At 42.9% G+C, this 72,089-nt stretch overlaps 1 protein-coding gene across 1 annotated transcript; it reads left to right on the top strand.

Annotated features, from left to right (window-relative positions):
• The first annotated feature begins 15,178 nt into the window (after window positions 1–15,178).
• Window positions 15,179–54,657, top strand: LOC743831 (zinc finger protein 717-like). Its single transcript, XM_063803750.1, is given in 13 exon segments — window positions 15,179–15,405; window positions 15,504–15,829; window positions 18,219–18,409; window positions 33,858–34,211; window positions 39,501–40,114; window positions 49,567–49,660; window positions 49,662–49,713; window positions 49,957–50,049; window positions 51,990–52,716; window positions 52,718–53,218; window positions 53,220–53,713; window positions 53,716–53,924; window positions 53,927–54,657. Coding segments are annotated over 13 exon segments (4,536 nt in total). The 3' UTR covers window positions 54,581–54,657.
• Window positions 54,658–72,089: the final 17,432 nt, after the last annotated feature.

The following is a 72,089-nucleotide window of genomic DNA, read 5'->3' as shown; positions in this document are numbered from 1 at the left end:
AACAAACTGTTCCAGGTGCAGAGGCTTTAAATTCACCACAAAGTGATGAGTGAGGGGGCTCTGGGCATTATCTGCCAGACAAATGTGGGGGCTTTATGATATTATCTCTGAGTAATTTGCTGGGAACTGCGGACATCACTTGCCTCAGCACTTTATCAGTTAATTGCACTCTTTGATATGTTGAAAATCAGCTTGCACAAGTTAAAGTCCTTGAGGAAAGGGGGTGGGTAAGGAGCCCTTGATGTCTTGTAAATGAAGGAGCCAAATGGAGTTTGTCTGGTTTTCTCAGCTAAGGGAGAGTCTATTCATATTAAAAACAAGGTTAGCTGTCTAAGGAAGAGTCTATTCATGTTAATACAACGTTGGGTATTACAAAACGTCTGTTCATGATCTGGAAATTCTTCTGTGTTAGTTCTGTTAAAAGAAAAACTTTAAAGGAGTTTAATTGAGCAATAAACGATTCACAAATCGGAAAGTCCCCAGAATCACAGCAGATTCACAGAGACTCCAGCACAGTCATGTGGTGGAAGAAGATTTATAGACAAAAGGCAAGCGGCATACCGAAATCGGAAGTGAGGTACAGAAACAACTCAGCGTTTGCCTTGTTTGAGCACAGTTTGAACATTTGGCAGTGCCTGAGTGGTTGAAGTTTGGCCATTGGGATTGGCCAAGATGTAGCTGTTGTTTGAGGTGTATACACTCAAGTTAGGTTTTCATTCTTGTTTACCTATTAAGGTAGGTTGCAGGTCACCCACAAAGACTCATATATATAATTATGGAGTCCTTCTCAGGACATACTTAGTTCACTTTAACAATGCCTTCCCTTGGTTATTTTCTCAATTTTGAGAGATTGGCCAAAACTTCAGTCACTGGTGTCACTATTACCGTTGCAAATGTACTTATTTGGTTTAGAAACCCACTGGGAAATAGAACAGTGAGATTTGAAAAGGTGGAACAAGGACTTAAGTAGAAGGTGTCTTCTTATGCTGGAACATCCTGTTTACAGGAGAAAAACAAAACCTGGTTTGTTCTAGGATTTATGTGTTTCCTTAAAGTCTTAGTTTGATTATGTTCCATTTAGCATGAGTGACTCCATTTTGGTTTGGTTTGTTCTGTTGGGACCCATTGCATGAGCTTAGTTCAAAACAATGGCCTCCCATAATTTTGCTTAAAAAATTCCTCCTTTTGGCTGGGCGCGGTGGCTCATGCCTGTAATCCCAGCACTTTGGGAGGCCAAGGTGGGCAGATCACGAGATCAGAAGATTGAGACCATCCTTTCTAATACGGTGAAACCTCATCTCTACCAAATACACAAAAAAATAGCCAAGCATGCTGGCGGGTGCCTGTAGTCCCAGCTACTCAGGAGGCTGAGGCAGGAGAATGGCCTGAATCCGGGAGGCAGAGCTTGCAGTGAGCTGAGATCATGCCACTGCACTCCACTCTGGGGGACAGAGCAAGACTCTGTCTCAGAAAAAAACAAAAATCCTCCTTTTCAGTCAAGTTCTCACTTAGTTGAGAGTGTGACCAAAATGTAGGGCCTTAGCCTCACTCTTAGTTACCATTGTTTTGGGTTTCCGGTTTAGCACATCACTCCCATTGTTTTGGGTTCTGGTTTTAGCATGTTACTCCCATTGTTTTGGGTTTCTGGTTTAGCACGTCACTCCCATTGTTTTGGGTTCTGGTTTTAGTACATCACTCCCATTGTTTTGGGTTCCGCTTTTAGTACATCAGTCCCATTGTTTTGGGTTTCTGGTTTAGCATGTCGCTCCCATTGTTTTGGGTTTCCAGTTTAGCATGTCACTCATAGGTTACGGTGTCCTTATGGTTGCACATTTTTTTATATCTGTTGTCATTCCAGTTGAAGAGATACCATTTGACATTTTAGAGATGGCTGCATGCAAACTCTTAAAACATATGAGTAAGTACAGTGCACCAGGGAGACTCTTATGACTATTGGGATAACACCAAGAATTTGGTATATGCTCCTTATTCAGGGTCCCCATAAATCAAACCACCTAAAATCAAATAGATTAAAGAATGAATTAGATAAAGGGTTTACTTGCTTAACTAAGTGGGTTTTTTTGTTAATTCCCTACAACCAAATCTTTATAATACCCAATGTTTTCTCCATATGCCATGTTAGCAGCTGCACAGATACTTAAGATAAGAGTCTCATGATAGTAGAGAAGTCTTGATCTCTGATCTTGGGAAAAGCTGTTCACATTAAGGATGCCATCTTCTTCTGGGGGGGAACTGTCCTTGTTAGCTTTACCTTAAGGGTTCCAAGGGGTGTATGGTTCCGAGTGTGGAGGGACCCTTCTGAGTTGTAAGACTATGAACCCAAAGTTTAAGGTTTTAAAGTTTTGCTGTCATGTGGATGGCAAGGGCAGTCCTCTGATGTTCTCAGAAGATCCAGTCATCAGATTCTAGATTGTGAAGGGGTTGGCTGTCATCTGTGAACCATAAAAGGCTTTCTTTAGCTGGTGAAAATACACTTCAGCATAATAATCTACTGTTTTAACATCAACCCTCTTGCATGGAAGAGCTTTTATACAATCAGAAAGCATGCACTGAAAATGACAACTGAATGAAATCCCTTCATAAAATGTTTAAATGGCCCATCAGGTAACCAAATGTACCTGAAGTTTTGATTGTTTTCCTAAGAATATAGGTTTGACAAACCAAACATTGATTATAAACTATTTTAGCAATTTAGAGATCACCACAGCAATATATTTAATTTGGATCATTTTCTCTTTCCATGATGAGTTATGGAATGCAGAACTTTTAATAACAAAAGTTTTAAGGACTTAAGATGGACAAGGTGGCCATCCTGGTTCTTCATAAGTCTGTGCTTAATTAACATTAGACTTACATCCTCTTGAATACCAGCTGTTTCTTCAAATTAGGTGCATGGCACTGGTAACTGATGAGTTATAGGTAATTTGGCTTAGACCATGGAGTTTATTTAAATTATATATCTAAACAATTTCAATATTGGTGATTTAGCATGCAAATCTGGCAAAATATTTCCTTGATATTCAATTTTTGTTTTACTTGGGTTAGCAGTTTTATAAACCAGTTGGTCTTCTTATTAAACTTTAGGATTTTTTTTTTTTTTTGAGACAGAGTCTCACTCTGTTACCTAGGTTGGAGTGCAGTGGCACAATCTTGGCTCACTGCAACCTCCGCCTCCTGGGTTCAAGTGATTCTCCTGCCTCAGCCTCCCGAGTAGCTGGGATTACAGATGCATACCACCACACCGGGCTAATTTTTGTAGTTTTAGTAGAGGCGGGGTTTCACCATTGGCCAGGCTGGTCTTGTTGGAAGGCCAACTCGGCTTCGTCTGTCCAATTAAATGGTTGTTGCCCCCCAGAAAGGGGGGGAATGAAAAGAGCCGTGCACATTCCTCAGCCCCGGGCTCAAAACAAACAAGCCCAGTACAAACACATCCCATCCTCCCATCCCACCACATATCACCATATATCTCTTAAACTTCCCCCGGGCTCAAAACAAACAAGCCCAGTACAAACACCACCAGGAAAGTCTCCGATAAGGGGACAGATGAGGGGACAGCCGTTCAAAGTTTTACTGAAAGAGCGGGAACCAAAAGAATTCCTTTGTTCCCCTGTAACTTTCAGGCTATAAAAAAGCAAACACTCGCATTGTTCGGGGCCCTCTTGTATGCGGTGAAATGGAGGGACCAGGTTCGAACTTGTAGTAAAGATCCTTGCCACTTGGCTTTGACTCTGGACTCTGGTGGTCTTCTTTGGGGAACAAACGGTCTGGGCATAACATCTGGGGGCCCGTCCGGGATTCCCCAAGCCCACCAGACCCCTGGTCAACGGATCTGCTAGGATCGATCTACTGATAGGTGAGCTGGCTCGTCTCCGTTTGTCTGTCCATGTCTGTTCTGAATCTGAATCTGTGACTCGCGAGGTCTGAAACTGGAGCTGGCACAGTCCTGGCGGACGTGCTATAGGACAGCCAGCGGAGACCGGTGGGAGACGTCCCCTGGCTCTCATCTGATCTATATTGCGATCTGAGCTGCCCCAGTTTGGCGGGCAGCAGCTGTATCTGAGCTGCCCTGGTTTGGCGGGCAGCATCTGTCTCTGATCTGAGCTGCCCCAGTTTGGCGGGCAGCAGCCGTATCTGAGCTGCCCGGTTGGGCGGGCAGCAGCTGTCTCTAATCTGGGCTGCCCCCGCGCGACCGTGATCCAGGCAGCTGACTCTGACCCGGGCTTCCGGTGCGCGCTTGCGATCTGAGCTGCCCCGGTTTGGCGGGCAGCAGCCGTATCTGAGCTGTCTGGTTGGGCGGGCAGCAGCTGTCTCTAATCTGGGCTGCCCCAGCACGACCGCGATCCAGGCAGCTGACTCTGACCCGGGCTTCCGGTGCACGCTTGCGATCTGAGCTGCCCCGGTTTGGCGGGCAGCAGCCGTATCTGAGCTGTCTGGTTGGGCGGGCAGCAGCTGTCTCTAATCTGGGCTGCCCCCAGCGCGACCGCGATCCAGGCAGCTGACTCTGACCCGGGCTTCTGGTGCGCGCTTGCGATCTGAACTGCCCCGGTTTGGCGGGCAGCAGCTGCCTCTGACCAGGGCTGCCAAAGTGTGCCTGCGATTAGATATCATTAATAAGTAAGTCAGATCAGATTTCCTTTACAGGGATTCAAACCCACATTCCTTTACAGGAAGAGACTACAAATTATTACAGGATGGGTAATACCCAGAGCACTCCTCTATCTCTCCTTACGAGTAATTTCAAAGAAGTTAGAGCAAGGGGCCGTGATCTTGGTATAGAAATCAAGAAAGGAAAGCTAATTACTCTGTGTCGCTCCGAATGGCCTGCCTTTGATGTGGGGTGGCCGCCTGAAGGGACCTTCCAACTTGCTGTCATCACTAGGGTAAAGTCCAAGATTTTCCTACCTGGGCTTGCGGGCCACTTAGATCATATCCCATATATCCTCATATGGCAGGACCTTGTTGAGAACCCGCCTCCTTGGCTGTCCCCTTTCCAATTGGCCTCTGAACCCTGTAAGGCACTAGTTGCTCGACCACTAAAATCCAAGCAACCAACTGCCCCCCCCATCCTGTTTTACCTGACAGCGGGGACCCACTGTTCACAGAACCCCCTCCATACCCCTCCGGGCCCCAGGCCCCAGCCCCCCTGGCTGAGCTGCGGGAGGGAGCAGGCGGACGGGAGGCGGCCGGCACTCACGGGCCCGCTGAAAGGGAAAGTAACTTTGAAGGGCCGGCGGGGAGGACGCGAGGGCGCACTTCGCGGACCAGCCCCCCTCAGCCGCCTGACTCCACGGTGGCTTTACCCCTTCGGGAAATAGGACCCCCGGATGACACAGGAATCCCCAGGCTCCAGTACTGGCCATTCTCCAACAGTGATCTGCATAACTGGAAAACTCAGAGTGCTCGGTTTTCAGACAACCCCAAAGATTTACTGGCTTTACTAGATAGTGTCATGTTCACCCACCAGCCCACTTGGGATGATTGTCAGCAGCTCCTCCGAATTTTGTTCACCACGGAAGAGCGAGAGAGAATACAGATAGAAGCTAGAAAGCTGGTCCCAGGGGACGACGGTCAACCGACTGCCAACCCCGACCTCATAAACGCAACCTTTCCTCTGACCAGGCCGGCGTGGGACTACAACACGGCAGAAGGTAGGGGACGGCTACACCTTTATCGCCAGACTCTAATGGCAGGTCTCCGGGCAGCTGCTCGCAAGCCCACTAATTTGGCTAAAGTATATTCTATTCTGCCGGGAAAGACAGAGAGCCCAGCTACCTACCTAGAAAGATTAATGGAAGCTTTTAGACAGTACACCCCCATAGATCCAGAGGCTCCAGGAAGTCAGGCAGCTATTGTAATGTTTTTCGTAAATCAGGCAGCCCCAGATATTAAGAGAAAACTCCAGAAATTAGAAGACTTGGAGGGAAAGCGGATTCAGGACCTCCTTCAGATAGCCCAGCGGGTTTACAATAACAGAGATACTCCAGAGGAAAAGCAATTTAAGGCCACTGAAAAAATGACCAAGGTCCTGGCAGCAGTGGTACAGAAAGAGCATCTACAGCCAGAGTACACCCAACCTAGGCGGCCCCCCCAGCATGATAATCTGAGCAAAGACCAATGTGCCTATTGTAAGGGGGCTGGCCACTGGGTAAGAGACTGCCCCAAAAAGAAACCACGAGGACAGGGACCCGGACCCCCTAGGTCTACACCCGTACTAGTCACTCAAGACGAAGACTAGGGAAGATGGGGTTCGGACCCCCTCCCCGAACCTAGGGTAACTTTGCAAGTGGAGGGGTCCCCAGTCCAGTTCTTGGTCGATACGGGAGCACAGCACTCGGTCTTAGTTAAAGCTAATGGGAAATTATCCTCCAAATCCTCGTGGGTACAAGGGGCCACAGGAGTTAAGAAATACCCATGGACAACACAAAGAACAGTAAACCTCGGAGCCAAGAATGTAACCCATTCTTTCCTGGTCATCCCTGAGAGCCCCTGTCCCCTATTGGGGAGAGACCTGCTAACTAAAATGGGAGCACAGATCCATTTCCTCCCTGAGGGGCCCATCGTGACCAACCCCCACAATCAAACCGTGTCCATCCTGACTATAAACCTAGAAGATGAGTACTGGCTCCACCAGGAGAAAGCGGCCCCTGACCAGGACATAGCAACTTGGCTCCAGCAGTATCCAGAAGCGTGGGCGGAAACGGGGGGGCTTAGGTCTAGCAAAACACCGTCCTGCCTTATTTATTGAACTTAAGCCTGGGACAGACCCCGTGCGGGTACGCCAATACCCGATGCCCCTAGAGGCCAAGAGAGGGATTGCCCCGCATATCCGCCGGCTCCTTGACCAAGGGGTCCTACGCCCATGTCACTCACCCTGGAATACTCCATTGTTGCCGGTACGAAAACCTAATAGTGGAGAATACAGACCTGTACAAGACTTAAGAGAAATCAACAAGAGGGTTGTGGACATACATCCAACTGTACCTAACCCGTATACCCTCCTAAGTACCTTAAACCCTAAACATCAATGGTACACTGTTTTAGATTTGAAAGATGCTTTCTTTAGTTTGCCTTTAGCCCCTCAGAGCCAAAAGCTCTTCGCCTTCGAGTGGAATGACCCTGATAGGGGCATAAGTGGCCAACTGACATGGACCAGGCTGCCGCAGGGATTCAAAAACTCTCCTACCCTGTTCAATGAGGCCCTCCATGAAGACCTGGGTGAGTACCGACGTAAACACCCTGAAATAATTTTACTCCAGTATGTTGATGACCTCCTGATTGCTGCTGAGACCCAAGAAGCTTGCATCCAAGGGACCAAGGGTCTCTAACAAGCTCTAGGGAATCTAGGCTACCGAGCCTCGGCAAAGAAAGCTCAAATCTGTAAGCCAGAGGTAATATATCTAGGGTACCTGCTTAAGGGAGGGCAGCGCTGGCTAACAGACGCCCGGAAACAAACTGTTCTGCAGATCCCCAGGCCACAATCCACCCGACAAGTGAGAGTTCCTGGGGTCGGCAGGATTTTGCCGACTATGGATACCTGGGTTCGCAGAACTGGCTAAACCCTTGTATCAGGCAACACGGGGGCAACAACCATTTAATTGGACAGACAAAGCCGAGTTGGCCTTCCAACAGATTAAAACCGCCCTACTCTCCACGCCTGCACTAGGACTACCTGATGTTACCAAGCCCTTCCACTTACACGTGGATGAAAATAAGGGTGTCACCAAGGCGGTAATAACTCAGAACTTAGGCCCCTGGCGGAGGCCAGTTGCCTACCTGTCAAAGAAGTTAGACCCAGTAGCTGCCGGGTGGCCCCCTTGTCTCCGAATGATTGCGGCCACGGCTCTGATGGTGCAAGATGCTGATAAACTTGTCATGGGGCAAGAATTGCGGGTCGTTACTCCACATGCCATCGAAGGTGTACTCAAACAGCCACCTAATCGATGGATGAGTAACGCCCGGCTCACCCACTACCAAGGACTACTACTAAATCCTCTCAGGATAATTTTCCTTCCCCCAACGACCTTAAACCCTGCCTCGCTGCTGCCCAACCCGGACCTGGACGCCCCACTCCATGACTGCACCGAGATACTAGCTCAGGTGCACGGAGTTCGAGAAGACCTGCAGGACCGCCCACTTCCTGACGCCGACCTCGTCTGGTTCACTGATGGGAGCAGCTTCATGCATCAAGGCCAGAGGTACGCTGGGGCGGCAGTAACTTCAGAGACTGAGGTAATCTGGGCGGAACCCCTGCACCCGGGGACCTCGGCCCAGAAGGCCGAACTAATAGCGCTCACCCAAGCTCTTACCTTAGGGGCGGGGAAAAAGCTGACAGTATATACAGACAGCCGATATGCTTTTGCAACGGCACATATACATGGGGCCATTTACAGGGAGCGAGGGTTACTGACGGCTGAAGGAAAAGAGATAAAAAACAAGCAAGAGATCCTAGCCCTGCTAACAGCCCTATGGAGGCCAGAAAAATTAGCCATTGTACTTTGCCCAGGGCATCAGAAACTAACTACTCCAACTGCTCAAGGCAACTTTCTGGCAGACCAAACTGCAAGAAATGTGGTGAAGGCTCCCAGCCAACTCCTTGCACTCCAGCTCCCTGACCCGGGCCCCCGGGACTTGCCATATTTCCCTGAATATTCAGAACAAGATCTCCAGTGGATTGATAAACTTCCCCTGAAACAAATCCAGAATGGGTGGTGGACTGATTCTAATGACCAAACCATCCTACCAGAGAAATTAGGACAACAGGTGTTAGAACACATCCACCGAACCACTCACCTGGAGGCCCGGCGGATGATAGACCTGATCAGACGCTCCAAGCTCAAAATCAGACATATAGCTGAGACGGCCGCAGTATCGTGACAAGTTGCAAAGTCTGCCAGCTTAACAACGCATACCCCCAATCTCAAGCTGCAGCAGGAACAAGGCTCAGGGGAACCAGGCCCGGTATCTACTGGGAAGTAGATTTTACTGAAACAAAGCCAGGAAAGTACGGGTACCGGTACTTACTTGTCTTTGTAGATACTTTTTCAGGGTGGACTGAAGCATTCCCAACCAAAAGAGAAACTGCTCAGGTCGTAGCAAAGAAAATTCTGGAAGATATCCTCCCCAGGTATTGCTTCCCCATCCAGATAGGGTCAGATAATGGGCCCGCTTTCGTCGCTAAGGTAAGTCAGGACTTGGCTTCCATCCTCGGGGCAAATTGGAAACTACATTGCGCTTACAGGCCCCAGAGTTCAGGACAGGTAGAAAGGATGAATCGGACCTTAAAAGAGACCTTAACTAAATTGACTATAGAGACTGGCGCTAATTGGGTAGTCCTTCTCCCCTATGCTCTGTTCCGGGCCCGTAATACCCCTTACAAACCCCTTACGAAATCATGTATGGCAGACCTCCACCCCTGGTTCCTAGCTTAAAAGATGACCTGCTTAAGTCTGAAACAGAAAATGTCTCTGAATTCTTATTTTCCTTACAAGCCTTACAGAAAATTCACCAAGAAATCTGGCCCAAGCTGAGAGAGCTATATGAGACCAGTCCCCCACCGACACCCCATCCGTACCAGCCAGGAGACTGGGTCCTGGTTAAGCGACACCGACAAGAGACCCTAGAGCCCAGGTGGAAAGGACCACTCCAAGTACTCCTGACCACACCCACCGCCCTGAAGGTAGAAGGCATTGCGTCGTGGATCCACTACACCCACGTCAAGCCAGTGGACCCAACCTCCGACCTTCTGGGGCCAATCACGGCGGTGGCGGCTGAAGCACTGGACACGTGGACTGTGGACAGAGCTAAGAACAACCCCTTAAAACTCACCCTGCGCCGGCAGCATAACTCACTGCAAACATGCAGTTAGGTAGTCTAACTCTAACATTAGTCGCCCTAGTGGCCGCTGGGGAAAACATAAAGCCAGCTCCTAATCCCTTTGTCTGGAGATTCTGGCTTTATGAAAACCAAACCCACCCTGGGCAACCTCATAAGCCCGGGAAATTAGTGGCCAGTGCAGATTGCCCCTCCTCAGGGTGCAATAGCCCAATTTTACTAAATTTTACTGATTTCCCAGTAGCCAAACCAGTGGCACCAATAATATGCTTCGAGTATGATCAGACTGAATACAATTGTAAGCACTATTGGTGGCACCAAAGTGCCGGCTGCCCTTATAACTTGTAACATCCATAAATACCAATGGTGGGGTGGAGAAGAACAGATAGATCCCAGATGGCCCTTCCATCGCAGACGAGATAGAGACCTTTCATATACATGGATAGTTAGAGACCCCTGGAACTCCCGCTGGACCACGCCTCAACACGGGGCTGTATACTACTCCTCCGCTTCCACATGGCCTAGCAGTCACCTCTATCTGTGGCGGGGTCTAGTGCAGGTACGGCCCCTTGTCCATGGAAATATCCAGCGACAAGAAAACCGCCTGACACAAGATTTACGTCCTTTTTCCTGGTTAAAATTATCGCAAGAAAGATTAGAACTTGCCAACCTTACAGGACTTCACAGCCTGTCTGGCTGCTTTCTGTGTGCCACTCTAAGGTGTCCACCGCTAACCGCTGTCCCCCTGCCATGGGGATCATCCACCTCTGTCCAAGCTAACAACCACCAAAACCTCTCATATGCCCCTATCCCTAACGTGCCACTATACCTAAACCCCAGTCAAGAGAAGTTTCCCTACTGTTTCTCAGGAACTAATTCCAGCCTCTGCAACATCACTGCAACGCCCCCTAACATCACCTTAAGGGCTCCGTCAGGCATATTCTTCTGGTGTAATGGAACATTATCTAAAAACCTATCAAGCCCCTCTGTTACCAACCTACTGTGTCTTCCTGTCACATTAGTTCCCCGGTTAACTCTACTTACTGCCGGCGAGTTCCTAGGGTATACCGGTAACTGGACTAGTGCTGTTATTCACCCAGACCCTAGACCGAGACCTGCACGAGCCATATTTCTCCCCCTCATTGCAGGAATCTCCCTCACCGCATCCTTCATGGCGGCCGGACTGGCTGGGGGAGCCCTAGGTCACACCCTTATAGAAAGTAACAAGTTGTACCAACAATTTGCCGTTGCTATGGAGGAGTCAGCTGAATCCCTTGCCTCCCTCCAGCGGCAGCTCACGTCCCTAGCACAGGTAACCTTGCAGAACCGGAGGGCCTTAGACCTACTCACTGCTGAAAAAGGCGGAACGTGTATGTTTCTAAAGGAAGACTATTGTTTCTACATAAATGAATCAGGACTCGTGGAAGACCGAGTCCAACAGTTACGCAAGTTAAGCACAGAAGTAAGAACACAGCATTTTGCTTCAGCTGCAGACCAATGGTGGAACTCATCTATGTTTTCTCTGTTAGCCCCCTTCCTTGGACCCCTGCTGAGTCTACTATTTCTGCTTACCATAGGACCTTGTGTTGTTAACAGAATTTTGCGGTTCGTTAAAGAAAGGTTTAACACTGTACAACTCATGGTCCTCAGAGCCCAATACCAACCTGTAAACGCTGAAATAGAATCAGACTTATAAGACCCAAGATTGGCTCTAAAAAATACCTGAAAAGAAACGGGGGGAATGAAAAGAGCCGTGCACATTCCTCAGCCCCGGGCTCAAAACAAACAAGCCCAGTACAAACACATCCCATCCTCCCATCCCACCACATATCACCATATATCTCTTAAACTTCCCCCGGGCTCAAAACAAACAAGCCCAGTACAAACACCACCAGGAAAGTCTCCGATAAGGGGACAGATGAGGGGACAGCCGTTCAAAGTTTTACTGAAAGAGCGGGAACAAAAATAATTCCTTTGTTCCCCTGTAACTTTCAGGCTATAAAAAAGCAAACACTCGCATTATTCGGGGCCCTCTTGTATGCGGTGAAATGGAGGGACCAGGTTCGAACTTGTAGTAAAGATCCTTGCCACTTGGCTTTGACTCTGGACTCTGGTGGTCTTCTTTGGGGAACAAACGGTCTGGGCATAACAGTCTCAAACTCCTGACCTCAAGTGATCCACCGGCCTCAGCCTCCCAAAGTGCTGGGATTGCCAACATGAGCCACTGCACCCAGCCTAACTTTTGAGAATTCTTAACCAGTCCAATTATTGGGGGATTGGGGAACTTATGGGCAATTTTTACTCATGATATTAAAGTTATTAGAAACCTGTGTTCCCGAGTGTTTTTCATGGTCCTTTTCATTCTTTCATGAATCTTCTATTCTAGAATTTTGCATGCTTGTGAAGTTTTTAGAAACTGCATCACCATTAAGCAATTAACTGTGGAAATGACTTTAAATAGTTATAGTTAAAGACAATTGATAAGGAAATTTGATTATTTCTTTGGTCTACAATAACTTAATAACCATAATTAGGGTGGATGTGGTGGCTCATTCCTGTAATCCCAGGTCTTTGAGAGGCCAAGTTAGGTGGATCACCTGAGGTCAGGAGTTTGAGACCAGCCTGGCCAACATGGTAAAAGCCTGTCTCTACTAAAAATAAAAAAATTAGCCGGATGTGGTGGCAGTTGTCTGTAATCCCAGCTTCTTGGGAGGCTGAGGGAGGTGAAATGCTTGAACCCAGGAGGGGGAGGCTTCAGTTAGCATAGATCACACCATTGCACTCCAGCCTAGGTGACAAGAGCGAAACTGTGTCTCCAAACAAACAAAACAGGTAATTATGATAGATAGCATATAGGCATATTAGAATTTTAGAATCCTTGCCAGGTGCAGTGGCTCACGCCTGTAATCCCAGCACTTTGGGAGGCCGAGGTGGAAGGATCACGAGGTCAGGAGATGAGAACATCCTGGCTAACACGGTGAAACCCTATCTCTACTAAAAATACAAAAATTAGCCTGGCATGGTGGTGGATGCCTGTAGTCCCAGCTACTCGGGAGACTGAAGCAGGAGAATGGCATGAACCCAGGAGGCGGAGGTTGCAGTGAGCCGAGATTGTGCCACTGAACTCCAGCCTGGGTGACAGAGCAAGACTCCTTCTTGGGGGAAAAAAAAAAAAAAAAAGAATTTTAGAAATCCTATACAATTTTAGAACGGATTGATGACATAAACTAAATATAACCTGAAGAAGGTTCAACATTTTGTTTTATTTTGACAGTGCTACCAATGTGACTTAACATGTTAAATAGTCCTGTTTACCTCTCTTTTGGGTGCTTCAAGGGCCTCTGTAGTATCCCAAAGTTAGAGGTCAGAAAAGACAATTTTGAAGTGGAAATTTGATTTTGGGAAGCCTATTAAATATATTAAAAGTTTAAACACTTGATGTTATGAAATAGAATTCCAGGTCACCATAAGTCATTCATTTACTTAAAATCATGACTTAAAAACGTTTTAAAGGGCAAAAATCTTTACTCATTGATAGAGGGAAGACATCTTCACAAACCATCTGCCTCTTGTTTTTCCCTTTTTTTTTTTTTTTTGGTAGTTTATTTAAAAGGCAAACAAATTTTTCATTATTTTTTAATATTACCTGAACATCTTCTTTAAAGAGAGAAAGCCAAATGTCACCCACTTTTTCATAAAACCTTATAGACAAACCTATTATTCTTTCTTTTTTTTTTTTTTTTTGAGATGGATTTTCCCTCTTGTTGCCCAGGCTGGAGTGCAATGGTGTGATCTCGGTTCACTGCCACCCCCTGCCTCCCAGGTTCAAGCGATGCTCCTGCCCCAGCCTCCTCAGTAGCTGGGATTAGAGGCATGTGCCACCATGCCCAACTAATTTTGTGTTTTTAGTAGAGACGGGGTTTTTCCTTGTTGGTCAGGCTGGCCCTGAACTCCTGACCTCTGGTGATCCACCTGCCTCAGCCTCCCCAAGTGTTGGGATTACAGGCATGAGCCACTGCGCCTGGCCATTTTTTTTTTTAAAGATTGCGTCTTGCTCTGTCACCCTCCTCACCACATTATAGCTCTGGGGGCCAAGCTGCATCACAATGGAAAATCATGGAATCACAGGAAGAATCCACTCAGCTTTGCAAGATGCTGCCCAAGGGGTTGCTTGGACTAACCAAATTAACATTTTTCATTCTGCCCAGAGCAAAATACATGTGACAAAACATAGACACGAGCCACTTTGCTCAGCACCCAGTATCAAACTGGTAAGACTCAAACTTGCTCCCAGATGGGCTGTGGATCTCTAAATCTTTTTAGAAGCTTCTTCATATTAATAGGCATCCCTAGATGAGACTAATTTGGGAGCCCTCATTTTTAAATGCACTTCAGGTCATTATTCATTTGGAATGTTCCACTGTAAGTTATCTTTAGTAAGATTTTGCCATTTCTGTAAGACTTTGCTGCTTCCCAGGCCTAATGTATTAGCCAGAAGGAACTTAGTTTTCCAGAAATTAAGGATCCTATTTTTACCTAAAATATTGGCTTTACTCCCAGGTTCCCTTCATTAACTTAGCCAATGATTTTTTTTTTTCCTGCCTAAGCGTGCGAGAAAAATGAAACAAAGGGGTAGAACACAAAAATCCCTGTGAATTTTCAAAAGCTAAATGTTACAACCTTCCAATATTGTCATTTACTACCACTTTCCTTCTGACCCAGTCAGATGTAGGAGGCCTCTAACTGGAACTGGATTCAAGCCAGTTAACTACTGGATCAAATCTGATCCTGGACCCGGTCCCGTTTCTGTCATAACTTCTAAAACATCCAGCCAGTCATGACTGGATAGCAGTTTGGAACAGAAATTTGCTCAAAGAAACTCAGAGCTCAAAACACAAATCCATGGAGCTCTGAAATCCGAGAGAAAATTTACCATGATCCCCAGCTGCTCCGAGAGGTCAAAGGACACAAGTGTTACAAATTCCTGAGGTGTCATTTTTCTGCCTGAAACCTCTGGCTGGTGGAGCCTTTACCTGTGTTTTGCTCGGGCCCACTGGGTTAGTTCTGTCCACTCGGCTCATGCTAGTCGTCTGGATCCCACACCTGCCAAGGGCGAGCTGGGTACAGAGCAGTGAGGGGTGTGTGAGCAAGCGAACATGGGATCTGGCCACTGCACACAGCCAAGCATGCCAGCTGCAGTGGGGTGGGCAGCTCCAGGCACCGGCACAGGTGCCAGCTCCCTGTGAGGCTGCAGCTGGACCAGGCCAACTGCAAACAGCTTCCACTGTGGGTATCAGGGAATGCAGTGGCACCCAGAAACTTGGAGATGCAGGACCTGCAGAGCCCCAAAGAAGGTGTCACAGCCCTGGCTGGGGGAGCTCCTAGGTCTGTGTTCCCTGAAGGGACACAGCTCTTCTCTCCTTCTCTCTTGTCTTCTTCTTGCCTGCAATTTGGCAAGCAAGGAGCGCGTTTCAGCCCTGTTTATGTTACACCTCTTTCAGCCCTGCTAGTTGGCAGGTCCCGAGTTCTTGTCCTGAGTCCAGGAAAAATGAGGTATGTGGACAAGTAGAAGGTGAGCAAGGTGAAGAGGTGCTTTATTGAGCCACAATACAGCTTAGAGGAGACCTGCAGTGGGTAGCTCCTTTCTGCAGGCAGGTCATCCCAACGTCTGTTCAGCTCTCAGCAGCTGAGAGGAGACGCATGGTGGGTAGCTGTGCCCATAGTGCCCAGGCCGTTCGAGCTGAGGAGGGCCTTCCGGCCACTGCTGAGCCACACTTAGCCCCACCTCAGCCTCCCTCCTGTGCTTGCCAGTGCCCAAAGTCTGGAGGGGCCGAGGTGGCAGGGGGCTGGCATGTCAGCACTGCCCTGAGCTTGCACAAACCGGGCCGGGTTGCGACTGTGCCCGGGTTTGGCCTCAACTTGGATCCGAAGTTGGAGTGGGCTCTGGGAGCGGAGAGACGCCAGGTGGTGGGACCAGGTACAACTGAGCCTGCGGGGCAGGGGGGCTTGCTGGGCCTCTGAGAGTGCAGAGATGCCCAGGTTTGCAGTCATGGCTGGATGGCTGCAGCTGTGCCTGGGAGGGCGGGGCTCCTGCCTGACAATTTAGAAGGGGCAGGTCTCCCACCCTTTCCTGGCTCCCACCAGCTTTGAGGAGCACACAGCCCCAGCCACTCCTCCCCACTGCAGCCAGTGTCTCCATAGCAACTGCTCCACGTGGGCCACTGCTGCCATCACAAACGGGTCCTTGCAGGTTCCTTCCTTGTACCTCAGCACTCCGGGGGTCATTAGAAGCCTTAGCAACACTGCTCACCACAGTATAGCTCCAGAGGCCCTAGCAGTCCTGCTCCCACAGATCCCACTTCTGACACCATCTATTAAAAGAAAATCTTCAGCTGAATTAAATTTAAAGGAACTTAATTGAGCAATGAATGATTCACGAATCAGGCAGCCCCCAGAATCACAGCAGATTCAATGAGACTCCAGCACAGACACATGGTGGAAGATTTATAGACAATAAAGGGAACATGATGTACAAAAATCTGAAGTGAGGAGTGAGGTCTAGAAGCAGCTGGGTCCATTACAGTTCTCAGCAGTGAGGTCCAGAAACAACTGGACTGGTTACAGTGCTCAGCATTTGCCTTATTTGAACACAGCTGAACACTCAGCAGTGTGTGAGTGGCAGAAGTTTGGCTGTTGGGATTGGCCAGGACTCAGCTACTGTTATAGGCGCATACTCCTAAGTTAGGTTTTCAGTCTTTCTACCTATTAAGTTAGGTTGCAGTTTGTCCACAGGGACTCAAATCTAGAAGTACAGAGTCCTTCCCAGGCCATATTTAGTTCACTGTAACAGTTCCTATTATGACCTCACTGACAGTTCTTTTTCTCTGAATTCTCCTTTCTTCTCAACAGCTTATCCAAATGTTCCATTGGTCCCTATTCATCTCACCCTGCAGTTCTCCTTGACTGATTGAGCCCTTTGTGGTTTGCAGTCCTGTTTCTCTACAGCTTGGACCTCTTCAGTCTTTCCATCATAGGTTTAACTCTCTGTTGAATGCTTCTTTGTAGCTATCCAAATTTACCTTAAGCTCAAAAAATTCGAAGTGAAAGCCACATCCTCTTCTCTTCCCTTATGTGTATGGCATTACTACCATGAAGCCAGTTACCCAAAATGGGATTTCTTCTGGGCTTTTCTTGCTTAGATTCAGGCTCATCTGGTGTCAAGCCTTGTTACTTTTGTTTCCTTGTTCTTTTATTTTTATTTTTTTTCTTTTGAGACAGAGTTTTGCTCTTGTTGCCCAGGCTAGAGCACAGTGGTGTGATCTCAGCTCACTGCAGCCTCCACCTCCTGGGTTCAAGCAATTCTCCTGCCTCAGCTCCTGAGTAGCTGGTATTACAGGCATTTGCCACCACGCCCGGCTAATTTTGTATTTTTAGTAGAGATGGGGTTTCTCTGTTTTGATCAGGGTGGTCTCGAACTCCCGACCTCAGGTTATCCACCCGCCTCGGCATCCCAAAGTGCTGGGATTACAGGCCTGAGCCACCATGCCTGGTCTGCTTGTTGTTTTCATCTCATCCTGATTTCCGAATACAGGAGAGAAGCTGAGTTGGTGTTCACTAACAAGCACAGAAGCTTTGTTATATTTACAGTGTCATTCTTGGCAAAACCTGAAGGGTGTGTTTGTGGGGTGATGAGGTTCAGTCACCTGTGACCTGTGCATCTGACCAGCACTGTGGTGACATCCTTAGGAATCCATGGGGAGAGAGAAAGCATTCAGGAGTTAGTGGGTCACGTTTGACAAGGGCCAATAAAGAAATATGCAAAGACAAAAAACAAGAAGAACATTGTCATATTTTCTACCTTTTGTTTATATAAATTTATGTCAATGATTCTAGCTTATGTTAATATGCAATGTAAACAATATGCTAACATTTACAATATATGTTTATAGTTTAAACATTTCTGTCATATTTTCAGATTCTTTAAACATTATGTTACGCTTCCTATTTCAGATAGCTGCTTAAAATGAGTAAGGAAAAACGGATGTGTGCATCAGTTCCAACTGTTTATGGACTAAAACTAGTTGATTTCTTGGTTAAGAACAAAAAGTGGCGACCTAATTAACTGAAAATTTTAAGTGGGCAATTATAGTTTTAGCTTTAACGTAAAGTATTAACTATGCTCCATTCTTGCATTTTTGACCTAATACTCAATCACCACATGCCATGTTTCAGATCAAGGTTTTACTTGTGATCTCTCATGAGTTTTTCACGGTTTTAATTATCTGCAATGTAACAATGTACCAGTAACCTTACTGGCTTCAACCAGGAATTTATTCTTTTTACATGTCACAATTTTCTGGGTCAAGACACTGGACAAGGCGGTGTGGGTTGGCTGCTTCATGATGTCCCTGGTCTCATCTGGAAGGACTCTAGTGGCTGGGGACGTGAAGCAGGCACCCAGAAGGACTCTAGTGGCTGGGGACATGGAGCAGGCACCGAGCCCTCTCTTTGTGGCCAGCACGGACTTCCTCCCAGTCTGGCAGTGTCAGGTAGTCAGGTTTGTCTGGCTTCTCCCAGGGCGTGTGTCCAAGAGGCCCAGGCAGAAGCTGTAAGGTCTCTCATGATCATCCCTCAGAAGTCCCAGAGCATCTCTCCTGCCACACTGTCCAGTCGTACTCATCACTGAGACCAGCCATGATTCAAGGGGGGGAAGGTGATTAGATTCCACCTCTTGATGAGAAGCATAGTAGGAACCTGCAGCAGTCTTTAATAAACCACAGGTTGTCCTCTGTCCACAAACTATTAACGTTTCTCCCACATGCAAATTATGCTTTGCCCCTCTCAAGAGTCCCAAAATGGTTTTCCTTATGGCACTGGCTGGTAGCCCAACTGAATCCTGAATCAGGTTGTGGTGGCCTGTCATCTGCACCCACACACACTCAGCCGCAGTGAGGACTGAATCAAGTTGTGGTGGCCTGTCATCTGCCCCCCCACACACAGCCACAGTGAGGACTGAATCAGGTTGTGGTGGCATGTCATCTGCCCCTGACGCACTCAGCCACAGTGAGGACTGAATCAGGTTGTTGTGACCTATCATCTGAGCCCGCACACTCAGCCGCAGTGAGCGGACTGCTGTGAAAACAGTCGGCATTTCCCTTTAGAAGCTATTGGTGGAAGGCAGGAGGGAGATGCTGCCCTACAGGCCCCGTCTAACAGTTGGTCATTCCCATGGGGCGCCTGTTACAGTTCTGTGATTAGTGCCCAGTCCGGGTCCCTGAGAACGGCGCCCAGTCCTTGTCCCTGAGAACAGCGTTTGTGTCCTTTTACTCCTCCCTCTGGGCTTTTGTCATTCTCCATGTTCTTTTTCCTTCAGTGCCTGGGTTGCCGTTGACCAACTTTCTCTGCCTTTTTCTTATGGTCAATAGGGTATTCAATGGCTTCTTTTTAATTTTTTTTCCTTTTCTTTTCTTTTCTTTGGCCTTTTGAGACAAGAAATTATTTCTTTATATTTTCTGTAAATTTTGTTTGAAAACTGAACTTCCTTCTTTAGATCATGTCCCTCTCCTGTCATATTTATTCAGTGACAGTTAGGGTAGGCTGGTAGCACTTTCCATGTTCTTCCCAGATGTCTCCTTAGGCAGATCCCTGAGATGGTGCAGTGCCCTTTCAGTTTCCATGTTGTGGCCATAGTTTTCTCACAGTCCCTCAGCACATAACTCTCAGGGAGTTATGTCTGTCTCTGTAGTAGTTGGATGGCTGGATCATATGGTCATTTTATTTTATTTTTTTTTGAGGAGCCAGTTCATATTTCCACCAACAGTGTTCAAGGGTTTCAGTTTCACCTGCGCTTGTTACTTTCTGTTGGGTTTGAAGTGATGTCCCATTGTGGTTTCTTTTTGCATTTCTCTAATGACTAGTGATGTTACACATCTTCTCATATATCTCATGTATCTGTTGGCTATTTGTATATCATCTTTGCATCTTTGGATAAATGTTCTTTGTCCATTTTTTAATCACTTTATTTTGTTGTTGGGTTGTAGCGGGGTTTTTTGTCATGATCATTCATTTATCTCACAGTTCATTCTCATTACTTGGGCCAGGGTCATGATCATTCATTATCTCTCAGTTCATCCTCATTACGTTGGGCAAACAGTCATGCTGCAGGGTATAGATTATGTTATTCTGTTACTTTCAGGTAGAATTGGGGTCTAGGTTATAATTGTTTCTAAGTTTAGATTCTGAATGGGAATCAGCAGAGGTAGACCACCGCTGCTGGGGCCTGGGGATTGCTGGGAAAAAGGCAGGAAACAGATACGGACCTGACCATGGAGGGTTTGTGTTTCACGGCTCCCATCTGGGTACCCAAGGAACCTACATGTAGCTCGTGTGTGGAGAGCCTACATTGCCCACTCAAAGCAATTGAGAATGGAACAGTCTTGGGGCTGGAGCTCATTATTTGGAATGATAACCACATCTGCACAGAGAGGACCTGATAAGATGTTGTCCTTCCATGTATATCTGGGAATCCTGTGTAGGGTCTGTCTGTAAGACAGGGGCAGTGTTGGCTCCTTGGCCTCTAGTTAGCCTCATGAGTAGTCTAGTAAAGGCTTTGCAAGCTTGTCACCATCTGTGGACATTCTGGCCAGCTCTTGTTTTCACCCTACTGACTTCTTCACACACTAGGCTTCTGCTTTAGACCATTCGTGGTTTTTCTTCCTCTTCAAATCAGTAATCAATAAATCCTCTTCAAGTCAATAAATTTCCACTCCTTTAGGAAACTCTGATATTCTGGTCATGCCAAGGTTTAATTAACTGGTTTGATTGTTTTTCTGTTTTCTTGGTTTCTTTTTCCTTCTTCTTGGGGGTTTCTAGTAATTTTAGTTTGATGTTTCACTTTCTCCATTTTTTATTTCTTAGTTTTCTTCTGTGATTATTTTCACTGCAGCTGCAGGGCCTAATCCTGGATTGGCAGAGAACTAGCACTTACTCTGCCCTAATTGGAATCCAGGAGAGATAGGAGGTGCCCTAGTGTGAAAATGTGTTTGCTCCTCTCTGCTTCTGGTATTCTCTCTGTAGGAGTTCTTTACGTATTCTGAATGTTCACTTCTTATGAGATACATGATGTGCAACTATAGGTTGAATGTCTCTGATCCAAAAATCTGAAATCCCAAATGCTCCAAAGTCTGAAACTTTTTGAGTGCCAGTATGACACTCAAAGGAAATTCTTATTGGAGCATCTCAGACTCAGGTATTTGAATTCAAGATGCTCAACCACTAAGAATAATGCAAATATCACACAATCTGAAACACATCCCAAGCATTTCTAATAAGGGACACTCAACTGGTATTTTCTTTTATTCTACAGTTTTCCTTTTACCCTGTTGGTTGTGACCTTTGAGGTACATAAGTTTTTACGTTTGATATATTTTTGCTTTTACTGCCTGAGCTTTTAATGTCATATCCTAAAAATTATTGACAAATTCATCGTCATAAAGCATTTTCCAAATTTGTTTTCCCTAGGAGTTTGATAGTTCTAGTTTTACATTTAGGTTTATAATTCACTTTGAATAAATTTTAACATGGTATAAGGTAAGAGTCCAACTTCATTGTTTTGCATGTAGATATACAATTTTCCCAACACCATTTGTTGAAGAAACTGTCCTTTGCCATTGAGTGGTCTTGGCATCCTTGTGGAAGATCATCGGACCATATATGCCAGGGTTGGTTTCTGAGGTCTCTGTTGTGTTGGTCCATAAGTGTGTCAAGTGTGTCTTTATGCCATGACCACATTTTTTTTGGCTTATTGCAGTTTTGTAATTGTTTTGAGACCTTTAATTTTGTTCTGTTTCAAGATCGATTTGGCTATTCATGGGCCCTGGAGATTCCATATGAATTTTAGGATAGGTTTTTCTGTTTATCAAAAATGTCATTGGAATCTTTATAAGGATTGTATTGAATCTAGGTCACTTCAAGTAGTGTTGACATCATTCCAAGATGAAATCATCTAATCTGCAAACCCAGCTTTTCTTTTCATTTATTTGTGTTTAATTTCTTTTAACAGTGTTTTGTAGTTTTCTGTGTTCAAATCTTTTGCCCTCTTGGTTAAGCTTATTTCTAATTTGTATAATGCTGTTGTAATTCTTTTTTTTTTTTTTTTTTTTTTTTGAGACGGAGTCTTGCTCTGTCTCCCAGGCTGGAGTGCAGTGGCACTATCTCAGCTCACTGCAACCTGCGCCTTCTTTATTCAAGCAATTCTCCAACCTCAGCCTCTCAAGTACTTGGGATCACAGGTGCGCGCCACCACGCCCAGCTAATTTTTTGGTATTTTTAGTAGAGACAGGGTTTCTCCATGTTGACCAGGCTAGTCTTGAACTTGTGACCTCAGGTGATCTGCCCACCTTGGCCTCTCAAACTGCTGGGATTGCAGGCATGAACCACCGCACCCGGCCAAATGTCATTCTTTTAAAAAATTTCTTTTCTTTTGTTTTCTCTTTCTTTTATTTGTTTTCTTTCTCTCTCTTTCCTTTCTTTCTTTCTTTTTTTTTTTTTTTTTGAGACAGCGTCTCACTCTGTTTCCTAAGCTGGAGCACAGTGGCACAATCTCAGCTGACTGCAACCTCCACCTTTCAAGTTCAAGCAATTCTCCTGCCTCATCCTCCCAGGTAGCTGGGACTACAGGTGTCTGCCACTACGCCCAGCTAATTTTTGTATTTTTAATAGAGACAGAGTTTTACTATTTATATTAGAGATGGAATTGGCCCAGCTGGTCATGAACTCCTGAGCTCAGGTGATCCACCCGCCTTGGCCTCCCAAAGTGCTGGGATTACAAGTGTGAGCCACTGCACCTGGCCTCATTTTTTTTAATTTTATTTGCAGATTGTTCATTGTTAGTTTATAGAAATGCAACTGACTTGTGTGTGTTACTGTATCCTGAAACTTTGTTGAATTTCATTATTTTACCAGTATTTTGTGGAATTTCAGGATTTTTACACATTACATCCTGTTGTCTGTGAACAAAATTTTGTACTTTTTCCTTTCCAAATTGCATGCTTTTTATTACTTTCTCTTGCCTAATTATTCTGAGTAGAAATTCCAGTACTGTGGTGAATAGAAGTGGCAGGAAGAGATGTTGCTATCTTATTCCTGATCCTAGAGGAAAAGATTTTAGTTTTTCACCATTGAGTATGATGTTAGCTGTGAGCTTTTCATGTACGATCTTTATTTACTGAGGAGTTTCCATATATTACTAATTCTTTGAGTGTTTTTATTACAAAAGGTGTTCATCTGGCTCTGGAACCAGATAAATGTTGACCTGATAGAATGGATTGGAATATCCCCTTCTGGTTTTTGAACATTTTTGGAGTATTTTGCAGAGGATTGGCATTAATTCTTCTTGAAATGTTTGGTAAAATTCTCCAGTGAAGTTATCTGGACCTGGAATTTTCTTTTTGGGGGGGTTTTTGATTACTGGTTGAATCTTCTTACTAGTTACAGGTCTCTTTGGATTTTTTATTTCTCTGTGATGCAGTATGGTGATTTGTGTTTCTAGGAATTTATAAATTTATTCTAGGTTGCCCAGTTTTGTGGCATATGGTTGCTCACATTAGTCTCTTGTAATCTTTTTCATTTCTGTGGCATCTGTTGTACTGTCGCCTCTTTTATTTATGATTTTAGTAGTTGAGATTTCTCTTTTTTTCTTAATATAGATGTGAGTTTTAAAATTTTTATTGATCTTTAAAAAAACAAACTCAATGGGTTTTTTTCCTTTTTTTTCTGGTCTTGTTCTCCTTATCTCTGCTCTAATCTGTTATTTTCTTCCTTTTGCTAGGTTTGTCATTAGTTTTTTTTTCCCCTTCAGGTGTAATGTTAGGTTATTGATTTGAGATCTTTCTTCCTTTTAATTTAAGCACCTGCAACTATAAGCTTCCCTTTAGCTTGGGTTTGAGATCTTTCTTCTTTTTAATTTAAGCATCTGCAGCTGTAAGCTTCCCTTTAGCATGGGTTTGAGATCTTTCTTCTTTTTAATTTAAGCATCTGCAGCTGTAAGCTTCCCTTTAGCGATGCCTTTGTTGCCTCCTCCTGAGTTTGGGTATGTCATGGTTTTGTTTTCATTTGCTTAAACATTTTTTGTCCTATTGTAATCTAATTGCGTTGTTTTTAATAAAGGTAATTAATGGAACACATAATGAATTGAGCTTCTGTTTTTATAATATTTTAAGCATTCTTAACTCAGAAATGTAAATTTTAGAAAAAAATTCCAGGCCAGGCACAATGGCTCACACTTGTAATCCCAGCACTTGGGGAGGCCGAGGCGGGTGGATCATCTGAGGTCAGGAGTTGGAGACCAGCCTGGCCAACATGGTGAAACCCTGTCTTTAATAAAAATAGAAAAAAATATATAAAAGTTAGCTGGGTGCTGTGGCAGGTGCCTGTAATCCCAGCTACTCTGGAGGCTGAGGCAGGAGAATCACTTGAATCTGGGAGGCGGAGGTTGCAGTGAGCTGAGATTGCACCACTGCACTCCAGCCTGGGTGACAGAATGAGAGTCCATCTCAAAAAAAAAAAAAAAAAGAAAAAATTTCAGACATGTTTATATGTATTTCAATTTAGAAACTATGATCTCCTAAGTGTATTGACACAGCAACCTGACATAAAGATAAAGAATAATAAGCATATAACAAAATGGAAACTTGGGAATACCTGTATCTTATTAATTTTTAATTATATATATTTAAAAATTGCCAGGTGCAGTGGCTTACACCTGTAATCCTAGCACTTTGGGAGGCTGAGGTGGGCAGATCACATGAGGTCAGGAGTTTGAGACCAGCCTGGCCAACATGGTGAAACCTCATCTCTATTAAAAATCAAAAAATTAGCCAGGCATGATAGCATGCATCTGTAGTCCTGGCTACTCGGGAGACTGAGGCAGGAGAATTGCTTGAACATGGGAGGCAGAGGTTGCAGTGAGCCAAGATAGTGCCACTGCACTCCAGCCTGGGTGACAGAGTGAGACTCTGTCTCAAAAAAATAAAAATTGCCTGGGCGCAGTGGCTCACACCTGTAATCGCAGCACTTTGGGAAGCTGAGGCAGGCAGATCACGTCAGGAGATCGAGACCATCCGGGCTCACACGGTGAAATGCCGTCTTTACTAAAAATACAAAAAATTAGCCGGGCGTGGTGGCGGGTGACTGTAGTTCCAGCTACTCCGGAGGTTGAGGCAGGAGAATGGTGTGAACCTGGGAGGTGGAGCTTGCCGTGAGCCGAGATTGCACCACTGGACTCCAGGCTGGGTGACAGAGCGAGACTCTGTCTCAAAAGAAATAAAATAAAATAAAACAAAGGTGTGGTTTACATACAAAAATTACACATATTTAATATATCCGTGTGTGTGTGTGTGTGTGTGTGTGTGTGTGACGGAGGTTTTACTCTTGTTGCCCATGCTGGAGTGCAGTGACACGATCTCAGCTAATTGCAACCTCCACCTCCCGGGTTCAAGCAATTCTCCTGCCTCAGCCTCCTGAGTAGCTGGAATCGCAGGCGTGTGCCCCCACGCCCGGCTAATTTTTGTATTTTTTTTTAGTAGAGACAGGGTTTCACCATGTTGGTCAGGCTGGTCTCGAACTCCTGACCTCAGATGATCCACCTGCCTCGGTCTCCCAAAGTGCTGGGATTACAGGCGTGTGACACCGAATATATACATCTTAATGAGTTTAGAGGTAAGTATTCGCCCCAGGACTCATCACAACAAATAATGCCGTAAACTTGGCCATCACTCCCCATATATTTCTCATTCTCACCCTTTTTAAAAAATGAGACCGGGAGCTGTGGCTCACGCCTGTAATCCCAGAACTTTGGGAGGCCAAGGCAGGTGGATCACGAGGTCAGGAGATCAAGACCATCCTGGCTAACACAGTGAAACCCCGTTTCTACTAAAAATACAGAAAATTAGCTGGGCGTGATGGCAGGCTCCTGTAGTCCCAGCTACTCGGGAGACTGAGGCAGGATAATGGTGTGAACTCGGGAGGCAGAGCTTGAAGTGAGCCGAGATCGTGCCACTGCACTCCAGCCTGGGCAACAGAGCGATTCTCCATCTCAAAAAAAAAAAAAATGAGATGACCATTTCACCTAATGTATACCCTCTTAAGTTTTTTTTTTAAGTGTAAAATACAGGACGACCATGCATCAGAGATATATGTCGGTTTGGTTCCATACCACTGCAATAAAGTGAGATACACAATTTCTTTTTGTTTCCCAGTGCATGTAAAAGTATGTTTATACTGTGCTGTATAAAGTGTGCAATAGCATATGTCTACAAAGTGTGCACACTTTAATTTACAAATACTTTATTGTTAACAAGTACTAACAGTCATCTGAGGCTTCAGAAAGCTGCAATCTTTTTTTCTGTGTGTGACAGGGTTTTACTCTGTGGCTCAGGCTGGAGTAATTGCAGCCTCAACCTTATGCTCAATCAAACCCCCACCTCAGACTCCTGACTAGCTGGGACTACAGGTGCATGCCACCATGTCCAGCTAATTTTTGTATTTTTTTTTTTTTGTAGAGATGGGGTTTTGCAATGTTACCTTGACGTCCTGGGCTCAAGCAATCCACCCACCTTGGCCTCCCAAGGTGTTGGGATGACAGGTGTGAGCCACTGCACCTGGCCAAGTTTCAGTCTTCTTGCTGATGAAGGGTCTTGCCTTAATGTAAGGTGGTAGCTGCTGAGCGTTGGGGTGGCTGTGGCAATTTCTTAAAATAAGACAACATTGAAGTGTGCTGTGTCAATTGACTCTCCCTTTCACAAAAGAATTATCTGTAGCATACGATGTTGTTTGATAGCTTTTTACCCACAGTAGAACTTTCAAAATTGGACTCAATCCTGTCAAACCTTCGTACTGCTGTACCAACTAAGTTTATGTATTATTGTAAATCACTGGGTTCAATCCTGTCAAGCCCTCCTTCTGTTGTACCAACTAAGTTTATTCTAAATCTGTTGTCATCTCAACAATGTTTACACTGTATTCACCACGAGTAGATTTCATCTCAAGAAACCACTTTCTTTGCTCATCCGTGGAAGCAACTCATCCACTCACGTTTTCTCTGGAGGCTGCTGCAGTCTCGCCACATCTTCAGGCTCTGTCTCTGATTCTAGTGCTCTTGTTATTTCCACCATATATGCAGTTACTTCCTCCACAGAAGTCGTGAACCCCTCAGTGTCATCTGTGAGGGTTGGAATAATCTTCCCAACTTCTCTCTCTCTCTTTTTTTTTTTTTTGAGATGAAGTCTTGCCTGGGCTAGAGTGCAGTGATGTGATCTCAGCTCACTGCAACCTCCACCTCCAGGTTCAAGCAATTCTCCTGCCTCAGCCTCCCAAGTATTTCGGATTACAGTCACCCCCGAGGAGGCCTAGCTAATTTTTCTGTGTGTTTTTAGTACAGACAGGATTTCACTATGTTGGCCAGGCTGGTCTCAAATTCCTGACCTCATGATCCACGTGCCTTGGCCTCCCAAAGTGCTGGGATTACAGGCGTGAGCCACCAAGCCCCACCCCTACTTCTCCTAATGTTGCTATTTTGATCTTTTTAAAATCATGAATGTTCTCAATGACATCTAGAATGGTGAATCCTTTCCAGTAGGTTTTCAATTATTTTGCCCAGATCCATAAAAGGAATCACTTTCTATAGAAGCTATAGCTTTATGAAACATATTTTTTAAGTGATAAGACTTGAAAATGGAAATTATTCTTTGATCCAAGGGCACCAGAATGAATGTTGGGTTAGTAGGCATGAAAACAATATTCAGCTCTTTATACATCTCTGTAAAAGCCCTTGAGTACCAGGGGCATTGTCAGTGAGTGGTAATACTTTGAAAGGAATCTTATTTCTTGAGCAGTAGGTGTCAACAGTGGGCTTAAGATATTCAGTAAACCATATTTGTAAACTGATAGTCTGTCATCCAGGCTTTGTTCCCATTTGTAGAGTACAGGCAGAGCTGTGTTTTATCATAATTCTTCAGGGCCCTTGGATTTTCAGAATAGTAAATCATCATTGGTTTCAAGTTAACGTCACCAACTGCATTAGCCCTTAACAAAAGAGTCAGCATGTCCTTTGAAGCCTTAAAGACAGGCATCAACTCCTCTCTAGCTGGGAACATCCTGGATGGCATCTCCTTCTAGTAGAAGGCTGTTTTGTCTCCATTGCAAATCTGTTTAGTGTAGCCATCTTAATCAGTTATCTTCTAGATAGCTTTCTGCAGCTTTTCCATCAGTACTTGCTGCTTTATCTTGTGCTTTTATGTTATGGAGATGACTTTTTTCCTTAAACCTCAAGAAACAAGCTCTTCTAGCTTCAGACTTTTCTTCTGCAGCTGCCTCACCTCTCTGAGTCTTCATAGAATTGAAGAGAGGCTGGGTGCGGTGGCTGTCACACCTGTAATCCTAGCATTTTGGGAGGCCGAGGCGGGCAGATCACCTGAGGTCGGGAGTTCGACACCAGTCTGACGAACGTGGAGAAACCCCATCTCTACTAAAAATACAAAAAATTAGCCAGGCGTGGTGGCGCATGCCTGTAATCCCAGCTACTCGGGTTGCTGAGGCAGGAGAATGGCTTGAACTTGGGAGGCAGAGGTTGCGATGAGCCAAGATAGCGCCATTGCACTCCAGCTTGGGCAAGAAGAATGAAACTCTGTCTCAAAAACAAAGAAAAAAAGTAAAAAGAGAGTTAGGCTTAGGCTTAATGGAATGTTTTTTATTTTTTATCTTCTGTCTAGACCAATTAAACTTTCTTCATAACAGCAGCAAGATTGTTTAGCTTTTTATCATTCATGTGTTCACTGGAGTAGTACTTTAAATTTCTTTCCAGAACACTTCCTTTGCATTCACAACTTGGCTAAGTGTTTGTTGCATGAGGTCTAGCTACTGGTCTGTCTTGCTTACAGCCTGGCTTCCTCACTAAGCTTAATTATTTCTTCCTTTTGGTTTAAAGTGACAGACATGCAACTCTTCTTTCACTTGAACATATAGATGCTATTGTAGGGTTATTAATTGGCCACATTTTAATATTAATAAAAAGAATCCTAAGAAAAAGAGAGAGAAAGAGAAATGGCCCATTGGTGGGGCAGTCAGAACAAATGCATTTGTCAATTGTTTGCTGTCTTATCCGGGTGTGATTTGTGGTTCCCAAACAATGACAACAGTAGCATTAAAGATCGCTGATTACAGATCACCATAACAGATTCAATAATAAAAAGCTTAAAATACTGTGAGAATGACCGAAATGTGACACAGAGACGTGAAGTGAGCACGTACTGTAGGAACAATGGTGCCAGTGAGACCTGCTTATTGCAGGGTGGCCACAAACCTTCAATATGTAAAAAACATGGTCATAAAACAGAATAAAGCAAAGTGCAGTTAAACAAGATGTGTCTGTCTTTTGATAGACTCTGACGATCTCTATCTTTGAATTGGTACGTTCATGCCATTAACATTCAAAGTGATTATTGATATCATTGGGTTAATATCTACTATATTTGTTACTGTTTTCTATTCATTCTCCTCAGTCTTCATTCTTTTGTCTACCACTCTTTTTCTGCCTTTTGCAGTTTTCATTGATGATTTTAGGTGACTGCATTTTCCCTGTCTTTCTTAGCATGTACTTCTCTTTTTAAAACTTTTTTTAACTAGTTGCCACGGAATTTGCAATATACATTTACAACCAATTCAAGTCCACTTTCAAATAACACTATCCCACTATCCCACAAATAAGACTACCTGATTAACAAACAAAACACCTAATTCCTCAGTAACATTTACAACCAATTCAAGTCAACTTTCAAATAACACTATCCCACTATCCCACAAATAAGACTACCTGCTTAACAAAGAACACACCTAATTCCTCAATATACATTTACAACCAATTCAAGTCCACTTTCAGATAACATCCCACTTCACTGATGACTACCTGCTTAACAAAGAAAACACCTGATTCCTCCCTCCCATCCTTCCATTCCATTCCTTGTATTATTGCTCCTTATTTCACTTGTGTATAAGCATACATTATCTGTGTGTATTTATTATTACCTACAAACTTATTGGTCAGATCAATTATGAATAAATACATGTTTTTATTCTACCACAATTCCTCCCTCTCATCCTTCCATTCCATTCCTTGTATTAGTGTTACTCATTTCACTTGTGTATAAGCATACATAATCTATCTGTGCATATTTGTCATTGTCTATGAACTGCTTGGTCAGATCAATTAAGAATAAATACATAGGTTTTTATTGTACCACAATTCTTTCTTTAATGCTCTTTTTTTAAAAAAATGTTGATCCAGGTTTCAGTTATATATCTTTTGTTTCCCTCTAAAGAATTTCATTTAACATTTCTTGCAAGACAGGTCTCCTGGCAACAAGTTTCTTGAATTTTTATTTTTCTGAGGAAGGCCTTAATTCTCCTTCACTTTTGAAGGGTGGTTTCAGTGGGTACAGAAACTTAGGTTGGTGGGGTTTTTTCTGTCAACATTTTGAATTTTTCATTTCACTGTCTTCTTGCTTTCACAGTTACTGCAATGTTGAATGCAGTTCTTATCTTTGTGTCTCTGTAGGTAAGGTGTTTTCTGCCCCACCTCTGGTTTCTTTCAGAGTTTTCCTTTATCTTTTATTTCATATAGTTTGAAAATTATATGTCCAAGTGTAGGTTGTTGGCATTTATTCTTCCTGGTGTTCTCGGAGTTTCCTGGATCTTTGGTTTGGTGTCTGACATTAATACTGGAAGTTCTCAGACATGGTTGTTGCAGAACTTTCTTGTATTTCTTCTCCTCCTGGTATTCTCATTACTCTGTTTCACCTTTTGTAGTTGTCCCGCAGTCTTGGATATCATCTTCTGTTATTTTCAGTGTTTCTTTTCTTTAGTTTTCGAAGTTTCTGATGATAAATCCTCAAGCTCAGAGATTCTTTACTCAGCTGAGTCCAGTCTACTAATAAGCCATCAGAGGTATTCTTCAGTTATTTACCACATTTTTTATCACTACATTTTGTTGAAGGTTCTTACGATGTCTGTCTTTCTGATTACATTACCCATATACACTTGAATGCTGTCTACTTCATTCATTAGGCCCTTAGCATATTCTCCAGAGGTTTAAAAAAAATTCCAAAATCACATTTTTGTCTGCTTCTGAAGCTTGCTCTGTTGACACAAATTGTATTTTTTTCTTTTGTTGGATTTTAGTATGCCTTGCAATTTTTTCCCTTTATTCTCATGCATGAAGTACCCACTAAAAGTGACTGCTGTTAGTATAGCTTCAGTAATGTGGTGATGAGGTGACAGGGCAGTTGATGCTCTCTTAGTCTCTTTAGGCTACTATAACAAAATACTTTAGACTGAGTAATTCATAAACAACAGAGATTATTACTCACAGATCTGGAGGCTGGAAAGTCCAAGACTAAAGGGCCAGGATATTTGGTGTTTGGTGAAGGTCAAATATTCAGACACTCGCAACAACTATAGCACCAGCAGCAGTCTTCAGGAATCCTATGTGAGGGACAAACACTCAGAAGCCAGCTGGAGTGTTCTGGAATCCTATGTGAGGGGCAAACATTCAGACCCCAGCAGTAGTGTTGTGGAATCCTATGTGATGGACAAACATTCAAACCCTGGAAGCAGTATTCTGGAATCCTATGTGAGGGAAAAAAATTCAGAACCTCGTAGCAGTGTTCTGGAATCCTATGTGAGGAACAATCAGACCACAACAGGAATGTTCTGGAATCCTATGTGAGGGACAAACATTCAGACCACAGCAGGAGTGTTCTGGAATCCTATGTGAGGGACAAACATTCAGACCACAGCAGGAGTGTTCTGGAATCCTATGTGAGGGACAAATATTTCAAAACCTTGTAGCAGTGTGCTGGAATATTATGTCAGGGACAGATATTTAGACCCTCACAGCAGTGTTCTGGAATCCCATCTGCAGGACAAACATTCAGAAACTCGCAGCAGTGTTCTGGAATTCTATGTGAGGGACAGACATTTAAACCCCAGCAGCAGTGTTCTGGAATCCTATGTGAGGGACAAACTTTCAGACCCTCGTAGCAGTGTTCTGGAATCCTATGTGAGGTACAAACATTCAGACACCAGCAGAAGTGTTCTGGAATCCTATGTGAGGGACAAACATTCAGACGCTCGTAGCATTGTTCTGGAATACTATGTGAGGGACAAACCTTCAGACCATGGCAGTTCTGAAATGCTATGTGAAGGACAAACATTCAGACTCTCGTAGCAGTGTTCTGGAATCATATGTGAAGGACAGACATTTAGACCGTTGAAGCAGTGTTCTTCAGTCTTAAGTGAGGGACAAAAATTCAGACCCTCGTAGCAGTGTTCTGGAATCCTTTTTGAGGGACAGACATTGAGACCCCAGCAGCAGTGGTCTGGAATCCTATGTAAGGGACAAACATTCATGCTCCAGCAACAGTGTTCTGTAATCGTATGTGAGGGATAAGCATTCAGACCCCAGCAGCAGTGTTCTGGAATCTTATGTGAGGGACAAACATTGAGACCCTCGTAGCAGTGTTCTGGAATCCTACGTGAGACACAAACATTCGTACCACGGCAGAAGTGTTCTGGAATCCTATGTGAGGGACAACCATTCAGACCACAGCAAGAGTGTTCTGGAAAATCCTATGTGAAGGACAAACATTAAGACCCTCATAGCTGTGTCCTGGAATCATATGTGAGGGACAACCATTGAGACACCAGCAGAAGTGTTCTGGAATCCTAGATGTGGGAAAAACATTCAGAACCTAGTAGCAGTGTCCTGGAATCCTATGTGAGGGACATACATTCAGACCACGGCAGCAGTGTTCTGGAATGGTATGTGAAGGACAAACATTCAGACCCTTGTAGCAGTGTTCCAGAATTCTATGTGAGGGACAAACATTCAGACCACAGCAGGAGTGTTCTGGAATCCTATGTGAGGAACAAACATTCAGAACACAGCAGGAGTGTTCTGGAATCCTATATGACGGACCAACATTCAGACCCTTGCAACAGTGTTCTGGAATACTAGGTGAGGGAGAAATATTCAAACCCTCGTAGCAGTGTTCTGGAATTCTATGTGACTGACAAACATTTAGACTCCAGCAGCAGTGTTCTGTAATCCCATGTGACGGACAAACATTCAGACCCCAGGGGCACTGTTCTGAAATCCTATGTTAAGGGAAACATTGAGACCCCAGCATGAATGTTCTGGAATCCTATGTGAGGGACAAACATTCAGACCACGGCAGGAGTGTTCTGGAATCCTATGTGAGGAACAAACATTCAGACCACAGCAGGAGTGTTCTGGAATCCTATATGAGGGATAAGCATTCAGACCCTCGTAGCAGTGTTCTGGAATCCTATGTGAGGGAGAAGCATTCAGAGCACAGCAGGAGTGCTCTGGAATCCCATGTTAGGGACAAACATTCAGAATCTCATAACATTGTGCTGGAAACCTATGTGAGGGACAGACATTTAGACCCTCGCAGAAGTGTTCTGGAATCCTGTGTGAGGGACAAACATTCAGACCCTCATAGTAGTTTTCTGGTATCCTAAGTGCGGGACAAACATTCAGACTCTCTTAGCAGTGTTCTGGAAGCCTATGTGAGGGACAAACATTCAGAATTTCATAGCAGTGTTCTGGAATACTATGTGAGGGACAAACATTCACACCACAGCTGGAGTGTTCTAGAATCCTATGTGAGGGACAAAAATTCAGACCCCAGCATGAGTCTTCTGGAATCCTATGTGAGGGACAAACATTCAGACCCTCATAGCAGTGTTCTGGAATCCTGTGTGAGGGACAAACATTCAGACCCCAGCAGGAGTGTTCTGAAATCCTACGTGAGGGACAAACACTCAGACCCTCGTGGAAGTGTTCTGGAATCCTATGTGAGAGACAAACATTCAGACCCTCATAACAGTTTTCTGGAATCCTACGTGAGGGACAAACATTCGCACCACAGCAGGAATGTTCTGGAATCCTATGTGAGAGCAAACATTCAGACCACAGCAGGAGTCTTCTGGAACGCTATGTCAGGGACAAACATTCAGACACTCGCAGGAGGCTTCTGGAATCCTACGTGAGGGACAAATATTCAGACAACAGCAGCAGTGTTCTGGAATCCTTTGTGGGGGAAAAACATTCAGAGTCTTGTAGTGTTGTGGAATCCTATGCGACGGACAGACATTTAGACCACAGCAGCAGTGTTCTGGAATCCCACGTGAGAGACAAACATTCAGACCCGAACAGGAGTGTTCCGGAATCCCATGTGATGGACAAACATTCAGACCTTCGTAGCAGTGTTCTGGAATCCTGTGTGAGGGACAAACATTCAGACCACAGCAGGAGTGTTCTGCAATGCTTTCTGTGAGACAAACATTCAGACCACAGCAAGAGTGTTCTGGTATCCTATGTGAGGGTCAAATATTCTGACTCTCGTAGCAGTGTTCTGGAATCCTATGTGAAGGACCAACATTCAGACACTCGTAGCAGTGTTCTGGAATGCTATGTGACAGACTCCATTTACACCCTCGTACCACTGTTTGGGAATCCTATGTCAGGGACATTGAGACACCAGCCGCAGTGTTCTGGAATCATATGTGACAGAGAAACATTCAGACCACAGCAGCAGCGTTCTGGAATCCTATGTGATGGACAAACTTTCAGACCACAGCAGGAGTGTTCTGGAATCCTATGTGAGGGACAAACTTTCAGACCACAGCAAGAGTGTTCTGGAATCCTATGTGAGGGACAGACTTTCAGACCACAGCAGGAGTGTTCTGGAATCCTATGTGAGGGACAAACATTCAGACCCTCGTAGCAATGTTCTGGAATCCAATGTGAGGGACAAACATTCAGAACCCAGCAGCAGTGTTCTGGAATCCTATGTGAGGGACAAACATTCAGACCCCAGGCAGAGTGTTCTCGAATCCTATGTGACAGACAAACCTTTAGACCACAGCAGCAGTGTTCTGTAATCGTATGTAAGGGACAAACATTCAGACCCCTGGAGCAGTGTTCTGAAATCCTGTTACGGGCAAACATTAAAACCCCAGCCTAAATGTTCTGGAATCCTATGTGAGGGACAAACATCCAGACCACAGCAAGAGTGTTCTGGAATGCCATGTGAAAGACAAACGTTCAGACCCGTGCAGGAGTGTTCTGGAATCCTATGTGAGGGACAAACATTCAGACCCTCTTAGCAGTGTTCTGGAATCCTATGTGAGGGACAAACATTCAGAAGCTCATAACAGTGTGCTGGAATCTTATGTGAGGGACAGATATTTAGACCCTCGCAGCAGTATTCTGGAATCCCTTGTGAGGGACAAACATTCAGACCCTCACAGCAGTGTTCTCAAATTCTATGGGAGTGACAAACATTCAGACTCCAGCAGCAGTTTTGTGTAGTCCTATGTGTGGTACAAAAATTCAGACCCCAGGAGCAGTGTTCTGAAATCCTATGTTAAGGGCAAACATTCAGACCCCAGCATCAATGTTCTGGAATCGTATGTAAGGGACATACATTCAGACCCTCGCAGCAGTGTTCGGGAATCCTAGATGAGGGACAAACATTCAGACACCAGCAGAAGGCTTCTGGAATCCTATGTGAAGGACAAACATTCAGAGCCTCGCAGCAGTGTTCTGGAATCCCATGTGAAGAACAAACAATCAGACCACAGCAGGACTGTTCTGGAATCGTTTGTGAGGGACAAACATACAGACCACAGCAGCAGTGTTCTGGAAACCTAAGTGAGGGACAAACTTTCAGACCCGAGCAGGAATGTTCTGGAATCCTCTGTGAGGGAAAAACATTCAGACCCTCGTAGCAGTGTTCTGAAATCCTATGTGAGGGACAGACTTTCAAAAGACAGCACGACTGTTCTGGAATCCTATGTGAGGGACAAACATTAAGACCCTCGTAACAGTTTTCTAGAATCTTAAGTGAGGGACAAACATTCAGAACCTTGTAGCAGTGTTCTGAAATCCTATGTGAGGGAGAAACCTTCAGACATTTGTAGCAGTGTTCTGGAATCCTATGTGAGGGACCAACATTGAGGCCCTCGTAGCAGTGTTCTGGAATGCTTTGTGACAGACAACCATTCAGACCCTCGTAGCACTGTTTTGGAATCCTATGTCAGGGACATTCAGAGCCCAGCCACAGTGTTCTGGAATCCTATGTGACAGACAAACATTCAGACCACAGTAGCAGGGTTCTGGAATCCTATGTGGGGGACATTCAGACCATTGCAGGAATGTTCTGGAATCCTATGTGAGCGACAAACATTCAGACCCTCGTAGCAGTGTTCTGGAATCAAATGTGGGGTACAAACATACAGACCCCAGCAGCAGTGTTCTGAAACCCTACGTGAGGGACCAACAAACAGACCCTCATAGCAGTGTTCTGGAATCCTATGTTAGGGACAAACATTCAGACTCCAGCAACATTGTTCTTGAATGCTATGTGGGGAACAAACATTCAGACCACAGCAGGAGTGTTCTGGAATGCTATGTGAAGGACCAACATTCAGACCCTTGAAGCAGTGTTCTGGTGTGCTGTGTGACAGACAAACATTCAGACCCTGGTAGCAGCGTTCTGCCATCCTATATCGGGTCATTCATACCGCAGCCTCAGTGTTCTGGAATCCTATGTGACAGACAGTCATTCAGACCACAGTAGTAGTATTCTGGAATCCTAAGTAAGGGACACACATTCAGACCCTCTTAGCAGTGTTCTGGAATCCTATGTCAGGCACCAACATTCAAACCCTTGAAGCAGTGTTCTGGACTTCTATGTGAGAGACAAACATTCAGACCCTAGTAGCAGTGTTCTGGAATCCTATGTCAGGGACATTCAGACAACAGCTGCAGTGTTCTGGAATCCTGTGACAGACAAACATTCAGACCACAGCAGAAATGTTCTGGAATCCTATGTGAGGGACAAACATTCAGACCCTCATAGCAGTGTTCTTGAATGCTATGTGAGGGACAAACATTCAGACCCCAGCAGCAGTGTTCTTGAATGCTGTGTGAGGGAAAATCATTCATACCCATAGCAGTGTTCTGGAATCCTATGTGAGGGTAAAAATCTCAGAATCCAGGAGTAGTGTTCTGGAATCCTATGTGAGGGACAAACATTCAGTCCACAGCAGCAGTGTTCTGGAAAGCTTTGTGAGGGACAAACATTCAGGCCATAGCAGGAATTCTATGTGAGGGACAAACATTCAGACCACAGCAGGAGTGTTATGGAATTCTATGTGAGGGAGAAACATTCAGACCACAGTGGGAGTGTTCTGGAATGCTATCTGAAGAACACAATTCAGAACCCAGCAGCAGTGTTCTGGAATCCTATGTGAGGGACAAACATTCAGACGCCAGCAGCAGTGTTTTGGAATCGTATGTGATGGACAAACATTCAGACCCTTGTAGCTTCTTCTGGAATCCTATGTGAGACACAAACACTCAGAACCCAGCAACAGTGTTCTGGAATCCTATGTGAAGGACAAGCATTCAGACGCTCGCAGCAGTGTACTGTAATCCTATGTGAGGGACAAACATTCAGACCACAGCAAGATTGTTCTGGAATCCTATGTGAGGGAGACATATTCAGACCACAGCAGCAGTGTTCTGGAATCCTATGTGAGGAACAAATATTCAGACCACAACAGGACTGTTTTGTAATCCTGTCTGAAGGACAAACATTGAAACCCTTGTAGCTGTTTTCTGGAATCGTATGTGAGGAACAAACACTCAGACCACAGTAGGAGTGTTCTGGAATCCTGTGTGAGGGAGAAATATTCAGACCACTGCAGGAGTGTTCTGGAATCCAATTTGAGGGACAAACATGCAGACCCTCGTGGGAGTGTTCTGAAATCCTATGTGATGAACAAAAACATTCAGACCACAGCAGGAGTGTTCTGAAATCCCATGTGATGAACAAACATTCAGACCACAGCAGGAGTGTTCTGGAATCTTATGCGAGGTACAAACATTCAGACCACAGCAGGAGTGTTCTGGAATCCCTTGTGAGGTACAAACATTCAGACCCTTGTAGCAGTGTTCTTGAATGCTATGTGAGGGACAAAAATTCACACCACAGCAGGAGTGTTCTGAAGTCCTATGTGATGGACATTCAGAACACAGCAGGAGTGTTCTGAAATCCTATGTGAGGGACAAATATTCAGACCACAGAAGAAGTGTTCTGGAATCCCTTGTGAAGGACAAACGTTCAGACCCTTGTAGCAGTGTTCAGGAATCCTATGTGAGGGACAAACATTGAGACACCAGTAGGAGTGTTCTGGAGTCCCATGTGAGGGAGAAAGATTCAGACATTTGCAGCAGTGTTTTGGAATCCTATGTGAGGGACAAACATTCAGACCACAGCAGGAGTGCTCTGTAATCCTATGTGAGGGACAAACATTTCAAAACCTTGTAGCAGTGTGCTGGAATGTTATGTCAGGGACAGATATTTAGACCCTCACAGCAGTGTTCTGGAATCCTATGTGAGGAACAAATATTCAGACCACAACAGGAGTGTTTTGTAATCCTGTCTGAAGGACAAACATTGAAACCCTTGTAGCTGTTTTCTGGAATCATATGTGAGGAACAAACACTCAGACCACAGCAGGAGTGTTCTGGAATCCTGTGTGTGGGAGAAATATTCAGACCACTGCAGGAGTGTTCTGGAATCCAATTTGAGGGACAAACATGCAGACCCTCGTGGGAGTGTTCTGAAATCCTATGTGATGAACAAAAATATTCAGACCACAGCAGGAGTGTTCTGGAATCTTATGCGAGGTACAAACATTCAGACCACAGCAGGAGTGTCCTGGAATCCCATGTGAGGTACAAACATTCAGACACTTGTAGCAGTGTTCTTGAATGCTATGTGAGGGACAAAAATTCACACCACAGCAGGAGTGTTCTGGAGTCCTATGTGATGGACAAACATTCAGAACACAGCAGGAGTGTTCTGAAATCCTATGTGAGGGACAAATATTCAGACCACAGAAGGAGTGTTCTGGAATCCCTTGTGAAGGACAAACGTTCAGACCCTTGTAGCAGTGTTCAGGAATCCTATGTGAGGGACAAACATTGAGACACAAGTGGGAGTGTTCTGGAGTCCCATGTGAGGGAGAAAGATTCAGACTTTTGCAGCAGTGTTTTGGAATCCTATGTGAGGGACAAACTTTCAGACCACAGCAGAAGGGCTCTGGAATCCTATGTGAGGGACAAACATTCAGAACTTCGTAGCCGTGTGCTGGAATCTTATGTGAGTGAGAGATATTTAGAGCCTTGGAGCAGTGTTCTTGAATCCCATTGGAGAGACATACATTCAGACCCTCCCACCAGTGTTCTGGAATTCTATGTGAGGGACAGACTTTCAAACCCCAGCAGCAGTGTTCTGGAATGTGATGTGAGGTACAAACATTCAGACACCAGCAGAAGAGTGCTGGAATACTATGTGAGGGAGAAACACTCAGACCCTCGTAGCAGTGTTGTGGAATCCTATGTATGGGACAAACATTCATACCCTCGTAGCAGTGTCCTGGAATCATATGTGAGGGATAAACGTTGAGACTCCAGCAGAGGTGTTCTGGAATCCCAGGTGTGGGACAAACATTCAGACCCTCGTAGCAGTGTTCTGGAATCCTATGTGAGGGAGAAACTTTCAGACCACGGCAGCAGTGTTCTGGAATGCTACATGAAGGACAAACATCCTGACCCTCCTAGCAGTGTTCTGCAATCCTACATGAGGGACAGACATTTAGACCCTCGCAGCTGTGTTCTGGAGTCCTATGGGAGGGACAAACATTCAGACCCTCGCAGCAGTGCTCTGAAATCCTTTGTGAGGGAGAGACATTCAGACCCTCATAGCGGTGTTCTGGAATGCTGTATGACAGACAAACATTCAGACCCTGGTATCAGCGTTCTGCCATCCTATATCAGGGACATACATACCCCAGCCAGTGTTCTGGAATCCTATGTGACAGACAAACATACAAACAACAACAAGATTGTTCTGGAGTCCTATGTGAGGGACAAATATTTAGACCCTCGTAGCCGTGTTCTGGAATCCTATGTCAAGGACCAACATTCAGACCCTCTAAGCAGTGTTCTGGAGTGTTATGAGACAGACAAGCATTCAGCCCCTTGTAGCAGTGTTCTGGAATCCTATGTCAGGGATATTCAGACCACAGCAGAAATGTTCTGGAATCCTATGTGAGACCCAAACCTTCAGACCACAGCAGACATGTTCTGGAATCATATGTGAGGGACATTCAGACCATCGCAAGAATGTTCTGGAATCCTATGTGAGGGGCAAACATTCAGACTCCAGCAGCATTGTTCTTCAATGCTATCTGAGGGAGAAACTTTCAGACAACAGCAGGAGTGTTCTGGAGTCCTATGTGAGAGACAAACATTCAGAACACAGCAGGAGTGTTCTGAAATCCTATGTGAGGGACAAACATTCAGACCACAGCAGGAGTGTTCTGGAATCCATTGTGAAGGAGAAATATTCAGACACTTGTAGCAGTGCTCTGGAATCCTATTTGAGGGATAAATATTCAGAACACAGCAGAAGCATTCTGAAATCCTATGTGAGGGACAAACATTTAAACCACAGCAGGATTGTTCTGGAGTCCTATGTGAGTGTCAAACATTCAGACAACAGCAGGAGTGTTCTGGAATCCTATGTGAGGAACAAACATTCAGACGCCAGCAGCAGTGTTCTGGAATCCTATGTGAGGGAAAAGCATTCATACCCTCGTAGGGGTGTTCTAGAATCCTATGTGAGGGGAAAAAAACTCAAAATCCAGGAGCAGTGCTCTGGAATCTTATGTGAGGGACAAACATTCAGTCCACAGCAGCAGTGTTCTGGAATGCTATGTGAGGGGCCAACATTCAGACCATAGCAGGAGAGTTCTGGAGTCCTATGTGAGGGACAAACATTCAGACCACAGCAGGAGTGTTATGGAATCCTACATGAGGGACAAACATTCAGAGCACAGCAAGATTATTCTGGAATGCTCTCTGAGGGACAAACATTGAGACCCCAGCAGCAGTGTTCTGGAATCCTATGCGAGGGATAAACATTCAGACCCCAGCAGCAGTGTTCTGGAATCTTATGTGATGGAGAAACATTCAGACCCTTGTAGCAGTGTTCTGGAATCCTATGTAAGGGACAAACACTCAGAACCCACCAACAGTGTTCTGCAATCCTATGTGAGGGACAAATATTCAGACCCTCGTAGGGGTGTTCTGGAATCCTTTGTGAGGGACAAACATTCAGACTTCAACAGTAGTGTTCTTGAATGCTGTGTGAGGGACAAACTTTCAGACCACAGCAGGAGTGTTCTGGAGTGCTATGTGAGGGACAAACATTCAGAACACAGCAGGAGTGTTCTGATTTCCTATGTGGGGCACAAACATTCCGACCACAACAGGAGTGTTCTGGAATCCTATGTGAGGAACAAACATTCAGACCACAGCAGAAGTGTTTTGTAATCCTGTCTGAGACCCTTGTAGCTCGGTTCTGGAATCGTATGTGAGGAACAAACATTCAGACCACAGCAGGAGTCTTCTGGAAACCTGTGTGAGGGAGAAACATTCAGACCACTGCAGGAGTGTTCTGCAATCCTATGTGAGGGACAAACTTTCAGTCCACAGCAGCAGTGTTCTGGAATGTTATTTGAGGGGCAAACATTCAGAACATTGCAGGAGAGTTCTGGAATCCTACATGAGGGACAAGCATGCAAACCACAGCAGGAGTGTTATGGAATCGTACATGAAGGACAAACATTCAGACCACAGCAAGATTGTTCTGGATTTTTGTACATTGATTTTGTATCCTGAGACTTTGCTGAAGTTGCTTATCAGCTTAAGGAGATTTGGGGCTGAGACTATGGGGTTTTCTAGATATACAATCATGTCGTCTGCAAACAGGGACAATTTGACTTCCTCTTTTCCTAATTGAATACCCTTTATTTCCTTCTCCTGCCTAATTGCCCTGGCCAGAACTTCCAACACTATGTTGAATAGGAGTGGTGAGAGAGGGCATATCTGTCTTGTGCCAGTTTTCAAAGGGAATGCTTCCAGTTTTTGCCCATTCAGTATGATATTGGCTGTGGGTTTGTCATAGATAGCTCTTATTATTTTGAAATATGTCCCATCAATACCTAATTTATTGAGAGTTTTTAGCATGAAGCGTTTTTGAATTTTGTCAAAGGCTTTTTCTGCATCTATTGAGATAATCATGTGGTTTTTGTCTTTGGCTCTGTTTATATGCTGGATTACATTTATTGATTTGCGTATATTGAACCAGCCTTGCATCCCAGGATGAAGCCCACTTGTTCATGGTGGATAAGCTTTTTGATGTGCTGCTGGATTCGTTTTGCCAGTATTTTATTGAGGATTTTTGCATCAATGTTCATCAAGGATATTGGTCTAAAATTCTCTTTTTTTGTTGTGTCTCTGCCTGGCTTTGGTATCAGAATGATGCTGGCCTCATAAAATGAGTTAGGGAGGATTCCCTCTTTTTCTATTGACTGGAATAATTTCAGAAGGAATGGTACCAGTTCCTCCTTGTACCTCTGGTAGAATTTGGCTGTGAATCCATCTGGTCCTGGACTCTTTTTTGTTGGTAAGCTATTGATTATTGCCACAATTTCATTCTTATACACCAACAACAGACAAACAGAGAGCCAAATCATGAGTGAACTCCCATTCACAATTGCTTCAAAGAGAATAAAATACCTAGGAATCCAACTTACAAGGGATGTGAAGGACCTCTTCAAGGAGAACTACAAACCATTGCTCAAGGAAATAAAAGAGGATACAAACAAATGGAAGAACATTCCATGCTCATGGGTAGGAAGAATCAATATCATGAAAATGGCCATACTGCCCAAGGTAATTTACAGATTCAATACCATCCCCATCAAGCTACCAATGACTTTCTTCACAGAATTGGAAAAAACTACTTCAAAGTTCATATGGAACCAAAAAAGAGCCCGCATCGCCAAGTCAATCCTAAGCCAAAAGAACAAAGCTGGAGGCATCACACTACCTGACTTCAAACTATACTACAAGACTACAGTAACCAAAACAGCATGGTACTGGTACCAAAACAGAGATATAGATCAATGGAACAGAACAGAGCCCTCAGAAATAAGGCCGCATATCTACAACTATCTGATTTTTGACAAACCTGAGAAAAACAGGCAATGGGGAAAGGATTCCCTATTTAATAAATGGTGCTGGGAAAACTGGCTAGCCATATGTAGAAAACTGAAACTGGATCCCTTCCTTACACATTATACAAAAATCAATTCAAGATGGATTAAAGACTTAAACGTTAGACCTAAAACCATAAAAACCCTAGAAGAAAACCTAGGCATTACCATTCAGGACATAGGCATGGGCAAGGACTTCATGTCTAAAACACCAAAAGCAATGGCAACAAAAGCCAAAATTGACAAATGGGATCTAATTAAACTAAAGAGCTTCTGCACAGCAAAAAAAACTACCATCAGAGTGAACAGGCAACCTACAAAATGGGAGAAAATTTTCGCAACCTACTCATCTGACAAAGGGCTAATATCCAGAATCTACAATGAACTCAAACAAATTTACAAGAAAAAAACAAACAACCCCATCAAAAAGTGGGTGAAGGACATGAACAGACACTTCTCAAAAGAAGACATTTATGCAGCCAAAAAACACATGAAAAAATGCTCATCAACACTGGCCATCAGAGAAATGCAAATCAAAACCACAATGAGATACCATCTCACAGCAGTTAGAATGGCAATCATTAAAAAGTCAGGAAACAACAGATGCTAGAGAGGATGTGGAGAAATAGGAACACTTTTATACTGTAAGTTGGATTGTAAAGTAGTTCAACGATTGTGGAAGACAGTGTGGTGATTCCTCAGGGATCTAGAACTAGAAATACCATTTGACCCAGCCGTCCAATTACTGGATATATACCCAACGGGATATAAGTCATGCTGCTATAAAGACACATGCACACGTATGTTTATTGCGACGCTACTCACAATAGCAAAGACTTGGAACCAACCGAAATGTCCAAATGTCCAACAATGATAGACTGGATTAAGAAAATGTGGCACATATATGCCAGGGAATACTATGCAGCCTTAAAAAATGATGAGTTCATGTCCTTTGTAGGGACATGGATGAAGCTGGAAATCATCATTCTCAGCAAACTATCGCAAGGACAAAAAACCAAACACCACATGTTCTCACTCATAGGTGGGAATTGAACAATGAGAACACGTAGACACAGGAAGGGGAACATCACACACCACGGCCTGTTGTGGGGTGGGGGTGGGGGGATAGCATTAGGAGATATACCTTATGTAAATGACGAGTTACTGTGTGCAGCACACCAACATGGCACATATATACAAACATAACAAACCTGCACGTTCTGCACATGTATCCGAGAACTTAAAGTATTATATATATATATAATTCAATACGGAAAATATAATAAAAAAAGAAAGAAAATGTGGTATACTATTTGGCAGTAAAAAAAGAAAACCCTGTCGTTTGTAAACAACATGGATGAACCCGGAGGACAATATGTTAAGTGAAATAGGTCAGGCACAAAAAGACAAATATATCATGACAGGTCTCCTACTGGTATGTTAAAAAGTTGATCTCATAGAATTACAAAGTACAATGGTGGGTATCAGAGCTAGGGGTAAAGGGGAGTTGCAGTGATGTTAATCAGAGGATACATACTTAGATTTAGAAGGAATACATTTCAGGAGATGTATTGTAGAGCAAGGTGATTGTAATTGATGATGACATATTGTATTCTTGAGAAATAGAAAGTTAATGTTATGTGTATTCACCATAAAAATGATAACTATGTGAGTTGATGTATTTGTTAATTAGCTAGATTTGACCTTTTCACAATGTATGCATACTTTGTCCCTCACATAGCATTCCAGAATGCTACTGCATTGGTCTGAATGTTTGTCCCTCACATTTTACATTACAAAAAACTTACAATGTCATATGTCAATTAAAAATAAATATTAATAAAGTAATTTTAAAAAGACAAAAAGTAAAAGAAAAAAACAGACCACAGCAGCGGTGTTCTGGAATCCTGTGTAAGGGACAAACATTCAGATGCCAGCAGCAGTGTTCTGGGATCCCATGTGATGGACAAACATTCAGACATTCCCAGCAGTGTTCTGGAATCCTATGTGTGGGACAAACACTCAGACCCCAGCAGCAGTGTTCTGGAATCCTACGTGAGGTACAAACATTCAGACCCTGGAATCAGTGTTCTGGAATCCTATGTGAGGGACAAACATTCAGATCATTGCATTAGTGTTCTGGAATCCTATGTGAGGGAAAAACTTTCAGACCACAGCAGCCATGTTCTGGAGTCCTATGTGACGGACATTCAGACCCTCGTAGTAGTGTTCTGGAATCTTATGTGAGGGACACACATACAGACCACAGCAGGAGGCTTCTGGAATCGTATGTGAGGGGCAAATATTCAAACCCTCGTAGCAGTGTTCTGGAATCTTATGTGAGGGACAAACTTTCAGACCCCAGCAGCAGTGTTCTGGAATCCTACGTAAGGGACAATCATCCAGATCATTGCGTTAGTGTTCTGGATTTCTAAGTGAGGGAAAAACATTCATAACCCAGCAGCAGTGTTTTGAAATGCTATGTGAGGGACAAACATTCAGACCCCAGCAGCAGTGTTCTGAAATCCTACGTGAGGCACAAACATTCAGATCATTGCATTAGTGTCCTATGTGAGGGACAAACACTCAGACCCCGGGAGCAGTGTTCTGGAATCTTATGTGAGGGACAAACATTCAGGCCCCAGCAGCAGTGTTCTGCAATCCTATGTGAGGGACAAACATTCAGACCATGGCAGCAGTGTTCTAGAATCCTATGTAACGGACAAACATTCAGAACCTCGTAGCAGTGTTCTGGAATCCTATGTGAGGGACAGACATTTAGAACCTCGCAGCAATGCTCTGGAATCCTATGTGAGGGAGAAACATTCAGACCCTCGCAGCAGTGTTCTGGAGTTCTATGTGAGGGACAGACATTCAGACCACGACAGCAGTGTTCTGGAGTCCTATGTAACGGACAAATATTCAGAACCTCGTAGCAGTGATCTGGAATCCTATGTGAGGGACAAACTTTCAGGCCCCAGCAGCAGTGTTCTGGAATCCTATGTGAGGGACAAACCTTCTGACCCTCGTATCAGTGTTCTGGTATTCTATGTGAGGGACAGACATTCAGACCCCAGCATCAGTGTTCTGGAATCCTGTGTGAGGGACAAACATTCAGACCCCAGGAACAGCGTTCTGAAATCCTAAGTTAAGAGTAAACATTCAGACCCCAACATCAATGTTCTGGAATCCTTTGTGAGGGACAAACATTCAGACCCTCATAGCAGTGTTCTGGGATCCTATGTGAGGGAGAAACATTCAGGCCTCAGGAGCAGCGTTTTGGTATCATATGTGAGGGACAAACACGCAGACCCCAGCAGCCGTGTTCTGGAATGTTATGATTGGGTTTATACTGTGAACCTCAGAAGTGTTCCTTTGTTTAATTAATTTTCCACCTTAGGTGGAACATGACTAGAATGGGCTACAGTGGAAGGGGTAATTCCCTTCCCCTAGGTTATTTAGTCTCTGATTATACTAGAGCAGATTAGGCTGAAGTTAAGTAGTTTCTCCTGTGGACAAGCCTTTTTAAGAACTTGGTGCTCTGGCACATTTCAAACTGGTTTTCCTTTTCCCTTCCGAAAGGCTGAAGCAAGAGGGGAGTTTTCTCAGGTATTTGTCACAGGAGCCTGGTGAAGCTCCATGAGACAATTTTACAATATTGTTCCCCCTCCCCCACAATAACTCTATCTCTTTGTAGTTTTTACCACTTAGAATTGTCCTTGTGGATCCTCCAGCCAATCACCAGTTACGGTTTGAGTTTTTCTACTGCAGCACTGGTTCCAAAGTTGGTTTCAGTAGTGTGTCCATGTTCCTGTAAGCCATTAAGTCCTATATTCACTTCTCTGTCTCTGCAATCCTGGGGGCAGTGGTTTGCCCTGTGTCCTCCCCTGAGTTTCAAATCTAGAAAGAATTGTTGATTGTTTAGTCTCTTCAACTTTTTATTTGTTGTAAAGATTAATCGTGTCATATTAATTTGTTGTTAAGATTGTTATTAAAATTAATTATTGTAAAGTACTTATTGATTACTTCCAAGCTTCTTACATGCAGAAATAGGAACGTGGAATATGTTTCTAAAACTATCTTCTCAATGCCTGTGTGCACAGTTAAAGGATTTTTTTCCACAGCAATATGATAGTGATGAATTATATTAAACTTCCGAATATTGAACTTTTCTTTATTCGTGGAATAAACTCAGAAAGTTCCTTCTTGGTCTTCACAGTCTATTTCTCTTCCTGTGTAAATGTTAGTGTTTCTGTAGATTCTGTACTTGTTTCTTTTATTCTTTCCTTCTCTCATTTTCGTTTGGTCTGATGGATTCAGGTACCATTGAAATTCTGGTAATTTCCAAATCTTTATCTGTAGTTTTGATCTCTCTTCTGAACCACTGGAGCCATATTCCCAATTGCCAGTTGAACATTCCCACATATGGAACCTCAGATGTTTCACACATGATATGTCCAGGTCTGTGTCACTTCTGGTTATCATATTCTTTTATTTTTTTGCAAATTTCACTTCACAACACAAGTATCAAACTAGCTGGATCAGGGCAGATAACTTGGAAACAAAACTCCCCTTTTTACCCACTGCATAGCAAATTGGTACCAAATCCTTTTTCTACATTTTTTTCCTTTTAAGAACTGCTTCCCTACTGTGTATTCTTATGCTCCGTGTCCTGATGTACTGATGTAGGTGGTCATCTGTCTTCCTCTTTACTCCCTTCTGACTTTCCCTTAAGCTCTTTCCCATTCTCTTTCTCAGGGATGGCTGTTAAAATGCCAATATGGTCATGTAACTTTTCTGTCCTTACTGGATCTCCTTATTTACACCTGTTTGTGAAGTGGCTGTGTTCAGCCTGGGTGGATACAGCAATTTTTTGTCCTGTAGAGAGGAAATTTTGAAATGCCAGTGTATATGTTTTTAATTAATTGTACTCACCCTTTTGTATTCATGTGTTTTGCATCTGTGGATTCAGCCAACTTCAGATTGAAAATATTCCCACACAAATAGATGGTTGTCTCTGTGCAGAGCATCTACAGAAATTTTTCTTGTCATTATTTCCTAAACAGTACAGTATAACAGCCATTTATGTAGCATTACATTGTCTTCAGTATTATATATAATTCAAAGATTTAAAGTTCTGCCATGCATGGCTTACTGATTGGATTACTTTCTGAGTAATGTATCCTTAGGTAATTTCATTGTTTTGTGAACATCATAGTGTTACAAAAACCTACATGATATTATATTTTTATTTATATGTTTTTGGTATATGGTTAACCAGATGTCTCAGAGCCATTATTGAATATAATTTTCTGCACTTCATCTGCAATGCGAATATCAGGTTTCTGTGTATGTTTCATCATCATCTTATGGGACTATTGTGATATACATGTTTCATCATTGACTGAAATGTTATTATGCAGCTCATGACTGTATACAGGATGATGTGCATAAATTATATGCAAATATGAGACTAGTTTATATAAGAGAATTATCCAATCTGTGGATTTTGGTATCTGGGGGTATCTTGGAGTCAGTCCCCATGGATACTGAGGAAGTAATGTAATGTAAAAATGATAGGTGCAAACGAATTTTTGAAATTAGGTCAAATATTTAAGTGCAGAATCACTGCATAATCCATTCCTTAAATATTGCATTTAACTTTCATCACTGCCCAGGATCATTCGTCTAGGCATGGTGCTGTCCAGAGTTTCATTAAAGTGGTGTGTGTCCTTTTTGCCTTTGTGAGTAGACTTCTGATACTTTCTCATAGTCATGAGAATTCATGGTTCATGTGGAAGAGCCAAACATCTCATTTTTCAGTAAAGTGGAACTTCATGATGCAAAATAAACAAAATTTATTTTCTCCTCTCTTATCTTAGTCGGCACTGAAGTTGGGTCTCAATGAGTTCACCTAAACATTATTCCCAGTATGTGTTTATACTTATATATTCATAACCAGATCATGAGCTCCTTTGAGGAGTAGAATTTTATTCCTTTTTTTTTTTTTTGACAGATAGGGTCTCTGTTGGCCAGGCTGGAGTGCAGTGGTGTGATCATACCTCACTGCACTGTCAAACTCCTGAGCTTGAGCAGTCCTTCAGCCTCAGCTTCCAGAGTAGCCAGGACTACAGGCATGCATTATGCCTATTTATTAATTATTTTTGTAGAGAGAAGGTCTTGCATTTTGTTTATACTTTTATCCCTAGCAACAAGGGTGGTTCTAGATCCATAAGGTCAACTTTGTAATACAATTTTATTAATTCATAAGTTATTATGGTGGAAGCATATTTCTACTGTGATTACTCCTTCTCCCACCATAAGCAGTACAAAACAAACTACATCTTATGTAAAATACATATAAGACACATGGACACACAAAAGAGTGAATTCCAAGATTCTTGTTATTTTGACCCTGGGCTGATGCTTTGACTTGAGGAAAAATGTGCCATTACAGGGGTTGATATCTTTTGAAGATGTGGCTGTGCACTTCACCTGGGAGGAGTGGCAGGACCTGGATGACGCTCAGAGGAAACTTGTACAGGGACATGATGTTGGAGACCTACAGCAGCCTGATATCATTGGGTGAGTGAAACTTCCCAGTAACTCCCACGAATGTGTTTTGTTGTTGGTAAATATAAGAACCCTTTTAAGGTATAATAATATTTACTTGTAAGATTCCACTTGATGTAAAATGTGTCACTAATCTGTAATGAAATGTTCAAATTGGCTCCTTCATTGCACAGTCCCTGAAGCCCAGCTGTTGTCATTCTGAAAAGGATTTGACTTAGTGGTTTGACAAATTCTTCCATTGTTTCTCATTACCAGGGCATTGCATTACCAAACCTGAGATGATCTTCAAGCTAGAGCAAGGAGCAGAGCCATGGATAGTAGAAGAAGCCCCAAACCTGAGACTTTCAGGTCAGTCGGTGAATGCTGGGCAGGGAGGCCTGCAGGAGTAATGCCCAGCAGATTTTGGTAGTGTTATCTTGTTTTCACCACTTTTTTCCCTAGGTCGTCGACCTGAAGACTGTTGGTCTGCATTAAATGTGCATTATATAGTCCCCAGAGGTAGCTCTCTTTCATATATCCCAGTATCTTATTTTTCTGAGTATCTTATTCTATTTACCCCAAATCCAATCCCTGCCATCCTCTCCTTAGGCATTTTTCTTTGCTATTTATTTTCTCTATTTCCCCCTTTTCCTCTATTGTGATGTAGTATCTTAAACAAATTTTTAGATGTTCATGCATTTATTTATCCTTTGAATGTATCTTAAGCAATTTTTAAGAATCAGTCATTATAACAATGATGATGAAAATAGTGTTTCTTTTTTAGCCGTAGCTGTATTCTTCTTGTTTTATTTTTTATTAAACAGATGGTTCTCACTCTATTTCTCAGACTCAAGTGCAGTGGCATGATTATAGTTAACTGTAATGATGAACTCCTGGGCTCAATTGTTCCTCCCACCCTAGCCTCCCAAGTAGCTAGGACTACAGGTGTGTGCCACCACACCCAGCTAATTTTTTATTGTTTGTAGAGATGAGGTCTTGTTCTATTGCCCAGGCTGGTCTTGAGCTTCTGGCCTCAAATGACCCTTGTAGACCCGCAACTACAAAAAAATATATATATATATAGTAGCTGAGTATGGTGACATGGGTTTGTAATCCCAGTTTTTATACTTGGGAGGCTGAGGTGGAAGGATTGCTTGGGCTCAGGAGTTTGAAGCTTCAGTGAGCTGTGATAGCAACACTGCACTCCAGCCTGGGTAACAGAGTAAGATCCTATCTCAGAAAGAAATTATAAAGCTGAGGAGGACCCATCATAGGGCCCTGGATAGATGTGGTGCTGGACTTGGGAGGAGAACCAGAAGATTCTGGGTCTCAAGTCCAAAGAAACCAATTATTTCCTGTTGAAGGGCTCAGATTTCTGTTTGAGAGTGGAGTTCGTAGTTACCATTTGAAGATGAGAAATGTACAGGAAACTTCATTTTTATATAAAACTATGTGACATCTGAAACTCCAAAACACAAAATAAAACCCTTCAAAAATGGTGAATTATCAAGCAGGGGTGTGTGAGTGGAGAGGGCAAGGCTGTTGGTCTCAGAAGAAACCAGAAATACACTTTTCAAAGATGATGGGCACAGCCTGAGTTGCAGAACAAATCCTTCAGATCACCAGTATGGTTTTTGACTGGAGCTTCTGTGCCTATTATGGTTCTGGGAAGCAGGGGATGTCATGTTTAAGTAGGAATTTGCCAGGATCTGTTTTTGTTTAACATGGGGAATAAGAGATTTTCTGCTTGGAAAACCTCCAGACACCTTTAACCATTCTCAGGGAGGAGTGAAAGGTTAACATATAGGCAAAATCCTGTCCACAAGCTACTTCCATGCTTAGGAGACAGAAAAATGGTCATCTCCTGTACCTGCCAGTTGCTGACCCAGGAAAAATTGGCTATCTTCAAAGAAGAATAATGAAAAAAATACCAGCCATTAAAGCAGCCACTATTGTTATATGAATAATTAGAAAAAAGAGAGAAAACAAATGACAGATAATTAGAACTTATTAAAACCTATGAGTAGGAAATAGATACATATTATTACCAAGTAGTTCTTTGTGAAATAAAAAAAAAACAGGAAAACTTCAAAATGCAAAAAAAAACTCAGTTGAACATTAGAATATATACTGATTTATTACATTATGTCAGTAGGAACAGGAACCATATGCATATAAAACAAACAAGCATTATTAATTTTTATCAAATCTTTCTCCACTGGGATAGGAAGTAATTTTTTTTACCTTTACACAAGCATTCTGTAAGACATGCTCATGTGTGGTTCATGGATACCTTTTTCTCATTTCAGCTGTCCAGATCATTGATGACCTTATTGAAAGGAGCCATGAAAGTCATGATGGATTTTTCTGGCAAATCGTAATCACCAACAGCAACAAATCAACTCAGGAGAGAGTGGAATTAGGAAAAACATTTAATTTGAACTCAAACCATGTTTTAAATATGATTATAAATAATGGAAACAGTTCAGCAATGAAGCCTGGGCAGTTTAACGTTTGCCAGAACGTGCTTTTCCCTATTAAGCCTTGTGAGACACAGTCTGGAGAGAAACCTCATGTCCCTGATATAACCAGGAAATCCCACAGATATCATGAGCATCTTACTCAGCATCACAAGATTCAAACTCTGCTGCAGGTTTTTCAATGTAATGAACAAGGGAAAACCTTCAACACAGAGGCAATGTTCTTTATACATAAGAAGGTTCATATAGGACAGACCTTTGGTAAATATAATGAATATGAGAAAGTCTGTAATAACTTAGCTGTTATTATCCAAGGGATAACTCAGGTAGGACAGCCAACTTGCTGTAGAAAGTCTGACTTCACTAAACATCAGCAAACACACACAGGAGAGAAACCCTATGAATGTATTGAATGTGAGAAACTCTCCATTAGCAAATCAGACCTTATGATACAGCACAAGATGCCTACTGAGGAAAAACCTTATACCTGTAACTGGTGTGAAAAATTGTTCAGCTATAAGTCCAGCCTCACTATCCATCAGAGAATTCACATGGGAAAAGCCCCATGGATGCAATGAATGTGGAAAAACCTTTCACTGTAAGTCATTCCTCACTTTACATCAGAGAACTCACACAGGGGATAAACCCTACAAATGTATTGAATGTGGAAAAACTTTTCACCGTAAGTCACTTCTCACTTTACAACACAGAACTCACTCAGGGGAAAAGCCCTATCAGTGCAGTGAACATGGAAAAACCTTTAGCCAGAAGTCATACCTCACAATACATCATAGAACTCACACCAGGGAAAAGCCCTATGCATGTGACCAATGAGAAAATGCATTTAGCCATAAGTCAAGGCTTACTGTCCATCAGAGAACACACACAGGGGAAAAACCCTATGAATGTAATGAGTGTGGAAAACCCTTTATCAATAAGTCGAAACTCAGGATACATCAGAGAACTCACACAGGGGAAAAACCCTATGATTGCAATGAATGTGGGAAAACCTTTCACCGTAGGTCGTTCCTCACTGTTCATCAAAGGACTCACACGGGAAAAACCCTATGAATGCAATGAATGTGGGAAAACCTTTCCCCGTAAGTCATTCCTCACTGTCCAGCAGAGAACTCATACTGGGGAAAAACCATATGCATGTAACAAATGTGGAAAAACATATAGCCACAAGTCATAACTTACAGTACATCACAGAACTCACACAGGGGAAAAACCTTATGAATGTAATGAATGTGGAAAATCCTTTTACTGTAAGTCATTCCTAACTATACATCAGATAACTCATGCTGGCAAAAAACCGTATGAATGTAATGAATGTGAGAAAACCTTTATCAATAAGTTAAACCTTGAGATACACAAGAGAACTCACACAGAGGAAAGACCCTATGAATGTAATGAATGTGGAAAAACCTTTCATCAGAAGTCAAATCTCGGCACCCATCAGGGAACTCACACAGGGGAGAAACCTTATGTATGTAATGAATGTGGAAAAACCTTTCATCTCAAGTCATTCCTCACCGTACACCAGAGAACTCACATGGGAAAAACCGTATGGATGTAATGAAAGTGGAAAAACTTTTTGTCAGAAATCATACCTTATTATACATCAGAGAGCTCAAAGTGGGGGAAAAGCCTATGAAAGTAATGAATGTGGAAAATCCTTTCATCAGAAGGCAAATCTTCAGATGCATCAAAGTATTCACATGGGGTAGAAACACTATGAATGTAGCGAATTTGGAAAAACCTTCAGTCAGAAGTCAGTCCTCACTGTACATCATAGAACCCATACTGGAAAAAAACCTTACAAATGTAATGAGTGTGGGAAAACCTTTTGTCACAAGTCAAACCTCAATACGCATCAGAGAACTCACTCCGGAGAGAAACCCTATAAATGTGATGAATGTAGGAAAACTTTTTGCCATAGGACAGTTCTCACTGTACATCAGAGAACTCACACAGGTGAGAAGCTATTTGAATGTAAAGAATGTAGGAAAACCTTCTCCCAGAAGTCAAAACTCTTTGTACATCACAGAACTCACACAGGGGAAAAATATTTTAGATGTAATGAATATAGGAAAACTTTCTCCCAGAAGTCAGGCCTTGGTATACATCAGAGAACACACACAGGAGAAAAACCTTATGAATGTAAGGAATGTGGGAAAACCTTTTGCCAGAAGTCACACCTCAGCAGGCATCAACAAACCCATATAGGAGAAAAATCTGACGTAGCTGAGGCAGGCTATGCGTTCCCTCAAAATCACTCTTTTTTCCCTGGAACACACAACCTACACGTCTCTGGCTACTATTATAGATTTCTCCACGCTCAGTCTAGGAGAATATGGCCACAAATGGTGACCATTACCTCCTGGCCTACCAACAAGAATGTCTTAACCATGCTGTAAGAGATGTGCTATCATGCAGGCTTTCTTGTTCCCATTTTTACAGCACACTTCACACTTTAATGTCACAGATATGGCTGTTTTCCTAGAAGCTCATGTACCAACCTCTGCCAGCTTCAAACATTTCTTCTGCAACTTCCTCACCTCTCTTCACCTCCATAGAATTGAAGAGAGTTAGGGCCTTTCTCAAGATTAGGCTTTATCTCAAGGGAATGTTGGGGCTGGTTTGATCTTCTATGCAGACCACTCAGACTTTCTCTGTATCAGTAAAAACCTGTTTTGTTTTTTAAAAAACATTCATGTGTTCACTGGAGTAGCACCTATAACTTCCTTCAAGAACTTTTTCTTTGCATTCACAACTTGGGTAGCTGATGCAAGAAGCTTAGCTTTGGACTGTCTTAGCTGCCAACATGCCTTCTTCACTAAGCTTGATGATTTCTACCTTTTGATTTGAAGTGGCAGATGTGCACTCTTCTTTTCTCTTGAACACATGGTGGCCACTGCAGGGTGAAGTGGCCTAATTTCACTGTTATATCTTGGGGAATGAGGGGCTGGAAGAGAGAAATAGAGACAGGGAAATTACTAGTCAATGAAGCAGTCAAACACACATTTTTCCCTCATGTTTTCTGTCTTCCATAGAGTTCCATCACCCTGAGACAATTCCAATAGTAACATCAGAAAACACTGATCACAGATCATCATAACAGATGTGATAACTAAAATCTTCGAAAGACTGTGGGGATTGCCAAAAGATGTGACACAGATGTGAAGTGAGCACACGGTGTTGGAAAAATGGTGCTGGTCAGACTTACTCAGCATTTCGTGGACACAAATCTTTAATTTGTTAAAAAGGTGATGTTGCCAAGCAAAATAAAGTGAAGCTCGATAAAGTGAGTTGTGCCTCTATTTTGATGGGCTCTAAAAATTTGTCTTTTCATTGGTGCATTTAAACCATTGACATTCAAAGTGATTATAGAGTTGGATTAATTTTGCCATATCATTTTCCATTCACTCCTATTGTTCTTTGTTATTGCTTTGTCCTCCACTCTTTTTCAGCCTTTTATGGAGTTGATGATTTTATATGATTTTTGTTTCCTCTCTTTTTTTTTTATTTTATTGAGGCAGTCACCCAGGCTAGAGTGTAGTGGTGTGATCATGGCTCCCTGGAGCCTCAACCTCGTGGGTTCAAGTGATCCTTCCACCTCAGTCTCCCAATTAGCTAGGACTACAAGTATGCAATTAGCTAGGACTACAAGTATGCATCACCATACCTGGCCTTTTTTTTTCTGTAGGGACAGGGTCTCACTGTGTTGCTCAGGATAGTCTCTAACTCCTGGGCTCAAGCCATCTTTCTACCTTGGCATGAGCCACCGTACCTGGCCTGTTTCCTCTTTTTAGCATTTTTATACTTTGGTTTTTACTGGTTGCCCTGGAGTTTGCAGTATAGACTTGCAGCAAATCCAAGTCCACCTTCAAACAACACTATACCAGTTCAGTTACTTCAACTGCCTTCTAATGGAAATGTAATACCAGCTTCTCTCATATTCCCATCTCTTGTGTTATTGTTGCCATTTGTTTCACTTATATGTAAGCATACATAGCCTTGTATATATTAAAGTATGTAATTGGCCAGGTGCCATGTCTCACGCCTGTAATTCCAACACTTTGGGAGGTTGCGGCAGGTGGATCATGAGGTCAGGAGATGGAGACCCTCCTTGCTAACATGGCGAAACCCCATCTCTACTAAAAATATAAAAAATTAGCTGGATGTGGTGGCACACGCCTGTAGTCCCAGCTACTCGGGAGGCTGAGACAGGAGAATTGTTTGAATCAGGGAGGAGGTGGAGGTTGAAGTGAGCTGAGATTGCACCACTGCACTCCAGCCTGGGTGACAGAGCAAGACTCCATCTCAAAAAAAAAGTAATTGCATACGTTGTTAGTATATACAAACTATTATATGTTAGGTCAATTAAGAATAAAAAGTAAGCGGCTGGGTGCAGTGGCTCATGCCTGTAGTTCCAGCACTTTGGGAGGCAGAGGCGGGCAGATCACGAGGTCAGGAGATTGAGACCATCCTGGCTAACATGGTGAAACCCCGTCTCTGGCAAAGATGATGGAACACTGTCTCTACTAAAAATACAAAACAATTAGCCAGGCGTGGTGGAGGTTGCCTGTAATCCCAGCTACTTGGGAGGCTGAGGAAAAGAATTGCTTGAACCTGGGAGACAGAGGTTGCAGTGAGCTGAGATTGTGCCACTGCACTCTAGCCTGGGCAACAGAGTGAGACTGTGTCTCAAAATAAATAAATAAAAATAAATAAAATGTAGATTCAGTTTTCAGATGTAGATCTTTTTTTTCTCTAGATAATGTTTAATATTTTCTCACATGACACATCTGCTGGAAACAAGTTTCCTCAACTTTTGTTTGTCCAAGAAATGTTTTGTTTCTCATTTACTTTTGAAAGAAGATCTCACAGGACACTGAAATCTAAGTTGATTTTTTTTTTCTCTCAGCATGTTCAATATTTCATTCCACTCTCTTTTTACTTTCATGGTTCTGAGATTTTGAATGTAATTCTTTTTTTTTTTTTTTGAGACAGAGTCTCATTCTGTTGCCCAGGCTGGAGTGCAGTGGTGCAATCTCAGCTCAGAGAAAGCTCTGCCTCCTGGGTTCACACTATTCTTCTGCCTCAGCCTCCCGAGTAGCTGGGACTACAGGTGCCCGCCACCATGCCCAGATAATTTTTTTGTATTTTTAGTAGAGACGGAGTTTCACCGTGTTAGCCAGGATGGTCTTGATCTCCTGACCTCGTGATCTGCCCAACTCTGCCTCCCAAAGTACTGAGATTACAGGTGTGAGCCACCGAGCCTGGCCTGAATGTGATTCTTATCTTTGTTTCTCTATAGGTAAGATGTTGTCCACTCCACCTTTGGTTTCTTTTGGATTTGATGTTTTATACAGTTGGAGAATAATATGTCTAGGTGTAGGTTTTTTGCATTCATCCTGCCTGGTGTGCTCTGAGCTTCCTGGATCTTTGGTTTGGTGTCTGATATTAACAGTGGAAGTTGTCAGACATGATTGTTTCAGATGTTTCTTCTATTTCTCTCTCTTCTCCTTCTGGTATTCTCATCACTCTATGTTACACATTTTCTAGCTGTCCCACAGTTCTTGGATATTATGTTCCATTGTTTTCAGTTTTTAAAGTTTCCTTCAATGTTTCCAGAGCTCAGAGACTCTTTCCCTTGTTGTGTTCGGTCTACTAGTAAGCCAATCAAAGATATTCTTCAGGTCTGTTGCAGTATTTTTTAATCTCTACTGTTTCTTTTTTGTTCTTTTCTTGGACTTCTGTCTCTCTGCTTACATTGCCTGTCTGTTCTTGAATGCTGTCTTCTTTGTTCATCAGAGCCCTTAGCATACTACCCAGATTTTTTTAAAAATCCCCGTCTGACAATTCCAAAATCAAAGCTGTGTCTAGTTCTGATGATCTGTCACTTCAAATTGTGTTTTTTGCCTTTTAGTATGCCTTGTGCTTTTTCTTTATTCCTAGAGATGAGACACCAGGTAAAGGGAACTACTGTAACAGTGCACCCAGTAATGATGGGAAGCTGTGCAGGGGAGGGGAAGCTGTCTTAGTCCATCAACCAGCATAACTAAAAGCAAGTAATTTGTAAACAACGAAATTTATTGCTCAGTTTGGAGGCTAGAAAGTCCAAAGTCAAGGTTCCAGGAGATTCAGTGTTTGATGAGACCCATTCCTCATAGATGGTGCCAGCTATATATCCTCTCATGTTGGAATAGACAAAGAAGATTCCTTTGGCCTCTTTCATAAGTGCACTAATGCTAATCAGGATGGCATTGCCATTACATTTCAAAGGCCCCACCCCTTAATTCTAGTGCATTGGAGACTCGGTTTCAACAGGCACATTCTGCAGTGGGTAGGGCAGGGAACAAATATTCAGACTGTAACAGAAGTGTTCTGGAGTCTTACGATCAGGCCTAATTGTTTAAGTGAGTCTCTGCTTTTGGACTATGAACTTCAGATGTGTTTCTCTGTTTTTATCTTCCCCTTTAGGGATGACTGGAGTAGGCTGGAGTTGGGTATTTTCCTTCCAGCAGGTCATTTAGGATCTGATTATATGAGAGCAGGTTAGGCTGAGGGTCAGTAATTTCTCCTGAGGAAAAGCCTTGTTAAGAACAGGGTGCTCTGGCATATTTTAAGATGGTTTTCCTTTTTCCTTCCCAAAGGTGGAAGCAGGAAGTGAGTTTTCTCAGGTATTTGCCACAGGAGGCTGGTGAAGCCCCAGAGGTAAATTTTAAAATATTATGCTCTCTCATAACTGGATCTCCCTGGCATTTTTACCTCCTTGAGATGTCCATATGGAACCTTCAGCAATTCACCAGCTATAGTTGAAGATTTTCTACTCCAGCACTGGTTCCTAAGTTGGTTTCAGTAGTAAGTCTCTGTTCCTGTAGGCCATAAATTCCTATATTCACTTCTCTATCTCTCCAATTTTGGAGGCAGTGGTTTGCCCTATATCCTTTCTTCACAATAAATCCAAAAAGAATTGTTGATTTTTCAGTCTCTTCAGCTTTTGTTTCATTAAATTTTTTTTTTTAGAGTTGGGGGTCTCACTGTGTTGCCCAGGCTGGTCTCAAACTCCTGGACACAAGTGATCCTCCTGCTTTGGCCTGCCAAAGTGCTGGGATTACAGGCATGAGCCACCACACCTGACCTTTTCAGCTTTTCATGTGTTGTTAAGATGGACTGATTACTTCCATTCTTTTTTTTTTTTTCCTTTTTTTGAGATGGAGTCTTGCTCTATTGCTCAGGGTGGAGTGCAATGGTGCAATCTCAGCTCACTGCAACCTCTGGCTCCCAGGTTCAAGTGATTCTCCCTGCCTCAGCCTCCTGAGTAGCTGGGATTACAGGCCCCCACCACCATGCTGGCTAATTTTTGTATTATTATTTTATTTTTTATTTTTTTGAGGCAGAGCTCACTCTGTCATCCAGGCTGTAGTGCAGTGGCATCTTCTTGGTTCACTGTAACCTCCACCTCCCAGGTTCAACCAATTCTTCTGCCTCAGCCTCCCAAGTAGCTGGTACTGCTGGCACATACCACCACACTTTGCTAATTTTTGTGTTTTTAGTACAGATGGGGTTTTGCCATGTTGGCCAGGTTGGTCTTAAACTCCTGACTTTAGGTGATCCACCAACCTCAGTCTCCCAAAGTACTGGGGTTACAGGTGTGAGCCTCCGTGCCCAGCCTAATTTTTGTATTTTTAGTAGAGACGGGGTTTTGCCTTGTTGGCCAGGCTGGTCTTGAACTTTTGACTTCAGGTGATCTGCCCACCTTGGTCTCCCAAAGTGCTGGGATTACAGACATGAGCCACTGCACCTGGCCACTTCTAAGCTTCTTACATACAGAAATCAGAACCTGGAATCTGTTTCTAAGACTTATCTTCTTAATACCTATGTGGACAATTAAACGATTTTTCTCCTCAGGACTCTGAATATGATGAATTGTATCAATAGACTTTCTAATATTGATCTTTTCTTAATTTGTGAAATGAACTCAGACAGTTCCTTCTTGGTCTTAACAGACTATTTCTCTTTGTTAATATTAGTGTTTCTGTGGATTCTGTACTTGTTCCTTTTTATCCTTTCATTCTCTTAGGTTCACTTGGTCTGATGGATTCAGGTACCATTGAAATTCTGATAGTTTCAAAATTTTTATCTCCAGCTTTGATCTCTCTCGTGAACTCTGGAACTGTATTCCCAATTGCCAGTTGGACTTCCCTACATATGGGACCTCAGATATTTCAAACATGATGTGTCTAAGACTGTATCTCTTCTGGCCATCATATTGTTCTTTTATTTTTCCAAATTTCACATCAGCAGTAACAAACTAGCTGTGATCATGGCAGATAGCCTGGAAACAAAACAACCCTTTTTACACTCTGCACAGCAAATTGACATCAAATCCTGTTTCTACTTTTTTTCCTTTTAACTATTTCTTCCTTATTCTGTATTCTCACTGCTCCATCTTCTGATGCAGGAGGTCATCTGGCTCTCTATTTTCCTCTCCTCTGATTCTTAAGCCCTTTCCCATTCTCTTTCTCAGGAATGGCTGTTAAAATGCCAATATAGTCATGTAACTTTCCTGTACTTAGTGAACCTCCTTATTTACACCCTGTTTGTGAAGTGGCTGTGTTCACTCTGGGTGGACACAGAATGTTTTTGGCATGTACAAAGAGAATTTTATGCTGCCTGTGTACAGCTATTAATTTGTAAGTACACTCAGCTTTTTGTATCTGTAGGTTTAACATCTGCATATGTAAACAAACTTGGGTGCAAAATATTTGAAATAAAATCAGACGCTTGCATCTGTGGTGAAAATATTCAGACTTTTTATTGTCATTATTTCCTAAACAACACAACTATTTACATCCACATTGTATTTGGTCTTCTAAGTGTGAAAGAAATATAAAGCTTGGGACTCCAAACTCATTAAGCTAAAGGGAAAAGTCAAGCTGGGAACTCGATCATGCAAACCTGCCTCCTCCTTTTGGTTCCTAAATAAGATGGCTACAAGATAAAAAGCTTTTTATCTTGTAGCCCCTCCCTCATATTTTTCCCACAAGGAAATTTCTGGTATGCTTTAAGATCGTTAAAGTGTTTCTGTTAAAATTCATCATGGCAATGTAAATTGATAGCTTATCCTTTTTTTTTTTTTTTGAGATGGAGTTTCGCTATTGTCACCCAGGCTGGAGTGCAGTGGTGCAATCTCAGCTCACTGCAACCTCCACCTCCTGGGTTCAAGCAATTCTCCTGCCTCAGCCTCCCGAGTAGCTGGGATTGCAGGCATGCACTACCACACTTGGCTAATTTTGTATTTTTAGTAGAGATGGGGTTTCTCCATGTTGGTCAGGCTGGTCTCGAGCTCCTGACCTCAGGTGATCCACCCACCTTAGCCTCTTAGAGTGCTGGGATTACAGATGTGAGCTGCCACACCTGGTCTGAGAGCTCATCTTTAGAGTGCATAGGACAGAACTCAGAATCACCTCTCTGCCCACCTGACACAAATGCATATTGGATTGTTCCCCCTCCCTGTTTGTCTATGTTATGTATAAATGCAGATTCACTGAGCCAAAGGCATGAATGACTGTATCAGTCTGTTCTCATGCTGCTCTGAAGAAATACTCAAGACTGGGTCATTTATAAAGGAAAGAGGTTTAATTGACACAGCTCTGCATGGCTGGGGAGACCTCAGGAAACTTACAATAATGGCAGAGGGCACCTCTTCACAGGGTGGCAGGAGAGACAATGAGTGCAAGCAGGGGAAATGCCAGACACTCAAAACCATCAGATCTCATGTGACTCATTATCATGAGAACAGCACAGAGGAAACTGCCCCCATGATCCAATTACTTCCAGCTGGTCCCACCCTTGACACATGGGGATTATTACCATTTATGGTGAGATTTGGGTAGGGACACAGAGCCAAACTGTATCAATGAATGTTTTCCCCCTACCCCAGTCTTACATGAAAACTGTATTTCTCAATATTTCACTCTTTCCCCTTTAAATTTGGAGCCCTCAAAATCATTTTTGAAGAAAGGCATAGACCTGTCTCCTGGGTGTGCATCCTTAACATTGACAAATAAACCTTCTAAAATGATCGAGATTTGTCTTGGTCATTTTTCTTGATTGACTGAAGTGTTCCAGAGGTGATATAAAGTATAGTCATGCATGGCTTAATGACATGTTTATGTTCTGAGACATGATTTACCAAGCAATATTTTTGTTTTGTGAACATCATAAAGTGTTCTTACATAACCCTAGATGGTATATATGTTTATATTTTTTCATATGAGAAACCATATGTTCTAGCACCATCATTGAATATCAGTCACTTTCCCTACTTGATCTGCAGTGCTAGTATCAAGTCCCACACATCAGGTTTTATCGAGGAACCAGCCCCCAATATTTCAATGTAAGTTCTTTCTAGTTTCCCTAAGTGTTGGCTGGTCTGAGAAATAAAGAGTACAAAGAGAGAAATTTTACAGCTGGGCCTCCAGGGGTGCCATAACATTGGTAGGACCATGATGGAGACCTTGAGCTGCAAAATCAGCCAGTTTTTATTAGGGATTTTGAAAGAGGAGGGGTTGTACGAACAGGGAGTTGGTAACAAGGGTCACATACTTCAAAGGGCCATAAAGATCGCAAGGCAGAGGCAAAACTAGAACTACTGACGAGGGTCTGTGTCCCGCTGTGCACACATTGTCTTGATAAACATCTTAACAGGAAACAAGGTTCAAGAGCTGAGAACCAGTCTGACTAGAATTCACCAGTCTGACTAGAATTCACCCTAGCAAACCTGAGGGTACTGCAGGAGACCAGGGTGTATTTCAGTCCTTATTTCAACTGCTTAAGACAGACACTCCCAGATCGGCCGTCTATAGACCTACCCCCGGGAATGCATTCCTTTCCCAGGGTATTAATTATTAATATTCCTTGCTGGGAAAAGAATTCAGCAATATTCTCTTACTCACACTTCCGTCTATAGGCTGTCTGCAAGAAGAAAAATATGACTGTATTCTGCCGGACCCCGCAGGCAGTCAGACCTTGTAGTTATCTTCCCTCATTCCCTGAAAATCGCTGTTATTCTGTTCTTTTTCAGGGTGCACTGATTTCATATTGTTCAAACACCCATGTTTTACGATCAGATTTGATATTGTTTGAACACACATGTTTTACAATTTGTACAGTTAACACAATCATCACAGGGTCTTGAGGCGACATACATCCTCAGCTTATGAAGATGATGGGATTAGGAGATTAAAGTAAGGCAGGCATAAGAAATTATAAGAGTATTAATTATGGGAACTAATAAATGTCCATGACATCTTCACAATTTATGTTCTTCAGCCATGGTTCCAGCCAGTCCCTCCGTTTGGGGTCTCTGACTTCCCGCAAGAAGGTTTCTATGTGTGTTTATAATCTTAGGAGACCATGGTGATATGCATGGTTCATTGATGATTAAAAGATCATTATGAGGCACATGACTGCATATGGAAGGATAAGCATGGGTTATATGCAAATATACCGTTTTATATAAGACTTGAGCATCGATGGTTTTTGGTAACTGTGGGGGTATTCCGGAGCTGATTTCCCACAGATACTGAGGAAAAACTGTACTTTGAAAATGAAAGGTGCATACATTTTTGTTATTAAAATTCAGTCAAATATTTAAATGCGGAATCACTGCATAATCAGTTCATTCAAGACTGCATATATCTCTCTCATCAAGGCCCAGGATCATTTATCTAGATACACTGCAGTATGTCATTCCATTAACATGGTGTGTCTTCTTTGTGTCCTTGGGACTGGACTTCTGCTACACCTCATAGTTGTGAAACGGTGTGGTTCACATGGAAGTGCTAAACATCTTCAGTTTTTCAGTGAAGTGGAACCTCATAATACTGTGCATCACCATGCCCAGCTAGTTTTTCTATTTTTTGTAGAGACAGGGTTTCACCATGTTGCTCAGGCTGGTCTTGAACTCATGAGCCCAAGTGATCCACCTGCCTCAACCTCCCAAAGTGCTGGAATTACAGGCATGTGCCACTGCACCTGTCCTAACTAACCATTTGAACTACAAGTGAAGCAAAGTCTCTCTCTCTGATGTTTGGTCTTCTATTTACAACTCCTAAAATATCTAAGTGTGCCCTCCCTCTCAGGGCACACAGCCCAATCCTCTTTTTTCCCATACGATAGGAAAGAAAGAATCACATAACAAATGCCTAGTGATCTTCATTGTGAAGAGCACATGGTCAAAACTTTTTTTAGAATCCTATTTTGAAGTCCAGTTATGCAAAGAATTAATAAATAGTGAGAAATTGATGAAAGAGTAGCTATCTTACTGAGTCCAGTGTAAGAACACAAATGGGATTCATAATGAGCCACAAAGGCATCTGAGTCCAGATCAAAATGTCAAGGTCTTGAGAACAGGCCCAACTGGGAGCAAATTATGAAATCTGCATGAGTCTCTTAAGGACGACTTAGTTAAGGCTTGCCCTTTGGTTTTTATTATGAGACTGATATGGTTTGGCTGTGTCCTCACCCAAATCTCGAATTGTTCCCATAATTCCCACGTATTGTGGGAGGGACCTGGTGGGAGATAATTGAATCATGAGGACAGTGCTGTTCTTATGATAGTGAATACATCTCATGAGATCTGATGATTGTATGGAAGGAAGTTCCCCTGCACATGCTGTCTCTTGTCTGCTGCCGTGTAAGACCTGACCTTTGCCTTCTGCCATGATTGTGAGGTCTCCCCAGCCACGTGGCACTGTGAGTCCATTAAACTTATTTTTCTTTATAAATTACCCAGGCTTGGGCATGTCCATATTAGCAGCATGAGAACAGACTAATACGGAGACTTATTATGAGTTTGATACGAAGGTGCAAAAACAGAGTTCTGGAGTCAGATTATGGGTGACAGCTACATAATCCTTTTTATTCCAGAAAATTGAAAGACTTTATATATGAGTGGAACTTAGTTTCCGTTCAGTGTTGATGTGGGAAAAAGTGAGGTTAGATTTGTGAGCAGCAGCTGAATCATTAAAAGTCTTCAAGTCCTTGCTAAAGAGTGAGAACCTAAGTTTTAAGCTGTTGTTAAGTGCTTTTAAGTCCTTGAGGAACACACTTACCTGTCTAGAGATGTTAGTCTGGAAGCGAACAAGATAATGGGAAGTAAGAGGAGTGCAGGCTGATGGAAACATGATGGAAAATGGAACTATTTCAGTTGAGAGAGGGTGAGGGTTTCACTGAGTCGAGGAGTGCAGGCTGATGGAAACATGATGGAAAGCGGAAATATTTCAGGTGAGGGAATGAGGGTTTCACTGAGTCGAGGAGTGCAGGCTGGTGGGAGCATGATGGAAAATGGAAATATTTCAGGTGAGAGAGAGTGAGGGTTTCACTGAGTCATAAAATTGTGGAGAGGAAGCAGTGAGTATTAGAATACTTAAGAAGTAGAATTAATAAGACTTTGTGACAGAACAGGTGATGGGTCTGGGAGAGAACTATAGCTGGAACAGTGGATCTCAGAGTGCTCCATGAAAATAAGACTCTTTCTATCATAATACAGCTATGTTACTTGTCTTTTTCGCTTGTTTTTGTTCTCTGCTTTGGTGCAAATGCAATAGTAAGTAAAACCGTAGCACAAAACAAGACAGTGGCTCCAAACAATAGTAGCAGTTCTATTATTTACAGTCACATGGTTGCCTAAATAAGTAAACATGCCAATTTTATTTTCATGTTACTTAAGAATATCATTGATGAAGCAGTAAAAAATAAAATTTTCATTAAGTCTAGATCCCCAAGTATGTCTTTTCAGTATTTGATAAAATGGTAAGAACTCATAGAGCACTTATTACTTAAAAATGAACTAAGTGTGACAGGGTGCAGTGGCTCACGCCTGTAATCCCAGCACTTTTGGAGCTCAAGAGTTTGCGACCAGTTGAAGTAACATGGTGAAACCCAATCTCTACAAGAAAATATTAGCCAGGGGTGATGATGTAAGCCTGTAGTCTACTGTAGGGATGAGCCCTACAGGGTCTGTGGGTTTTCCTCATCGTGTGCAGAGATGAGAGATCGTAGAAATAAAGACACAAGACAAAGAGATAGAAGAAAAGACAGTTGGGCCCAGGGGACCACTACCACCAAGATGTGGAGACTGGTAGTGGCCCCGAATGCCTGGCCGCACTGTTATTTATTGAATACAAGGCAAGGGGGCAGGGTAAGGAGTGTGAGCCATCTCCAATGATAGGTAAGGTCACGTAGGTCTCGTGTCCACCAGTTGGGGGACCTTCCTTGTTTGGCAGCCGAGGCGGAGAGAGAGAGAGGACAGCTTACGCCATTATTTCTTCTATGCATTTCAAAGACTTTTAGTACTTTCACTAATTCCGCTACTGCTATCTAGAAGGCCGAGCCAGGTGCAGAGGGTGGAACATGAAAGCAGACCAGGAGCCTGACCACTGAAGCACAGCATCACAGGGAGACAGGCCTCCGGATAGCTGCGGGCGAGCTTGACTGATGTCGCCTTCCACAAGAGGTGGTGGAGCAGTCTTCTCTAACTACCCCGGGGAAAGGGAGACTCGCTTTTCCGTTCTGCTAAGTAACCGGTGCCTTCCCAGGCACTAGCGCTACCGCTAGACCAAGGTCTGCTAAGTAACAGGCGTCTTCCCAGGCGCTGGCGTCACCGCCAGACCAGGGAGCCCTCTGGCGGCCATGTCTGGGCGTGACAGAGGGCTCGTACTCGTCTTCTAGTCACTTCTCACCGTGTCCCTTCAGCTCCTATCTCTGTATGGCCTGGTTTTTCCTAGGTTATAGTTGTAGAACAGATTGTTATAATATTGGAATAAAGAGTAATACTACAAACTAATGATTATTAATATTCACATATCATCATCTATATTCTATTTCTAATACAAGTATTCTTCTATATATTTTCTTTATTTCACTGGAACAGATCATGCCCTCAGTCTCTTGCCTTGGCACCTGGGTGGCTTGCTGCCCACAGTCTACTACTGGGGAGGCTGAGGCGGGAGGATCATTTGGCCCTGGGAGGCAGAGGTTGCAGTGAGCTATGATTGCACCACTGCATTCCAGCCTGGGCAACAGAGCAAGACCTTGTCTGAAAAAAAAAAGTGAGATTGTCTTAAAGAAAAATAACTGAGCTGTTACTGAAAATGTAAAAAGTTTTCAAGTGAAAATTAAAATTTGGAAAACGTATCTGCATTCTTGAACATGACAATTTTTCAAAACTTACGGATTTTTCTGAGGAGATCAAGGGTAATATTACTGAATTTCAAAATATTTTATAATAAAGTGTATCAATATTTGGAACATCTGCATTATTCGATGAACCAATATTTTCCCAATGGCCATACCAATATGATAAAAATCATGATTTGTAAAAGACCCATTAACATTGAAAATAGATCTGTAGGTTTTGATGTGATATAGCAGAAAAACATATGATGTGGTGTCATGCCTCCCATTGCAATAACCTGAATAAAGCATTTGTTTGGAGATCAAAGAAGAAGAAGAATAGTTGGCCAAAAATACTTAATTTTTTTTTTTTTCGAGATGGAGTTTCACTCTGTCACCAGGCTGGACACAATCTTGGCTCACTGCAACCTCCACCTCCTGGGTTCAAGCGATTCTCCTGCCTCCATCTCCCAAATAGCTGGGATTACAGGCACTCACCACCATGCTGGCTAATTTTTGTATTTTTAGTAGAGACGGGGTTTCACCATGTTGGCCAGGCTGGTCTCGAACTCCTGACCTCAGGCGATCCACCCGCCTCAGCCTCTGAAAGTGCTGGGATTACAGGCATGTGCCACCACACCTCGTCCAAAAATTATTTTAAATTAGTCTTCCTTTCTACAACTTCATGTCTGTGTGGGGCACTATTTTCTTCATACACTTAGTCAAAACAATATATTGCAACAGATTGAATTCAGAAGCAGATATGAGTATCAAGCTGTCTTCAGTTAAGCCAGATATTTTGCAAAAATGTAAAAACATTGCAACTCTTCAAACTATTTGGGGACTTGTTTTATTTTAAAATACTATTTTGTTAGCATGAACGGAATTTATTATTTTTAAGCATGTTACTAATTTTTTTTTAAGTGGAATCTTGCTCTGTCTCCAGGCTGGAGTGCAGTGGCACGATCTCAGCTCACTGCAACCTCCATCTCCTGGGTTCAAGCGATTCTCTGGCCTCAGCCTCCCGAGTAGCTGGGAGTACAGGTGCCCACCACCACGCCTGGCTAATTATTTTTGTGTGTATTTTTAGTAGAGATGGGTTTTCACCGTGTTGGCCAGGATGGTCTTGATATCTTGACCTTGTGATCCACCTGCCTCAGCCTCCCCAAGTGCTGGGATTACAGGTGTGAGCCACTGCACCTGGCCAATATTTACTAATTTAGAAGTCCTAATTTCTTTTGTGATAATCATTAATAGAAATAATACATATGAATGAAGTTGGGTGAGAGAGAAAGGTTTGGAAGTTGTCATTTTTTTTTCTTTTAACTTATTTAAAATTCAAGTGTCATGTCTACAAAGTGGCGGCAAAACTCATAAATTAAAATAGAGACCTTATTCCTCCACACTCCTTTAGTTTCATTTTTTCCTTCTATCATAGGGTTTATCACTATTATTTTTAATCTTGTCATCCCAACTAAATTATGAAGTTCTGCAGAAAAAAAGTTATGTGCTTTATTTTTGACTTATTTGTACTTAGCACCATGAATTGCTTAGGGATTGTTCTTTAAAATAAAAATTAAATAACATCAGGCCAGGCATGGGGGCCCACGCCTGTAATCCCAGCACTTTGGGAGGCTGAGGAGGGCAGATTACCTGAGGTCAGGAGTTCGAGAACAGCCTGGCCAACGTTGCAAAACCCCGTCTCTACTGAAAATACTAAATTAGCCAGGCGTGGTGGCACTCACCTGTAATCCCAGCTACTCAGGACACTGAGACAGGAGAATTGCTTGAATGTGGGAGGCAGAGTTTGGAGTGAGCTGAGATCATGCCACTGCAATCCAGCCTGGGTGACAGAGCAAGACTCCATCTCAAAAATAAATAAATAAATAAACAAACAGGAACATCAGTTAGCAATGTTGTCATTTAGGCATATTTAGGCATTAATTCTATCACTTACCAGACCTTAATATTTTAAATTTTTGATCATGGAATTTGTTGATTTGAACCTGAACAACCTTAATTATTTTCAAGTAGTTTTTCCTTCAATTAAATTATATTAACTTTATATTTATTTGAAATAATTTATTGTCATGTTTTTATTAAACTTTAATCAATGTTTTGTGCTTTTATAGCCATGTGAAATATTGATTTGTTTTTGAAATATTGATTTTAAAAACAATGCAATTAGTTGATATTTATTATTGAAAAGTACTAGAATTACAAAACCTTAATAAATATTGATAATTATTGTCATTTAGGAAAATAAGACTGGTGTAGGAATGAAGAGAGAAGAAGGAGTAACAAAGGCAATTGCTTTTTATTTTGAGTATTTTCTTTTCTTTTTTTTCTTTTTAGTAAAAATGGGGTCTTGCTATGTTGACTAGGCTGGCCTTCCTGGCCTCAAGTGATCCTCCTGCCTCAGCTTCTCAAAGCACTGGGTTTACAGATATGAGCCACTGTGCCCAACCTGATAATTACTTCTATGTCATATTGACAGGTTTTAGACTAATAAAACATTTTTATTTCGTTTATTATTTCAGATTCAGGGGTACATGTGCAGATTTGTTTTAAGGGTATATATCATGATGCTTAAGTTTGAGCTTCTATTGATCCCATCAACCGGATAGCCAACATAGTACCTAATAGGAAGCTTCTCAGGTCTTGCCCCATTCCTTCCTCCATCATTTGAAGTCCCTAGTGTCTATTGTTCCCATGTTTATGTCTGTGTGTACCCAAGATTTAATTCCCACTTATAAGTGAGAACCTGTGATAGTTGGTTTTCTGTTTCTGCATTAAGTTGCTTGGGATGATGGGATCCAGATGCATCCATGTTGCTGCAAAAAAACATTATTTCATTCTTTTTTATGGCTGCATAGTATTCCATGGTGTGTATATGCCACATTTTCTTTGTCCTATTCATCATTGATGTGCACCTAGGTTGATTCCATGTCTTTGCTATTGTGAACATATTCGTGTATGTGTCTTTGGGTAGAATAAGTATAATTTATTTTCTTTTGGGTATACACCCAGTAATGGGATTGCTGGGTCTAATGATAGTTCTGTTTTTTGAGAAATCTTCAAACCACTTTCCACAGTGGCTGAACTAATTTGCATTCTTACCAAGAGTGTATAGGCATTCCCTTTTCTCTGTAGCCTTGCAAAAATCGGTTGTTGTTATTATTATTATTATTATTATTCTGAGATGGAGTTTCACTCTTATTACCCAGGCTGGAGTGCAGTGGCACAATCTCAGTTCACTGCAACCTCCTTCTCCCAGGTTCAAGCAATTATCCTGCCTCAACCTCCCGAGTAGCTGGGATTACAGACATGCACCACCATGCCCAGCTAATTTTTTGTATTTTTAGTAGAGACGGGGTTTCATCATGTTGGCCAGGATGGTCCCAAACTCCTGACTTCAGGGGATCCACCTGCCTCAGCCTACCAAAGTGCTGGGATTACAGGCATAAGCCACCGCATCTGGCCAAGACGTTTTTTAAAAGTAGAATTTTAAACTCCTCATTAATACTTTTCCTTCCTGACATCTCTTTAATTTCTTAGGGCACACACGGAGGTGCACGGCATCTCACTGTTAATCAAGAACAAAAAGCCTTAAATTATGCTAGAAACCACTATAGCAATGTCTGTGTCAAGAGGCTGTCTGCATATCTAAATGTACATTTCACAGTACAGCAAACACTTTTTTTGAACTACATTATCTGTCAGATTGTCTAAGGCACTGAAATAGAAAATTCCTAGTGCTTGCTGTATTTTGCTAGCTTATACATTAGTTTCTTTTGTTGATTTTTGCTATGAGAGGACCAAAAAGATAGAAACCACAGTATCTGTTTTAAATATATATATATATGTATACTTTTGAGACAGGGTGACACTCTATCACCCAGGCTGGTGCAATCACAACTCACAGCAGCCTCAACTTCCTGTGCTCAAGTGATCCTCCCACCTTAACCTCCCAAGTACCTGAGGCCACAGGCATGTAACACCACACTTGGTGTATGTTAGTATTTTCTTGTACACAGAGGGTTTTTCCATGTTTCCCAGGGTGGTCTCAAACTCCTGGGCTCAAAGGATCCTCCTGCCTCAGCTTCCCAATGTGCAGTAATTACAGGAATGAACCACCATGCCTGGCCTTAATATTCTTTTCTATTTGTAAATGGAAAGCTTCAGAAAAGACCCTCAAACAGGGCTATAAATATTTTCACAATACTGTTTGGTACAGCCATATATTAATAGTATATATAATGTAACTCAGGGGTCCCCACCCCTGGGCCGTGGACAGGTATGTGTCTGTGGCCTCTGAGGAACTGGGCTGCACATCAGGAAGTCAGTGGTGGCTGAGCGAGCATTATGACCTGAGCTCCACCTCCTATCAGATCAGCTGCAGCATTCGATTCTCATAGGAGTACGAATCCCAATGTGAACTGCACATGTGAGGGATCTAGGTTGCATGCATTTATGAGAATCCAATGCCTGATGATATAAGGTTGAACAATTTCATCCTGAAACTATCCTCCCTGCCATCTGTGGAAAAATTGTCTTCCATGAAACCCATTTCTGGTGCCAAAAAAGGCTGGGGACCACTGATGTAACTTATATACCAGTATATCACATTTATTCTTACCTTTTGATATATATCCTGAAATTAGATGTGGACAAGCTGTGGGAGTTAGGTGTGAAATTAGCTTAGCAAGTTAGACTCCCAGGACAATTCCACACTTC

This window comes from Pan troglodytes, chromosome 22 (genome assembly GCF_028858775.2).
Source record: "Pan troglodytes isolate AG18354 chromosome 22, NHGRI_mPanTro3-v2.0_pri, whole genome shotgun sequence".
In the NCBI taxonomy this organism is placed as follows: domain Eukaryota; kingdom Metazoa; phylum Chordata; class Mammalia; order Primates; family Hominidae; genus Pan; species Pan troglodytes.
The sequence above is the reverse complement of the archived record's forward strand: the minus strand, read 5'-3'. Positions and strand labels throughout refer to the sequence as shown.